This window comes from Triticum aestivum, chromosome 2A (genome assembly GCF_018294505.1).
Source record: "Triticum aestivum cultivar Chinese Spring chromosome 2A, IWGSC CS RefSeq v2.1, whole genome shotgun sequence".
In the NCBI taxonomy this organism is placed as follows: domain Eukaryota; kingdom Viridiplantae; phylum Streptophyta; class Magnoliopsida; order Poales; family Poaceae; genus Triticum; species Triticum aestivum.
The window spans coordinates 395,266,683-395,338,771 of NC_057797.1; positions in this window are offsets into that span (position 1 = coordinate 395,266,683).

Below are 72,089 nucleotides of genomic sequence, written 5' to 3' on the forward strand. Positions count from 1 at the left end.
AACTTGAACAATCGATATGCTAAGCTAACGGATGGGTCTTGTCCATCACATCATTCTCCTAATGATGTGATCCTGTTATCAAATGACAAATCATGTCTATGGTTAGCAAACCTTAACCATCTTTGATCAACGAGCTAGTTTAGTTGAGGCTCACTAGGGACATGGTATTTGTGTTGGGGAACGTTGCATGGAAAACAAAAAATTTCTATGCACACGCAAGATCTATCCATGGAGATGCATTGCTATGAGAGGGAGAGAGCATCTACATACCCTTGTAGATATCTAAGCGAAAGCGTATATAACGCGGTTGATGTAGTCGTACTCTTTGCGACCCGATCACGATCCAATCGATCTAGTGCCGAACGGACAACACCTCCAAGTTTAGCACACGTGAGGCTCAATGACGTCTCCTCCTTCTTGATCCAGCAAGAGGGAGAGGAGAAGTAGATGTGATCACAACTAACACGACGGCATGGTGGTGATGGTGGTGGTGGAGCACCGACAATGCTTCGCTAAGTGTCGCCGGACGAGGCAGTGGAATTACGGAGTAACGAGAGAGAGAGAGTGGCGCCAAGGCCTTGGTCTATCCTCTTGGGGCACCACTCCCCTCTATATATAGGTGGAGGGGCGTGGGGAACAGCCCCTCCAAACCCTAGGGCCCAGCCAAGGGGGGAGGAGGTGGAATCCTAGTCCTCCTCCTTCCCTTCCATAAAAAGTGGACTTTCCACCTTTCCCAACTGCATGGGCCTTGAGGAACTTGTGTGCGCCTGGCCCAATAATGCCAGGGCGCCTCCCTCAGCCCATGCTGATCCTTGGGACGTGGTGGAACCCTTGGTGGACTTACGGACTCCTCTGGAAGTTTCCGGAACCTTCTGGAAGCTTCCTGATCAATACCGAAAAAACTGAAACTTTTTTGGAACCCTGAAAACAACTTTCCATATATAAATCTTTACCTCCCGACCATTTTGAGACTCCTCGTGACGTTCTGGATCTGATCTAGGACTCCGAACAACATTCAGTTACCACTCATCAAATATCCCAATACTACTCTAGCACCAACGGACGTTAAGCGTGCGACCCTGCGGGTTCGGGAATCATGTAGTCATGGCCGAGACATCTCTCCAGTCAATAGCCAATAGCGGGACTTGGATGCCCATATTGCTTCCTACATATTCCACAAAGATCTTTATTGGACGAACCTTTATGATAACATACATAGTCCCCTTTGTCCATAGGTATGTTACTTGCCCGAGATTCGATCGTCGGTATCTCCATACCTAGTTCAATTTCATTACCGACAAGTCTCTTTACTCGTTTCGTAATACATCATCTTGTAACTAACTCCTAAGTCACTTTTCTTGCAAGCTTCTTGTGATGCTATATTACCGAGAGCGCCCGGAGATACCTCTTTGTCATACGGAGTGAAAAATCCCAATCTTGATTCACGGCAACTCAACAGACACCTTCGGAGATACCTATAGAGCATATTTATGATCACCTTGTTACGTTGTGACGTTTGATAGCACACAAGGTATTCCTCCGGTATTGGGGAGTTACATGATCTCATGGTCAAAGGAATATGTATTTGACATTAAGAAAGTAGTAGCAATAAACTGAACGATCATATGCTAAGCAAACAGATGGGTCTTGTCCATGACATCATTCTCCTAATGATGTGATCTTGTTATCAAGTCACAACACATGTATATGGTTAGGAAACCTTAATCATCTTTTGATCAACGAGCTAGTCTAGGAGAGGCTCACTAGGGACACAGAATTTGTTTATGTATCCACACATGTATTCAAGTTTCTGGCCAATACAATTCTAGCATGAATAATAAACATGTATCATGATTAAGGAAATATAATAATAACCACTTTATTATTGCCTCTAAGGAATATTTCCAATAGTCTCACACTTGCACTAGAGTCAATAATCTAGTTCACATCGTCATGTGATTAACACCCAATGAGTTCTAAGGTGTGATCATGTTCTGCTTGTGAGAGAAGTTTAGTCAACGGGTCTGCCACATTCAGGTCCATATGTATTTTGCAAATTTCTATGTCTACAATGCTCTACATGTAGCTACTCTAACTAATTGCTCCCACGTTCAATACGTATCCAGATTGAGACTCAGAGTCATTCGGATCGGTGTCAAAGCTTGCATCGATGTAACCCTTTACGACGAACTCTTAATCACCTCCATAACCGAGAAACATTACCTTAGTCCTCTTTGGTAACTAAGGATAATTTTGATCACTGTCCAGTGATCCACTTGTGCATCAGTATTGTACCCCCTTACCAAACTCATGTCAAGGCACACATATGGTACACGACATGGCATACATAATAGAACCTATGGCTGAGGCATAGGGAATGACTTTCATTCTCTCTCTATCTTTTGCCATGGTCGGTCTTTGAGTCTTACTCAACTTCATACCATGCAATATAGGCAAGAACCCTTTCTTTGACTGATCCATTTTGAACATCTTCAAAACTTGTCAAGTTATGTGCTTTGTGAAAGTCCTATTAAGCATCTTGATCTATGTCTATAGATTTTGATGCCCAATATGTAAGTAGCTTCACCGAGGTATTTCATTTAAAAAATTTCTTATTCAAGTATCCTTTTATATTATCTAGAAAATCTATATCATTTCCAATCAGCGATATGTCATCCACATATAATATGAGAAATGCTACAGAGCTCCCACTCACTTTCTTGTAAATACATGATTCACCATAAGTCTTATAAAACCATATGCTTTGATCACCTCATCAAAGCATATATTCCAACTCCGAGATGCTTGCACCAGTCCATAGATGGATCACTGGAGCTTGCACACTTCGTTATCACCTCCAGGATCGACAAAAGCTTCTGGTTGCATCATATACATCTCTTATTTAAGAATTCCATTAAGGAATGCAGTTTTGACGTCCATTTGCCAGATTTCATAATCATAAAATGCCGTAATTGCTAACATGATTCAGACCGACTTAAGCATCGCTACGGGTGAGAAAGTCTCATCGTAATCAACCCCTTGAACTTGTCGAAAACCTCTTGCGACAAGTTGAGCTTTGTAGAAAGTGATATTACCATCAGCGTCCGTCTTCCTCTTGAAGATCCATTTATTCTCAATACCGATCATCGGGCAAGTCCACCAAAGTCCATACTTTGTTCTCATACATGGATTCTATGTCAGGTTGCATGGCCTCAAGCCATTTATCGGAATCTGGGCTCATCATAGCTTCTTCATAGTTCTGTAGGTTTGCCATTGTCTAACAACATGACTTCCAGGACAGGATTACCGTACCACTCTAGTGCGGAACGTGTTCTCGTTGACCTATGAAGTTCAGTAGTAACCTGATCCGAAGTTTCATGATCATCATCATTAGCTTCCTCTCTACTTGGTGTAGGCATCACATGAATGGTTTTCATTGATGTGCTACTTTCCAATTTGAGAGAAGGTACAATTACCTCATCAAGTTCTACTTTCCTCCCACTCACTTCTTTCGAGAGAAACTGCTTCTCTAGAAATGAACCATTCTTAGCAACAAAGATCTCGCCTTCAGATCTGTGGTAGAAGGTGTACCCAATAGTTTCTTTAGGGTATCCTATGAAGACGTACTTCTCCGACTTGGGTTCGAGCTTATCAGGCTGAAGCCTTTTGACATCAGTGTCACATCCCCAAACTTTAAGAAACAAGAGCATAGGTTTCTTGCCAAACCAAAGTTCATACGGTGTCGTCTCAACGGATTTAGATGGTGCCCTATTTAACATGAATGCAGCTGTCTCTAATGCATAACCCCAAAATGATAAAGGCAAATCGGTAAGAGACATCATAGAACACACCATATCTAATAAAGTATGGTTATGACATTTGGACACACCATTACACTGTGGTGTTCCAGGTGGCGTGAGTTGTGAAACAATTCCACATTGTTTTAAATGAAGGCCAAACCCGTAACTCAAATATTCGCCTCCACGATCAGACTGTGGAAACTTTATTTTCTTATTATGATGATTCTCCACTTTACTATGAAATTCTTTGAACTTTTCAAATGTTTCATACTTGTGTTTCATCAAGTAGATATACCCATACCTACTTAAATCATCTGTGAAGGTTAGAAAATAATGATACCCGCCGCATGCCTCAACACTCATCGGACCGTATACATCGGTATGTATTATTTCCAGTAAGTCATTAGTTGTCTCCATTGTTTTGGAGAACGGAGTTTTAGTCATCTTACCCATGAGGCATGGTTCACAAGTATCAAATGGTTCATAATCAAGTGATTCCAAACATCCATCCGCATGGAGTTTCTTCACGCACTTTTACACCAATATGACCTAAACGGTAGTGCCACAAGTATGTTGCACTATCATTATCAACTTTGCATCTTTTGGCATCAATATTATGAATATGTGTATCACTACGATCAAGATTCAACAAGAATAGACCATTCACTAAGGGTGCATGACCATAAAAGATGTTACTCATATAAATAGAACAACCATTATTCTCTAACTTAAAAGAATAACCGTATCGCAATAAACAAGATCTAGATATAATGTTCATCCTCAACGCTGGCACCAAATAACAATTATTGAGGTCTAAAACTAATCCCGAAGGTAGATGTAGAGGTAGCATGCCGACGGCGATCACATCGACATTGGAACCATTCTCGACGCCCATCGTCACCTCGCCCTTAGCCAATCTTCGTTTATTACACAACTCCTATTTTGAGTTACAAATATGAGCAACCGAACCGGTATCAAATACCCAGGCGCTACTACGAGCATTAGTAAGGAACACATCAATAACATGTATATCAAATATACCTTTGTTCACTTTGCCATCCTTCTTATCTGCCAAGTATTTGGGGCAGTTCCGCTTCCAGTGACCATTTCCTTTGCAATAGAAGCACTCAGTTTCATGCTTGGGTCTAGCTTTGGGCTTCTTCACGGGAGCGGCAACTTGCTTGCCATTCTTCTTGAAGTTCCCTTTCTTTCGCTTGCCCTTTTTCTTGAAACTAGTGGTCTTGTTAACCATCAACACATGATGCTCCTTCTTGATTTTATCTTCACCGATTTCAGCATCGCGAAGAGCTCGGGAATTTTTTTCGTCATCCCTTGCATATTATAGTTCATTATGAAGCCTTTGTAGCTTGGTGGCAGTGACTGAAGAACTCTGTCAATAACACTCTCAACTAGAAGATCAATTCCTAGCTGAGTCAAGTGGTTATGTGATACGTCTCCAACGTATCTATAATTTTTGATTGTTCCATGCTGTTATATTAGCATTCTTGGATGTTTTATAATCATTTTATATCATTTTTTGGTACTAACCTATTGACATAGTGCCAAGTGCTAGTTGATGTTTTTTGCATGTTTTTCATCGCAGCTAATCAATATCAAACGGAGTCCAAACGCAGCAAAACTTTTTGTGGATTTTTTTGGACCAGAAGACATCCAAGGGACTAGAGAAGTGCTTGGGGGGTGCTCTGAGGGGAGCATAATCTACCAGGGCGCGCTAGGAGGCCCAGGCGCGCCCTGGTGGGCTGTGCCCACCTCGGGTGCCCCTCGGACCGCCTCTTCGCTCTAAAATACCCAAATATTCCAGAAACCCTAGGGGAGTCGACGAAAATCAATTCCAGCCGCCGCAAAGTCCAGAACCACCAGATCCAATCTAGACACCATCACAAAGGGGTTCACCACTTCCATTTGTGCCTCTCCAATGATGCGTGAGTAGTTCTTTGTAGACCTTCGGGTCCGTAGTTAGTAGCTAGATGGCTTCCTCTCTCTCGTTTGATTCTCAATACAATGGTCTCTTGGAGATCCATATGAGGTATCTCTTTTTGCAGTGTGTTTGTTAGGATCGGATGATTTGAGTTTATGACCAGATCTATCTTTTTATCCAAGAAAGTTATTTGAGTTTCTTTGATCTCTTATATGCATGATTGCTTATATCCTCGTATTTCTTCTCGGATATTTGGGTTTTGTTTGGCCAACTTGATCTATTTATCGTGCAATGGGAAGAGGTGCTTTGTAGTGGGTTCGATCTTACGGTGCTTGATCCCAGTGACAGAAGGGAACCGACATGTATGTATCGTTGCTATTAAGGATAAAACAATGGGGTCTATGTCTACATAAACAGATCTTATCTACATCATGTGATCGTTCTTATTGCATTACTCCATTTCTCCATGAACTTAATACACTAGATGCATGCTGGATAGCGGTCGATGTGTGGAGTAATAGTAGTAGATGCAGGCAGGAGTTGGTCTACTAATCTTGGACGTGATGCCTATATTATGATCATTGCCTGGATATTGTCATGATTATTTGAAGTTCTATCAATTTCCCAACAGTAATTTGTTTACCCATCATTTGCTATTTTTCTCGAGAGAAGTCACTAGTGAAACCTACGACCCCGGGTTCTCTTTCTCATATTATTTGCCTTTGTGATCTATTTTATTTGCCTTTTATTTTTAGATCTATTAAACCAAAAATACAAAAATACCTTGCTGCATTTTATTTTATTTGGCATTCAATCTATCAATATTTACAACTCTCTCACGTCCGTTTGCCAATTTGTGGCACCGTTAGCCGAAAGGGATTGACAACCCCTTTAACATGTCGGCTTGCGAGTATTTGTTATTTGTGTGCAGTTGTTGTTTACGTAGTGTTGCTTGGTTCTCCTATTGGTTCGATAACCTTGGTTTCATCACTGAGGGAAATACCTACCATCGATGTGCTGCATTATCCACATTGCCAGAAGCTGGTTTATGGTGTGTTCATGGCTAGCTGTAAGTTGAAACAGTATTTCCTTGGTCATCCCATCACTGTGGTTAGTTCTGCTTCTTTAGGGGATATTATTCAAAACAGAGAAGCCATAGGTCGGGTAGCCAAGTGGGCCATTGAGCTGGACCCCATGGTTTGAAGTATATGCCTCAGACAGCTATCAAGTCTCAAGTACTTGTGGATTTCATCAATGACTGGACAGAGTTGCAGATACCTGAGGAGAAGCCGGATAGCACATATTGGACTATTCACTTTGATGGATCTAGGCAATTGGAAGGCTCGTGGGCTGGAGTTATTCCGACTTCCCAACGAGGTGATAAATTTTGTGATGTCTTAAGATTGATGTTCCCTTGTACTAATAATGCAACTGAGTATGAAGCCTTGCTCCATGGTCTTTGGATGGCTAAAGAGATGAATCTAAGCCGGGTGAGGTGTTTTGGCGACTCAGATTTGGTAGCTTAGCAAGTTTCAGGAACTTGGGATTCCAAAGATCCACTCATGGTGGCTTATCGCCGAGAGGTTGATGTTATTGCTGGTCATTTCAAAGGTTATCAAATGGAACATGTTGATCGCAAGAAAAATGAGGCGGCTGATGCTTTAAGCCGGCTAGGGTCCCAGCGTAAGCCAGTACCTCCTAATGTTTTCCTTGATATTCTGCATAATCCTTCAGTTAAATTTCCTAAGGAGGAAGAACTTGCTATTCCTGACCCGGAGGCACAGTTGGTGGTGGCTCTTCATGCTATTCCTGATTGGATAGTTCCATATTTGGCTTATATGACCCGGGGTGAGCTACCTGAAGATGAGACTTTGGCCGGGCAGATAACCCGGTGGTCTAAGTCAATGACTATTGTCAATGGAGAGTTGCACCGATGCGGTGTCACAGGGGCGTTTCAACATTGTGTTTCTCCTGAAGAGGGCCGTGAGATTCTACGAGAGATTCATGAAGTATATTGTGGCCATCATGCCGGCTCTAAGTCTCTCGTGGCTAAGGCTTTTCGTCATGGGTTTTATTGGGTGATGGCTCATGCGGATGCAGAGGATTTGGTCAGCAAATGTGATGGTTGTCAGAAATTTTCAAGACGAGCTCATGTGCCGGCTCAAGAATTGAGAATGATTCCAATTACTTGGCCATTTGCAGCCTGGGGGATGGATATGGTTGGACCATTTAAAATATCCAAGGACAAAAGACTCACCTCTTGGTGGCGGTTGACAAGTTTACAAAGTGGGTTGAGGTAGAGCCATTCGGCAAGTGTGACGCAGCAACGACGGTTCAATTCATCAAAAAGGTGATTTTCTGTTTTGGATACCCTCACAACATCATCACTAATAATGGCACTAACCTGTCTAAAGGTGCTATGAAAGAATTTTGTCAGCGTGAACATATTCGTCTTGATGTTTCATCTGAGGCCCACCCCCAGTCCAATTGTCAAGCTGAAAGAGCTAATCAAGAAATCTTGAGAGGTATAAAGCCCCGGCTTGTGTTCCCTTTGCAGAGGACGCCGAGTTGTTGGGTAGAGGAGTTTCTCTCAGTGCTATGGAGTATCAATAGTACCCCCAACAGATCCACGGGTTACACGCCTTTCTTCATGGTTTATGGGGTAGAGGCGGTTCTCCCTAGTGACACCCATCACGACTCGCCCCGTGTGGCGGCTTATGTTGAAGCTAAAGCACGTCAGGATGCTCTTTGACCTTTTGGATGAGGAGCATGACCTTGCGGAGGCTCGTTCGGTGATTTACCAGCAAGATATGCGTCGTTGTCATAGCCGCCGGGTTAAAACCTGGACCTTTCAAGAAGGTGATTTGGTGCTCCGGCTCATCCAGGATCAAACAGACATACACAAGTTATCCCCACCTTGGGAAGGGCCTTTTGTGGTTAGCAAGAATCTGAACAACGGGTCATACTAACTTATCGATGTTCGAGACCACAAGGACTCACACAAGTCGGAGGAGGAGACCCGCCGGCCGTGGAATATTGCTCATCTGCGGCCTTATTACACCTGAGCCACAAGCTCTTGTGATGTACATACTTCTACCAATGTATATATTATGATTAGTATAATAAAGTCGGCATCCCTGCTAATTCAGGGCCTTTATCGTTTCATTTCTGAGAATCTAAGTCTTTATTGTCAATTCATAAGATCACATCGGGGCTTCCTGCTCACTGAGCATAGCTATGATTACCCTTTGATCCGTCTTGTATGCCTTGTTGCAAATAACTTGGGGGATTTTTTTGCTCACATTGAATGGTTGCCAAAGAGAACTTGCTATGATGAGCAGTTCGAACATAGGTAACCCGCCTTGATGGCTTGTTAATAGATCACTTGGGGGCTTCTTGTTTAATGAACATAGCTACATGTTTACCCTTTTGATCGGCTTGGACGCCAGGTGTATTCACAAAAACTCCGGGTTATCCTGCCTTTATAAGTCTGCCACTCTGACTAGGTAATCCTAGAATGACTCACCGTACTCTTGACAGTCAATCTTACAAAGACCCTGAACTTGCCAAAGTTAAAACGGTGATTGTTCATGTGAGGCCCGGCTTACATGTTTGAATTAAGGGTTAACTCAGTGGTTGTGCGGCCCTTGAATAGCACTTGATATTGAGGCTTGGCAGCCTATGAAGGCCTTGGTTTTTCTGATTTGTATTTGCTTTGAACATTTTTGAGGTTCATCTTTTGTACCACATTGATATACGGTTTAAAATTGATTCGGGCCATATCACCTTGATCCTTATCATTCATATTTGAATCTCTCCGGAGTTTTGATAACTTGGCCTGGCTTTGGACGATAAGTCACCAGTATGCTTTGATCATGCGTTGGGAGTTCTGTGCTCTAAGTCTTTGGGATATAACCATTGCTGCATATTGATAACCCACAAGTATAGGGGATCGCAACAGTTTTCGATAAGTAAGAGTGTCGAACCCAACGAGGAGCTAAAGGCAAAACAAATATTCCCCCAAGTTCTATCGACCACAGATACAACTCTACGTACGCTTGATGTTCGCTTTACCTAGAACAAGTATGTGTAACGCCCCAAGACGGATGTGCCAGGTGTCCTCCAGTTATTCGCTGTTGTTGCCTTGTCATTGCTTGCATGTCATGCATTGCATATCATGTCATCATGTGCATTTCATTTGCATACATGTTCGTCTCATGCATCCGAGCATTTTTCCCATTATCCGTTTTGCAATCCGGCGCTCCTATGTCACCCGGTGTCCCTTTCTACCTCTTTTCGTGTGCGGGTGCTAAACGTTTTCGGATTGGACCTAGACTTGTCATGCGGCCTTGGTTTACTACCGGTAGACCACCTGTCAAGTTTCGTGCCATTTGGACTTCGTCTGATACTCCAACGGCTAACCGAGGGACCGAAAAGGCCTCGTGTGTGTTGCAGCCCAACACCCCTCCAAAGTGGCCCAAAACCCACCTAAACCTCGTCCATCATCTCGGTCGTTCGATCACGATCGCGTGGCCGAAAACCGCACTTCATTTGGACTCTCCTAGCTCCCTCTACCTATATATATGTGGCTCTCCCCGATTTTTCGCGCAGTCCAAACCCTAGCTTCTTCCCACTCCGCCGCCGGACATGTCCGCGCCCGCCGGCCGTGTCCAGCCTCCACATCACTCCAGCCAATCAGCGCCCGCCACCTCAGAATCGCCGGCGCCCCGAGCCACTCACGGCGCGCCACCTATCCGCGCCGCCTCCCACCACTGCGCCGGCCACCCGGGGCCCAAATCCGGCCCGCCCCGGGGCCGAACCGGGCCGCACCGGGCTCTCTCTCCGCCGTCGCTCGCCCCGTCTACCCGAAGTCGCTCCGCCGCCACGAACTCCGCCTGTGCCCCTAGCCGTCCGCCGGTGGCCACCCGCGTCCCCGCCGCCTGTGCCACCCGGCGCCGCCATGCCTTCGCCGCGCCGCCTCCCGTGCTATGGCCACCGCACCGCGCCGCCTTCCTCCGGTAGCTCCTGTGCCGCCTCGCCATTTGTGTCCTCCGGATCTCACCGGAGTTCGGACCTCGCCGAGATCCTCCGCCGCGCCGCCGAATCAAGCTCCTCCGGCCACGAGCAGCTCCCTCCTCCGGCCTCCTCCTCATCTCCGGCCTCCTTCTCCGTCTCCGCCGCAACTCCGGCCAACTCCGGTGAGATCTTGTCAGGATGGACGAGATCCACCCATCCCGCCAACCAAACGGCCAGATCCGTCCCGCACCCCGCCGTCCCGGTCCACTCGATCCCGCGTTGACTTTTCGCGGAGGTAATATTTCACAAAGTCCCCGAAGTTTCCAGATTCATGTGCCCATGTTCATCATGCCATAACTCCGCATCCGTTGCTCCGATTCGTGCATGTAGCATATCAAAATGTTCGTCTCGATGAGTACATCATTTCATCTCATTGCATCATTTTCATTTGAGATCATCTTGATGCCCGAAATGCTGTTGGAAGAGGGCTATGTGAGGAAAGTTGCAGATCTGTTTCAGCAAATGGCCTTTTGTTATTTTTGTCATGATTAATGTGTGCATGATATGATCCTGAGCTCTACATGTGTTTTGTAGCATGCCATGCCATCTTTACAGGGGTGTATGCCATGTTTTTTTGTGATATTTGTGGTGACTAGCACAAGCATGCCAAGTAGCGTAATCTTTGATGCTGATTTCTGGGACTTAGAACTTCACTGAGTCCTTGCCCTGTTATTATTTTTATGCCATATGTTCATGTTGTTTCCTAGTGATCCGTGCCTCTTTTGAGCATGATCAGTAAGTATGTTTTGTTAATATTGTGGTGCTCTATCCATCCATGTCCTTGTTTGCATTTATGGAGCACCCTAGCTTGAGTCAATCGAGCTCTACTTTTGCTATAAAATGTCCCTGACAGATTTTTAACATGTTTAGCAATTTTGCCGAGCTTATTGTTGTTGATCCGTGCATGCTATGATGGTGTTCTTGCCATTTCTAGCTTCTATGACATGTCTTCTTGATGGGTGTATGCTTAGTTTGTCATGCAATGCCTCGTAGAGAGTGCATCGAGCTCGTAAACATGCCTACTTGTTAATCTGTTTTGCATGCTCCAGTTTTTCACTAAGTCTGAATCTGTTTATGTTTTCACCATGTTCACATGCTTGCAATTGTATTTTCTGATCCCTTTTGGCTCATGGTTACTAAGGGACTTTTGTTATATGCTTAGAGTAGCTTCATGCCATGCCTTGCTTTGCCATGATATGTTCCTGTAGCATGTAGTTTTCATGCCCTAAAGTTTGCTTCCTGATGATAAATTCCTGACATGTTATTTCACTAAGTCTGAAACCTGTTATGATTTGCACTTTGGCCATGCTTGTTTGAACCTGTTAATGAGTGAATTAGCCGTAGATCAGTGTTCATATTTTGTCATGCTTCAGGAGTGGATCCCTTCCATGTATTTTGTTGCCATGTTTGAGTGTTGTAGCATATTTATCTTGATGCATTTAGATGGCTACTTGCTGATTATCGCAGACCGGTGCCATATTTGTTTTGCTTCCCATTTCCAAACCGTGCGTCCGATTCCAATGACCTTTATATCGACTTCGACCGAAATCAACTCACCTTTCCAGTGGCACTCTTGGATTTCCAAGTTGAGGCCAGGTTCTATCATTCCTTTCCAAATCATGCATATGCATCGCATACCGCATCCCGCATGTCATGCCATGTTCATGTGTTGGTTGTTTACTATGTTGTGTGCTTCTTTCCGGTGTTGCTTCTTCGGGTCGGTTCCGTTAACATCGCGTTTGTGAGGACCCATTCGACTATGTCTGGTTGTCTTCTTCATGGGCTCGTTCTTCTTCCTTGCGGGATTTCAGGCAAGATGACCATACCCTCGAAATCACTTCTATCTTTGCTTGCTTAGTTGCTCGCTCTTTTGCTATGCCTATGTTGCGATACCTACCACTCGCTTATCATGCCTCCCATATTGTTAAGCCAAGCCTCTAACCCACCTTGTCCTATCAGACCGTTGTTTGGCTATGTTACCGCTTTGCTCAGCCCCTCATAGCGTTGTTAGTTGCAGGTGAAGATTGGAGTTTGTTCCTTGTTGGAACATGGATATTATTGTTGGGATATCACAATATCTCTTATTTAATTAATGCATCTATATACTTGGTAAAGGGTGGAAGGCTCGGCCTTATGCCTGGTGTTTTGTTCCACTCTTGCCGCCCTAGTTTCCGGCATATTGGTGTTATGTTCCCGGATTTTGCATTCCTTACACGGTTTGGTTATAATGGGAACCCCTTGGCAGTTCGCTTTGAATAAAACTCCTCCAGCTAGGTCCAACCTTGGTTTTACCATTTGCCACCTAGCCTTTTCTTTTCCCTTGGGAGTCGCGCTCCCGAGGGTCATCATTATTTTAACCCCCCTGGGCCAATGCTCCTCTGAGTATTGGTCCAATCTGTCAGCCGCCAGTGGCCACCAGGGGCAACTCTGGGTTGGCCTACCGGAAGTTTGGACAATCTGAGTGTGCCCTGAGAACGAGATATGTGCAGCTCCTATCGGGATTTGTCAGCACATTCGGGCGGCTTTGCTGGACTTGTTTTACCATTGTCGAGGATGTCTTGTAACCGGGATGCCGAGCCTGATCGGATTGTCTTGGGAGAAGGAATATCCTTTGTTGATCGTGAGAGCTTGTGATGGGCTAAGTTGGGACACCCCTACAGGGATTTGATCTTTCGAAAGCCGTGCCCGCGGTTATGGGTAGATGGGAATTTGTTAATGTCTGGATGTAGAAAACCTGAAGTTGATCTTAATTAAAATACACCAACCGCGTGTGTAACCATGATGGTCTCTTCTCGACGGAGTCCGGGAAGTGAACACGGTGTTGGAGTAATGCTTGACGTAGGTTGTTCTAGGATCACTTCTCGATCATAGTTGTTCGCCCATGTTGTTGCCTTCTCTTCTCGCTCTCATTTGCGTATGTTAGCCACCATATATGCTAGTTGCTTGCTGCAGCTCCACCTCATACTTTTACCCTACCTATAAGCTTAAATAGTCTTGATCGCGAGGGTGTGAGATTGCTGAGTCCCCGTGACTCACAGATCCTTCCAAAACCAGCTTGCAGGTGCAGTTGAACCGTGCAGATGATGCAACCAAGCTCAAGGAGGAGCTCGATGAAGATTGTGTTCATTATGTTGTTCCGTGTCCAGTTGATCAGTAGTGGAGCCCAGTTGGGGTCGATCGGGGATCTGTGTATCTTTTGGGGTAGTCTTCTTTTATTTTTGTTCCATAGTCGGACCTTGATTGTATCTGGTTGATGTAATGCTTTATTCATGTAATTGTGAGAAGTGGCGATTGTAAGCCAACTATGTATCTCTTTCCCTTATGTATTACATGGGTTGTGTGAAGATTACCTCACTTGCGACATTGCTTTCAGTGCGGTTATGCCTCTAAGTCATGCTTCGACACGTGGGAGATATAGCCGCATCGAGGGCGTTACAAGTTGGTATCAGAGCCTTCCCCGACCTTAGGAGCCCCCTGCTTGATCGAATCACTGGCGTTGTTGAGTATAGAAAAAAATGTTTTGAGTCATTTAGGATTATATATATAGGAAAGTAGGACTTCTTTTTTACTCCTCAGTCCCTTCGTCGATCTGGTGAGGCATCCTAACGTAGAGTTTTGACTCTTCTCTTCTCAAATTTCACTTAATTCTTTTTAGGATCACGCGGGTATCTTGGAATCGTTCCGATGGTTTTGTGACAAGAACATTGTTCTTGGTGCCTCCTGACATTTAGGGGTTGTGGCAGTGTCCCGAGGAGTTGAGCTCCGAGATGTTGTCATCACAATTTTATCATTGCAGTTCTGGAATACCTGATTTTTATTCGCCGACATCAAAAATCTCTTTTATGCAGTTGTTGGTGAGATAACCTCGACGCCACCCAGTACTGGGGCGAGAGTTCGGGAGTATCACCATAACTTGTATAACGGATGCTTTTCGAAGGTTGAGGTAAACGATTTCCGAAGGTTTGTTGGTTATGTGTTGAAGGATGGATACAGCTGGATGTAGGATTTGTTAGTTTGGGTGAGATATTATGCTTCCCCTGTATCCCAACACCTGATTGCATAACCGGAAATTTTTGGGAGTTTATAAGTGGGAATTCAAGTAGCTCTTAGGATATCTTTCCGATAGATGTATGATACGAAACTGGGGTTCGACGTCTAGTGGTCCGCCTATTCACGGTTGGTTTTACAGTGGTCTCATTGTGTCTTAAAGAGTCCTTGGCAATGCCGACTCGGGGACGCTTCGTATGTCATGTGCACTGCCTTGTACATGATGGTGCTATACGATCGAGCCCGTGTGGTCCCCACCACGAAAACTTCGGACGAAATCTCTATCATATGTTTGTTCCAGCTTATTCTGCAAGCCAATTCTTTGTTTTGTTTTGAGTGTGGTATTCGAGTTGCTTCGAAGTCAAATGTTGATTCCATACCTTTCCTAAGCGGTGTTCTCATGTGAATACTAATCCTTCATGATAATCGAGATTGTCATGTCAATCCTTTTCAACCGACGTGCTCCTCCTCAAGTGGATCCAATCATTTCAACATCCACAAGTTCAACTCAAGTCTTCTCAACGGTGTTTGTTTCATCCGTCCCAAGTTGTCTTTGTTGTCCCTCCCTCCCACCTTTTTTCTTCAAGGACTCAGATTTCTTAATCAAGTATCCTTATATTGATGTGAAGCCTCTTCATTCTTTTCAATCAACGTTCTTACCCGGTGGTTCTCCTGAAGATGCTCTACTCGTTTATCATTCTTCATTCTTTTCTTCTCCGGTGGTTTCAATTTAAGCTTTCGGTGTTTGATGATATTCTTGTCCTTGTTTCAAATGTTTTCTCATGCCGGTGCACCTTATATTCAGTCATTTCTCGCTATTCAATTATTCCGGAGTGCTAAAGATGTCTCAGAAGGCTCGTCTTTTCCTTCAAGATCTGTTCAAACCTATTCCGAGGTTGTTATCTCATTCAAGCCATTTTATTTAACCGGTGCAATCTCGGTTTTCAAGCAATCGTTTCAACGGTGTATCTTTTGAGTGGGCCCTAACCCACAGGTCTTTTCCCAGGATCTTACCTGACTCTTCTTATTTTCCCGGAGCTATCCTCAAATTTCATTTCGAAGTTTGACGTAAGTATGAATTATCATCAGTCTAATGCCTTACTCCAAGATCTGTCAAATTCTTATCACCGTTGGCTCAACCTTTAAATTCGTTATTCCGGAGTATCTCAACAATTCATGGTGGTGTTTCTCGTCGTCATTCTCGGATTTTGAAGACCGAAGAAGATTTTTCCTCTAAATCTTGCTCCTTTCTCTTCAAGAGTCATGGCTCTAGCTTCGTGCCATCCTCTCATAATTGGTTTTGATTATGAGAATTCTTTTCACCCACCCAGAGAATTTCATGAGTTGTTTCCATTTATTTCCTCCGAAGGCCATCTTTTCAAATATTATTCATTCTCAGCTTTCAGCTATCATTCTCCAAATCTTACCGGTGCATCATTCAAATATTCTCTAATCATTCCATGATCTATTCGTTTCACTTGTATCTAAATTCTCTCAAACATCTTCATTCTTTTGCTAATTCTTCCTGGTGCTTCGATATCTTTCCTTTGACCGTTCCCAATTCTTACGGTGGTTTGCTCAAGAATTATCTTCCTTGGTTATCATATCAATTTATTTGTTATTTCTATCCTGCCGGTGGTTCCTTCAATATTTTCCCAAGTTGGCGCGATATCTAACTTAATCCTTTCCTCGAGAATAAGTAGTATGCCAAATCCGTTGTTTGTCATCAATTTAAATTGGTGAAGGATATGCATAATGTAATTCTTATTTTTGTTTCATCGAGTGAAATCAATTCCCTATTCCGGAGGCTCATTAAATTCTTGTTTCCATTTGTTCATCTTTCTTTTTCGGAGTTCCAAGTTTTCTCTTTATCTCGTCGCAAAGCTTCATCTAATCATTGCAAGGCTTCAACCTTACTCTTCTCATCTTTCTTTTCGTTTGAACATTCCTTTGTTTACTGGAGTTCTTCATGGAGGTTCTACATGATGGTTCATCAAGGATTTATTTCCTTCTCGAAGCGTTCATCATGATTCTTTTCAGAGGAGCTCAAGAACTCTTCATCTTGCATTCCGGAGTGCAATTCTTTCTATCGTATCATTGGAGGTGGTATTATGTCATTCTTGATAATTTGAGTTCATGTTTCATGATTCACATGTTGTCAAGAATGAGGTACTTAAACCCATCACTTTCTTCATTGGAGTTATCTTGTGTCATGTTTCACCTAAAACCTTCCCCAAGGATTGTTGCTATTTATGGTGTTTATAAATGACCCAAGTTCATCTTTTATCCTAGCGGTGAAATAGTTCTTGTCTCCTTGTTGATATCAATCCAATCTTTCGTTTCCGTCAGTGGCAAAATTTCAACTCATAGTTTTGTGATGTTTTCCATAAGACCACAACAAGTTTACTCCTTTCGTTGTTGGTTTTCCAACAACTCCGTTCTAACCTTCTCCTAAAGATGCTTTTGCAAGCTCATTTAAGGTAGAAGATGTTGTTTTCTTCTCCGTTCTTTTGTTCCGACGATCCAACTTCTATTCTTTCTCCCGGAGGTCTAGCGATGTTGCTCTTTTCACCCCTCATCTCGATTTTTCAAGACCATATTCTTTCCTTTGCTAATCCTTTTCCAACCGGAGTGTCGTGTTTTCATTCAAGTATCTTCTCATCTTATCAAGTTCTTATTCAATTCTTTTTCTTTTCAATCGGAGTGCTGCCCGAAGTTCTTCTTCCTTGTTCCTCTTTTCTAACGGAGTGTTTTCAGCTTCGTCATCTCCGTTGTATTGTTTTCTCGAAATGGCTTAACCTTTTCAAGGTTCTTTGGTCTCACTTGTTTGTCAAAGAAGCAACTTAGTTTTACCTCTTATTTTCTCTTCCGTTTTTCCTCCGGTGCCATTCTAGATCTCGGGACGAGATCCTCTCGTAGTGGTGGAGTGTTGTAACGCCCCGAGACCGATGTGCCAGGTGTCCTCCAGTTATTCGCTGTTGTTGCCTTGTCATTGCTTGCGTGTCATGCATTGCATATCATGTCATCATGTGCATTTCATTAGCATACATGTTCATCTCATGCATCCGAGCATTTTCCCCATTGTCCGTTTTGCAATCCGGCGTTCCTATGTCACCCGGTGTCCCTTTCTACCTCTTTTCGTGTGCAGGTGTTAGACGTTTTTGGATTGGACCGAGACTTGTCATTCGGCCTTGGTTTACTACCGGTAGACCGCCTGTCAAGTTTCGTGCCATTTGGACTTCGTTTGATACTCCAACGGTTAACCGAGGGACCGAAAAGGCCTCGTGTGTGTTGCAGCCCAACACCCCTCCAAAGTGGCCCAAAACCCACCTAAACCTCCTCCATCATCTCGGTCGTTCGATCATGATCGCGTGGCTGAAAACCGCACTTCATTTGGACTCTCCTAGCTCCCTCTACCTATATATATGTGGCTCTCCCCGATTTTTCGCGCAGTCCAAACCCTAGCTTCTTCCCACTCTGCCGCCGGACGCGTCCAGCCTCCACATCACTCCAGCCAATCAGCGCCCACCACCTCAGCATCGCCGCTGCCCCGAGCCACTCACGGCGCGCCACCTGTCCGCGCCGCCTCCCACCACCGCGCCGGCCACCCAGGGCCCAGATCCGGCCCGCCCCGGGGCCGAACCGGGCCGCACCGGGCTCTCACTCTGCCGTCGCTCACCCCAGCTGCCTGAAGCCGCTCCGCCGCCACGAACTCCGCCGGTGCCAACCGCCGACGCCACCCTCCCCTGCTTTGCTTGCCCCGCCGCGGTTCGCGCCGCCGCCGAAGCCCGGCGCACCGCCAGCCGCGTCCCCGCCGCCTGTGCCACCCGGTGTCGCCATGCCTTCGCCGCGCCGCCTCCCGCGCCATGGCCGCCGCACCGCGCCGCCTTCCTCCGGTAGCTCCTGCGCCACCTTGCCATTCGTGTCCTCCAGATCTCACCGGAGTTTGGACCTCGCCGAGATCCTCCGCCGCGCCGCCGGATCAAGCTCTTCCGGCCACGAGCAGCTCCCTCCTCCGGCGTCCTCCTCATCTCCGGCCTCCTTCTCCGTCTCCGGCGCAACTCTGGCCAACTCCGGCGAGATTACGTTGGGATGGACGAGATCCACCCATCCCGCCAACCAAACGGCCGGATCCGTCCCGCACCGTGCCGTCCCACTCCGCTCGATCCCGCGTTGACTTTTCGCGGAGGTAATATTTCACAATGTCCCCGAAGTTTCCAGATTCATGTGCCCATGTTCATCATGCCATAACTCTGCATCCGTTGCTCCGATTCGTGCGTGTAGCATATCAAAATGTTCATCTCGACGAGTACATCATTTCATCTCATTGCATCATTTTCATTTGAGCTCATCTTGATGCCCGAAATGCTGTTGGAAGAGGGCTATGTGAGGAAAGTTGCAGATCTGTTTCAGCAAATGGCCTTTTGTTATTTTTGTCATGATTAATATGTGGATGATATGATCCTGAGCTCTACATGTGTTTTGTAGCATGCCATGCCATCTTTACAGGGGTGTATGCCATGTTTTTTGTGATATTTGTGGTGACTATCACAAGCATGCCAAGTAGCGTAATCTTTGATGCTGATTTCTGGGACTTAGAACTTCACTAAGTCCTTGCCCTGTTATTATTTTTATGCCATATGTTCATGTTGTTTCCTAGTGATCCGTGCCTCTTTTGAGCATGATCAGTAAGTATGTTTTGTTAATATTGTGGTGCTCTATCCATCCATGTCCTTGTTTGCATTTATGGAGCACCCTAGCTTGAGTCAATCGAGCTCTACTTGTGCTATAAAATGTTCCTGGCAGATTTTTAACATGTTTAGCAATTTTGCCGAGCTTATTGTTGTTGATTCGTGCATGCTATGATGTTGTTCTTGCCATTTCTAGCTTCTATGCCATGTCTTCTTGATGGGTGTATGCTTAGTTTGTCATGCAATGCCTCGTAGTGAGTGCATCGAGTTCATAAACATGCCTACTTGTTAATCTGTTTTGCATGCTCCAGTTTTTCACTAAGTTTGAATCTGTTTATGTTTTCGCCATGTTCACATGCTTGCAATTGTATTTTCTGATCCCTTTTGGCTCATGGTCACTAAGGGACTTTTGTTATATGCTTAGAGTAGCTTCATGCCATGCCTTGCTTTGCCATGATATGTTCCTGTAGCATGTAGTTTTCATGCTCTAAAGTTTGCTTCCTGATGATAAATTCCTGACATGTTATTTCACTAAGTCTGAAACCTGTTATGATTTGCACTTTTGGCATGTTTGTTTGAACCTGTTAATGAGTGAATTAGCCGTAGACCAGTGTTCATATTTTGTCAAGCTTCAGGAGTGGATCCGTGCCATGTATTTTGTTGCCATGTTTGAGTGCTGTAGCATATTTATCTTGATGCATTTAGATGGCTACTTGCTGATTATCGCAGACCGGTGCCATATTTGTTTTGCTTGCCATTTCCAAACCTTGCATCCGATTCCGGTGATCTTTATATCGATTTCGACCGAAATCAACTCACCTTTTCAGTGGCACTCTTGGATTTCCAAGTTGAGGCCAGGTTCTATCATTCCTTTCCAAATCATGCATATGCATCGCATACCGCATCCCGCATGTCATGCCATGTTCATTTGTTGGTTGTTTACTATGTTGTGTGCTTCTTTACGGTGTTGATTCTTTGGGTTGGTTCCGTTAACGTCACGTTTGTGAGGACTCGTTCGACTACATCTGCTTGTCTTCTTCATGGACTCGTTCTTCTTCCTTGCGGGATTTCAGGCAAGATGACCATACCCTCGAAATCACTTCTATCTTTGCTTTCTTAGTTGCTCGCTCTTTTGCTATGCCTATGTTGCGATACCTACCACTCGCTTATCATGCCTCCCATATTGTTAATCCAAGCCTCTAACCCACCTTGTCCTATCAAACTATTGTTTGTCTATGTTACCGCTTTGCTCAGCCCCTCATAGCGTTGTTAGTTGCAGGTGAAGATTGGAGTTTGTCCTTGTTGGAACATGGATATTATTGTTGGGATATCACAATATCTCTTATTTAATTAATGGATCTATATACTTGGTAAAGGGTGGAAGGCTCGGCATTATGCCTTGTGTTTTGTTCCACTCTTGCCGCCCTAGTTTCCGTCATATCGGTGTTATGTTCCCGGATTTTGCGTTCCTTACACAGTTGGGTTATAATGGGAACCCCTTGACAGTTCGCTTTGAATAAAACTCCTCCAGCAAGGTCCAACCTTGGTTTTACCATTTGCCACCTAGCCCTTTCTTTTCCCTCGGGAGTCGCACTCCCGAGGGTCATCATTATTTTAACCCCCCCGGGCCAGTGCTCCTCTGAGTGTTGGTCCAACCTGTCAGCCGCCGGTGGCCACCAGGGGCAACTCTGGGTTGGCCTACCCGAAGTTTGGACAATCTGAGTGTGCCTTGAGAACAAGATATGTGCAGCTCCTATCGGGATTTTTCGGCACATTCAGGCGGCTTTGCTGGACTTGTTTTACCATTGTCGAGGATGTCTTGTAACCGGGATGCCGAGCCTGATCGGATTGTCTTGGGAGAAGGAATATCCTTCATTGACCGTGAGAGCTTGTGATGGGCTAAGTTGGGACACCCCTGCAGGGATTTGATCTTTCGAAAGCCGTGCCCGCGGTTATGGGCAGATGGGAATTTGTTAATGTCCGGTTGTAGAAAACCTGAAGTTGATCTTAATTAAAATACACCAACCACGTGTGTAACCGTGATGGTCTCTTCTCGACGGAGTCCGGGAAGTGAACACGATGTTGGAGTAATGCTTGACGTAGGTTGTTCTAGGATCACTTCTTGATCATAGTTCTTCGACCGTGGTTTTGCCTTCTCTTCTCGCTCTCCTTTGCGTATGTTAGCCACCATATATGATAGTCGCTTGCTGCAGCTCCACCTCATACTTTTACCCTACCTATATGCTTAAATAGTCTTGATCGCGAGGGTGTGAGATTGCTGAATCCCCGTGACTCACAGATCCTTCCAAAACCAGCTTGCAGGTGCCGTTGAACCGTGCAGATGACACAACCAAGCTCAAGGAGGAGCTCGATGAAGATTGTGTTCGTTATGTTGTTCCGTGTCCAATTGATCAGTAGTGGAGCCCAGTTGGGGTCGATCGGGTATCTGTGTAGCTTTTGGGGTAGTCTTCTTTTATTTTGGTTCCGTAGTCGGACCTTGATTGTATCTGGTTGATGTAATGCTTTATTTATGTAATTGTGAGAAGTGGTGATTGTAAGCCAACTATGTATCTCTTTCCCTTATGTATTACATGGGTTGTGTGAAGATTACCTCACTTGCGACATTGCTTTCAATGCGGTTATTCCTCTAAGTCCTGCTTCGACACGTGGGAGATATAGCCGCATCGAGGGCGTTACAGTATGAAACTAGAAGTACTTTGTAGGTGTTGTTGGATAGGTTTGCAAGATAATAAAGATTACGTAAAAAAATAGGGGCTGTTTAAGTAAAGACACAATAAACTAAATATAGCGAGTGTGGAAAAGTGGTGGTAGGAGTTGCGAAATTGCCCCTAAGCAATTGACAACTTTACTAGACCGATAGCAAGTATTATTTGGGAGAGGCCACTGCTAGCATGTCATCCCTGACTTGGAATTCTATGCACTTATGATTGGAACTATTAGCAAGCATCCGCAACTACTAACGTTCATTAAGGTAAAACCCAACCATAGCATTAAGATATATTGGTCCCCCTTCAATCCTGTATCCATCAATTTCTATGCTAGGTTGAAGCTTCTGTCACTCTTGCCCTCCAATACATAGTCCTATCAACATACAACTAACCCTATGGTGTGATCCACGTGCGTGCTCATATGATGGGAACCAAAGGACAGCAACATAACCACAAGCAAATTAAATCAATCATAGCAATTCATCAACCACCGATAGGACAACGAAAATCTACTCACACATCATAGGATGGCAACACATCATTGGATAATAATATGAAGCATAAAGCACCATGTTCAAGTAGAGCGTACAGCGGGTTGCGGGAGAGTGGACCGCTGTAGATAGAGGGGGGAAGGTGATGGAGATGTTGGTGAATATGGCGGAGGTGTTGGAGTAGATTGCGGTGATGATGATGATGGCCACAGCAGCGTTCTGACGCCACCGGAAGAGAAGGGGAGAGGGGGGCCCTTCATCTTCTTCTTCCTTGACCTCCTCCCTAGATGGGAGAAGGGTTCCCCTCTGGTCCTTGGCCTCCATGGCATGGGAGGGGTGAGAGCCCATCTGAGACTGGATCTGTCTCTCTGTCTCTCTCTGTTTCTGCGTTCTGTTGTGCTGCCCTTTCACCGTTTCATATATATATGGTGATTCATAACTTCGATTGGACCGAAACCTTCGCCGTGATTTTTTTACCAAAAATTAGCTTTCTTGCGGCCGAAGAAGGGCATTAACCGCCTTATGGGTGGCCCACGTGGGTTAGGGGCGTGCCCAGGGGGGCAGGCGCGCCCCCTGCCTCGTGGCCACCTCGGGCACCGTCTCGCGTGGATTTTTCTTCCGGAATTCTCCAAATATTCCAAAAATATTCTCTGTCCGTTTTTATCCCGTTTGGACTCCGTTTGATATGGATATTCTATGAAACATAAAACATGCAACAAAGACGAACTGACACTGGGCACTGGATCAATAAGTTACTCCCAAAAATAACATAAAAAGTTGCCAAAAGTATATGAAAGTTGTAGAATATTGGCATGGAACAATCAAAAATTATAGATACGAGGGAGATGTATCACATATGGCATTATATGCCAGCAGTATAAATATATTGCACGGGGTGCTTAGCTCTAAGTCTTCGGGTTGTTTACCCTTACTGCGTATGGTATGATAAGCCGGCAGCATGAACAAATCTCGTAGGTATGTTATTTACTAGTTGTACATAAACGAGGTTTTGATAAACCCGCCCTGGTTATGGACTATACAGTCACCAATGGAATTTATATGGGGCATTGTGACCCGCCCCGGGGAAAACCGCCAGGGCACATGTTATCTGCTTGTGTGTAGGGAATATGATAAACATGGTCTGCATGATTGATGACATTATAAGCATAAGTGGCAGATCTTCAACATCAGACTGACGGTTCAAAATTGTTATGCAAATAAACATGCACGATCGCATGGGAGATCATTGTTTTCAACTAGCCTATTACAAGGCGTCATATGGCCCAAAAGAATAAGTGTTTTGAGACACATGACATCCAAATGCTGAGGCAGGTAAACCGGCTCATGGGTCTACACTCCTGATCTTGGCGGGTGGAGGCTTCCGGGTCATCCCGGGTTGGCTCATCTTCTTCCTCCGTTGTCTGGAAGTTAGGCGATGACCAATCGATCCCAGTCAAAGCTTTGAAAACAGCTTCATCATCTATAAGGGTTGACGGGTCAATGTCAGGAGTGAAGGTGTGCTTACGTGTTGGCGGGATAAGGTCCATGGCCTCATGAATCAGTGCCTTCACTTTGGCATTTTTGGCATCATAAAACGGATGATATTTGGCTATATCAGTTTCCTCAGCCAATTTGCTTGCCCAAGGACGCATCTCTCTTGCTATTTTGGCGAAGTCATCGGCACTAAAGGGAGACCCATCCTCTTTTAAGCTGGGGTAGCCAGTTGCTATCTCTTCCGGATCAAGTTCAGCTTGCCACGCCTTTGCCCGACTCAAAGCAGTAACGGCACTGGCTCTGGTGGCTGATCGCTTCAATTCTTCTACCCTTTGTGGTAGTACAGACAACCTCTCCAGCACTTCGTTGATGAGGGAAGGTGCTTGCTTCTTATGCAAGGCAGCAGAAATAGCCCGTTGAGCACCAGTGTACAACTGCTCCACAAGGGTATATACAACTTTCAGCTTTATGCACATATCATTGCCTAGCTTGGAGCTTCTGGAATCTGCATTAGCAAGTGTATTTATAAGCCAGTTCCATGGTTGATCAATATTGATGATAAAAGAGTGAAGTACAGTATTACTTACCAAAGATGGCTGCTGTCATGCTGTTGATTTGATATTTTAAGCCGGACAACTCGTCGGTTACCGGCTTAAGGGCAGCTTCAGCGTCTTGTGCTCTTTTCTATAGAGCTGCTATCTCGGTCTCCTAGCCAGTTCTCTTAGTGCTGAAGTCCTTTTTCAGTTGTTCAACATTTTCCATTGCGGTCTTCAGCTCTGATTTGGCCTTTGAAGTCTCTGATTGCTGGGTTTGATTATTTTGCCGCAAATCATTGACTTGTGATTCCCTCATATTTAGTTCAACCTGCAACATGAGAAAGATGGGAATCATTATGACCATCTTATTTGAAGTCCCAAGAACAATACAAGTATTTTACTTGGCAGTTGGGGGCTAATGCACATTGCTCTTTTTTGAAGACAAATCTTTTCATTACCCGACTTAGCCATCATGATTAAGCCGGCTCATGGGGGCTATATATTTGGATTTTGTTCATAATGATGGTGATAAGTCCCGGCTTAGCCATGCTGGTTAATCCAGCCCTTGGGGGCTACAGGTGCAAAATTAAGCACTATTATTTGAAGTCCCGGCTTAAATTTTCAGTTTAAGCCGGCCCTTGGGAGCTACATATGTGAAATTGAGAGCTACATTTTGAAGTTATGGATTCATCTATGCAGCTTAAGCCAGCCCTTGGGGGCTACTGGTGTCGATTCTGCAGTTCTAAACATGCTATGACATAAACATCAAGGTCAATCATGATATTTAAAGTCTACAACATATTCAAGTTTATCATATCCAGTAGACTTGGCGGCTTATATATATATATATATATATACACACACACACACACACACACACACCACACACACACACACACACATAAACACTATTCTGATCACAACATGAACTTCCCAAGTAACGCGCCTGACCTTCCCCGAGTACTAGGTTGAACTTCAGCTAAAAGGTATCCAAATGGGGCTTGCGATACACCGTTGGATAGCTATCGACATCAGTATCATGACCCAAATTAATTTATTGGCAAAATGTAAGCGGTTTAAGAGCAGTTTTGAAAACCGTTTTTTTCTTCATACAAAAAACGTGAATCGTATTTTCGATCGCATTTTTAAACCGTTTATCGGAATGAGACAAATAATATGGCTTTGGAAAGTTGCTGCAAAACCGCTCCCTCCACATGTTGAAAGTTTTCTCTAATTCCCTACGGTTAAAGAGTAATTCAGAAAATCATTAAATTTCGTAAACCGAACACCCGAGTTCGTATTTTTGACGCCATTTCTAAACGGCTAATCCAATTAAGGCAAATAATATAGCCTTGGAAAGCTTATGAAAATGCGCTACTTTCTTATGTTAAAAGTGTTTTCTAATTTTGAATGGTTTAAAAGTAATTTAGAAAACGGTACAAGTTCCACCGAGTTCGTATTTTCGAGCTAATTTTTTAACCGTACATCCAAATGCAGCAAATGATATGGCGTTGGAATGCTTGAAGAAATGCGAAACTTTTCTGTATACATTGTTTCTCCTAATTCATTACGGTTTTATGTCAGTTTTGAAAATGGTTAAAAACGTATTTTTGCCGTAATTTCTAGAAACTTTATTGGAATGGGGCAAATAATATACCGCTGAAAAGCTACGGAAAATGCGAAACTTTTTCATGTTGATGGTTTTCTCTGAATCCTGGCCATTTTCAAGTAATTTTGAAAATGGCGAGATCATTCGTTCTGCCTTTATCGCGAAACAGATTCTTCGAAAATGCACCGCGTGAAGAACCTGAACTTCTCGGCATGTCTACTTGAACTTCACTCTATTTTTCACGTGTTTTTTTCTCGTAGCTTTCCATCCACTGCTCGTAGCTCTCCATCCACTCACATGAATTGAGCAAGTGATATACCAGTGGAAAGCTGCTGTAAACACGCAACTTCCCCATGTTGATCATTTTTTCATACCCACGACGATTTTGAAAGTTTTTCATCTGAAATTCATTCAGTGTAGTAGGTGAACTTTCTGCTGTTTTCACATTGAACTTCTATGACGTATTTTCCTTTGTAATTTTCTCAGGGAAAACTTTGTTTTTGCCACTCTAGCTTTTGCCCAGTTTGCTTATGCCACTCTAAAATTGAACATTTCACTTTTGCCACTCTTAGCTTTTGACAATATATCAATTTTGCCATTCAGTGGCAAAAGCAAAATTTTTAGAGTGGCAATTGTGATACATTACAAAACCTAAGAGTGGCAAAAGTGAAATGAAAAATTATCGTTTTTGCCACTGAATGGCATTTGTGAGGTATTGTCAAAAGCTAAGAGTGGCAAAAGTGAGATGTCATATTCTAGAGTGGCATAAGCAAAGTGGGCAAAAACTAGAGTGGCAAAAACAAAGTTTTCCCAATTTTCTCATCCATTCGTCAGTGTTACACGAATGATATTCTTTTTGTACAAACCTCTCTCACAATAATTTTTTTAATTTTTTCCGACCGAGGACTTGAACTTACACAAATGATATTCCTGCTGTTTTGAAGTAAATTAGAAAATGACGAGATCATGATTTCTTCCTTCATCGCGAACGGAAACACACTGCATGAAGTAGTTGAACTTCTCGAGCATGTCTGTTTGAACCTCACTCTGTTTTTGACGTGCTATTTTTTGCAGTGCGTGAAGTAGTTGAACTTCTCGGGCATGTCTGTTTGAACCTCAATCTGTTTTTGAACGTGCTGTTTTTTGCACTATGTGAAGTAGTTGAACTTCTGGGGCATGTCTGTTTGAACTTCACTCTGTTAGAATTTTTTTTGTATTTTTCTTATATGAAATACACACCATGTAGTACGTGAACTTCTAGTTGTTATCACTCTGAACTTCTCTCTGGTTTGAGAGAATTATTTAATGTATTTCGGACATCTAAATATATGGTGAACCTCTCTCACAACAATTTTTTGAACTTTTCCAGGTAGATCACTTGAACTTCTAGCAACCTTTTTTCGTTTATGAGTTGTTTTTAAAAGTGCAAAAAATGGTGTTGTGTTTTTTATTTTTTGAACAGGTAAATCCTAGGTTTTAATAAACTCCGAACTTCTCTGTTATTTCAATTTGAACTTCACCTTCTTATTTTTTTGAGTAAAGAATTGTATTCGGTTTTTATACGGAAAAATTAGAATATAGAAATACAAAGTGAACCTCTCTCGCAAGAATTTTTGAACTTCTTTCTACAAACCTTTTAACATTTTATTTTTCTATACTTTTATTCTCACATGAAATGCATTCCTTGGGGTACTTGAACTTCTCGTTGTTTTCACTATGAACTTCTGTCGCATTTTTTTGTATATGTCAAACTACACGCAATTGAAGGTTGGACGTCATTTTTTGCCATTTTAGAACATGTAATTGGAGGTCGGATGTCCATAAATATAAATTCTAAACCGTGCACGGTGGTGCAGGCGAACTTCTTCCTCTAGATTCATCTATTTGTGAAAAATCCAAATTTTTTATATACATCGAACTTCACCATTTTTTAAATTTGAACTTCTTAATTTTATTTGTTAGTACTGGGGAAAATGCTTTTTTCATATAAAAAATGATACCGCGTCGTTATTTTAATTTGAGATTCTAGTTTTTATAGAATGGGGAAAATCAGTTTTTACACAATCTTTTTGAAATGCTCCTATTTTTAATTTGATCTTCTCTATTTTTTTACAAACGAGGAAAATCTGTTATAAAGATTTTTGAACTACTTTTTTAACTTCTTGCTCAAATTTTTTGAACATCCAAATTTGTCTTTTAGATATTAAAACTTCATTTTTTATGTTGACCTGCTTCGGTTTTTAAATTTGAACTTCTTATAGAATTTTATCATGACATTTTATGCATTTTTTTGCTTTTCGGTGAAATGGCCTAGGCGGTCCCTTTCTTCATTTGATGATTTCTCTTCTATACGTGGTACACGTGAACTTCGGAATTTCTGAAACATGAACTTCGCGCACTATGATTTTTTTTCACAAAACTCCATAGTTTTTATTCTTTGAATTCCATGATTTTTTGTTCATTTTTTTTGGTTTGAACTTTCGAAATCACACCTTTTTTATACACATTTTCCCTTGAATCAAACATGTGTAAAAACAATAGGAAAATTTGGGTCAATTCTCAGAAGCAATAGGATAAACATTTAGAGGGCACCCATAATAGTTTTTTTGTTTTATTCAGTATACTACGCACAAGCACATGCACATCACATCCACACAAAAATTTGGCTCACCTAAAATGAAAAAGGCCGCACGAAGTTCTAGCAAATGTCTTTTCAGACTTTGCCTTTTTATTATTTTTCGTTATATGGAACACATGTCATGTAGTAGTTGAACCCCTGGTTGTTTTCACTTTGAACTTCTCTCTGCTTTTTCTACCCATAACTCCTAAAACACTCAATGAAAATCTCAGTTTTTTATAAATATCAAACTGCTCAATTTTTGTAATTTAGGCATATTGGTTTATTTTATTATAGTAATGGAAAAATCCTAGTTTTCTAATAAATATTGTACTGGTCCGTAATTTAAATATGAACTTCTAGAGCTTTTTTATTAGAAACGGTGAAAATCATTTTTTATGATTTTTGTACTGCTCTATTTTTAAAATTGGCCTTCTTGGGTTAACCTTTAGTAACGGAGAAAAATCCCTATGTAGTAATGAGTATTGAAACCGCTCCGTTATTTGTATTTGAACTTCTAGGTTTTTTAACGAGAAAATCCGCCTTCTAGGTTTGATTTTCCTTTTAGTAATGAAAATTATCTCAGTAATTTGTAGTAAACAACAAATCACTCTGTTTTTTTATTTGGACGTGTAGGGTTTTTTTAGAAACGGGAAACATGCGTTTATTAAATTTGACTTAATCATAGGTTTATTATTTATGAGTGAAATTCATGAACATGTACTGGAGTAGGGTATCGTAACTAATAAAACATTTTTTCCTTCTAATTTACTGTTTTTTCTGTTGGTTTTGTGAAATGTCAATTTTTTGGTAGTAATAAATGAACTCTCAGTGCAATAAGAAATGAACTTCCACAATACAGAATGTTTTCTCATGTAAACCAAATCAAAAACACAATCAAGGAGAAAACTACTGTCAAATTATACACCCAAATCTCATTTTTTTTATGCGGCAACATCTCATCTTAACATAGGGCCAAACAATTATAGAGTGAACTTTTATATTGTTTTTGTTTGCCGAACTAATGTAGCATATAAACTGAGGAACTATCAAATACTTTTTACTCACTGAGGAATAGGCACAAAACATCCCATGGATCACAAATGATACCAATCTACAGTAACGGAACATGGTAATTCTTCCTCGATTTCCTGGTTAATTATAGAATCTTCAGAAGAGGAGCAGCTAATCTTGTCGTGCACCAAAAACCTATAGAAACACTAGCAAGCGGTAGCACCTAGCAAGAACACACCACGCACACACACAACACTTTGAACCGTGCAAGATTAGAAAACTGAACTTCTATCATTTTAAATATAGTGAGCGTGTGAAAAACAGTACATTCATCCTTTCTAAATGTTTTGCAGGCTTGTGTGCGGCCATTGCTGACTAGAAACATGAGGGAAAGAAAAGGGCTTGGGGATGGTGATGTGTGTCTGCTAACATCGAGGAAGAGTGACACACTGTCTAGCCACAGAAGGCATAAATTAAAATAGCTTAACAAGCACAACGCTGTTGTTGTCGTAGCAACACTGCAGTGCGAAATATCGTTGTTGCCAGCACCCTACCAGCTGAAGTTTTCTCAAACATCAAGATGTAGTAGAAGAAGAAGGCCAACACTATCTAAAGACAACATTTTTTTTGAACTTCTTGTGCCAAAACGATCTGAACTTTTCATCCCTTGTTCTTACTGAACTTCAACTCCACAATACACAGAACTTGGTTGGATTTAGCGAGTTGGTCGACAGGCGATGGATCGATGGGTCGGGGAAGCCCTTGCAGAAGGCAACTGCACTGCCATGTGTCGGAATCGTCCTGGGGAACGACGCTCTGCGTCGGGGTATTGGGGACGGCTACATCACCGGCATGCAGGAGCTCATCATTCGCCATCGGTTGCATGTCACTTCAGAGGTGAGGGAGGGAATCGCCATGCGTCACCGGCAGCATCGAGGGAGACGGCGAGGGGTGGCCAGGGCGGTGACCGTCGCCGTGCAACGTCTCCAGCAGGAGGCACATGTTGTCTGCGCCCAGTCGGCCAGGGGGGGGGGAGCACCGGTCGCCGGGGTGTGGATCGACTGGGTGCGCTGCCGTGCGTGGTGATGCGGGTGGGGGGCGTCGGCGCGAGGAGTGGCAGCGGTGGCGGCGCGATTTTCGGGAGTGTGGCAGAGGTTGCCGGGCGGTGGCTGTGGCGGGGGTCCCCGGGGAGGGTGCGCGGCGACGAGGGTCTTTGGGTAGGGGGCGCGACGGCGGAGCTCTCCGAGGAGGCCGCCGGGCGGCATGGTTGTTCTGGGAGGGCGCGGAAGCGGCGTGGGGATTGGGGGAGGGTGCTCGGTAGCGAGGGATCCGGGGATGTGGGCGGTTGCGCGGGATCAGGGGATGTAGGCGGTTGCAGTGTGGAGTGCATGAGATCGCGCACGGGACGGGGGTTGGGGGATGTATTTTTTCTTTTCTGTTTTCTCTTTGGGAACACCTCATCATGTCTATATAGGGCCCGTCGTGATCCAAATAGTTATTCTAATCCTGGGATTAGAATAGTGTTGTCCTATGAGAAAAGTTCTTACCTCAAAACGATCTTTCATAAGGTTAACCAAGCCGGCTTCAAAGTCACGGCTGGTGTGGAGGCAGTTCAAGTAACCTACATGAAGCTCCTGGGCGTTGAACTGAGCATAGATCTCTAGATCTATTTTCCACTTGCCTTTGTCAACATCGGAGAATTCCTCTTCGGCGTTGTGATTGGACAACACGGTGAGGTTACCTGGAGCTGTGAAAACCGTCCCAGTAACTATAACATCTTCGGTTTCTTGAACCAGCTGAGCGGGGCTGGGTGGTTTAGCATTCTGTGGATCAATGTTGACGGGGTCCATGGTGACAGGGTGCTCTTCAGGTGGTGGGTCATCCATGGCTGCTTCTGAATCTTGAGGCAAAGATTTAGATGTTGCGTGCTTCTCCGAGTCAGCCACTTTGGGATCTTCGGACGATTTATTAACCTTCAGCTTCTTGCTGGGTTTTGCCATGGCACTGAAAGTAAAACATATGATGCGATTAGTATACCAATTGAGTAAGATGTTAAAGCAAGCAGGCTTAAGTGTTCTTACCCAGGAACGGTTTTGAACAGAGGAACTTGAGTCCCAGTGGTATCGCCTGATGACGAGTGAGAGGTTCCCTGATAGTTTGAGTCAGAAAGGTTAAGAGGTTGTCGAAAAAGGCCTGACTTGGGAAGAGCTAAGTCGGAACTCTGTGAAACCTCTACACATCGCTTGCGTGGAACCAGCGTGTTGGGTAAGCCAGAAGAGAGAACCCCACTGGGGGAGTCTTGGATTAAGAGGTCCTCGGGCGTCCGACCTGTTGAACATGGGCCGGACTGATGGGTCGTGAAGATACAAGACAGAAGACTCTCTCTCCCGTGTCTGGATGGGACTCTCCTTGGCGTGGATGGAAAAACTGGCGTTCAGATATGAAGATTCCTTTCTCTGTAACCGACTTTGTACAACCCTAGCCCCCTCTGGTATCTATATAAACCGGAGGGTTTAGTCCGTAGGAAAAAATCACAATCATATAGGCTAGACTTCTAGGGTTTAGCCCACAACGATCTCGTGGTAGATCAACTCTTGTAATCCTCATATTCATCAATATCAATCAAGCAGGACGTAGGGTATTACCTCCATCAAGAGGGCCCAAACCTGGGTAAAACATCGTGTCCCTTGCCTCCTGTTGCCATCGACCTTAGACGCATAGTTCGGGACCCCCTACTCGAGATCTGCCGGTTTGACACCGACATTGGTGCTTTCATTGAGAGTTCCGTTGCGTCATCACCAGAAGGTTCGATGACCCCATCAATCATCTACAACAATGCTACCCTGGGGGAGGTTTTCCTCCCTGGCTAGATCTTTGTGTTTGGAAGATTCGCACTGCGGGCCAACTCGCTTGGCCATCTAGAGCAGATCAACAACTATGCCCTAGGTCACCAGATTAGCTTTGGAAATCTGGACTATGTCACTGATATCCGAGGAGACTTGATCTTCCAAGGATTCGCACCCCCAACCTCCGCTCTGGCCTTAGATCTGGAACATATCGCCAGGTCCGAAGACGGGCTCCCTGAGCTCGTCGGACTATCTGCGGCCACTAGGCCCATTGTGGGATAGCCGGGGGAAGTAGTGTCGCTGGCAACCTTCATGGAGCCGGACCCTTCTCCAGACATGGGATCCAAATCCTCGGAGTCAGCTTCGTGTGAGTTAAGCCAAGGAGTCTCCCTCTCACCGTACTCCACGGGATCTTTTCTCTCGGGCCAAACCTCGCCTTTTAAGTGAGGCTCTGGACTCAATGCGATCCCTTGTCATTACAGAGGAGCAGCGTCCGAAATATGCCCAGCCAGGACTAGGGACCGAGAGCAGGGAATTTTACATCTCACCCACCACCCACTTTATAGCCACTGTCGAGGACTCAACAGACATGCTCGATTACGACTCCAAAAACATCGACGGTATGGACGATGATGCCGGAGAAGAGGAGGCCCAAGACCCGCCGTTTATCGAACGCTGGACAGCCACCTCTTCATATGATGTGTACATGGTGGATACACCCAAAGAAGCTAACGGCGATGACAAAGAAGACCCAGTCGAGGATAGACCTCCTGAGATACAGCCAAAGCGCCGAGGATAGCAGCGCCGCTCCAAGTCACGCCGCGGAAAAGACAGCAATACAGGCACAAGAGAAAACAATACTCTAGATGATGTCGAGGACAATGAAGACCCCGTTGAGCCAACCTCCGAACAGGACGAATGGGAAGATGGGTGAGACAGCCCTGATGAACAGGCTGTAAACGAAGACTCGAAGGACAGTAACTATCTTCCGCTCTCTGAGGATGAGGTGAGCCTCAACAACGAGGATTTTATTGTGCCAAAGGAACCTCTCGAGCAGGAGCGCTTTAAGCGTTGGCTAATAGCCACTGCAAGGAGCCTGAAAAAGAAGCAGCATCAGCTTCAAGCTGATCAAGATCTGCTCAATGATCGATGGAGTAATGTCCAGGCAGCCGAGGAATATGGCCTCGAGTGCCCAACCAAAAGTTACCCGAAGCGCAAATTGCTACCTCAATTCGATGACGAGGCACTGGAGCCCATACCATCAGCGTGCAATGCGGCTGATCGACCACCACGTGGCCAGGACAAAGTGGCAACTCAAGCCGAACACCAGCCCGTCCTACCTCACCGTAAAGGCAGAGATAAAACAGCTCAGGGATATACATATGACCCACGGCAGGACCTGGAGAGTAGAGCGGGACAGACCAGATCGATCTATGGATCGCGAGGGCATGCCCCGACACGCGATGATGGCCATCTAGCCGAACGTGACAAGCATAATCATGCATGGGCCGAAAACCACAGATGAACTCCATCCGAGCTACATCATGACGTGGCCCGATATAGAGGCGCCGCACACCCCCTTTGCTTCACTGATGAAGTAATGGAACATGAATTTCCAGAAGGGTTTAAACCCATGAACATCGAATCATATGATGGGACAACAGACCCCGCATTATGGATTAAAGATTTCCTTCTCCATATTTATATGGCCCGCGGCGATGATCTTTACGCCATCAAATACCTCCCACTAAAACTAAAAGGACAGTGTGGCACTGGCTAAACAGCCTCCCGGAGAACTCCATTGGCAGCTAGGAAGACTTGGAAGACGCCTTCCGCGATAACTTCTAAGGTACATATGTTCGGCCTCTGGATGACGACGACCTAAGTCACATTTTCCAGCAGCCCGGGGAGTTAGCCAGGAAGCTCTGGACTAGGTTCCTAATTAAAAAGAACCAAATTGTCGATTGTCCGAATGTCGAAGCCCTTGCGGCCTTTAAACACAACATCCGAGATGAGTGGCTCGCCCGCCACCTCGGTCAAGAAAAACCAAAATCCATGACTGCCCTTACCGCTCTGAAGACCTTCTTTTGCATGGGAGAAGACAGCTGGCTCGCTCGTAGAAGCAACAACACCAGTGATCCGGGCACTTCTGAAGTTCGAGACGGCAACGGCAAGCCACGACGCAAAGAACACAAGCGTTGAAATAATAATGAAGGAACATAAGACACGGCAGTCAACGCCGGATTCAGAAGCTCCAAGCCCGGTCAACAGAAAAAGCCATTCAAGGCAAACAGAGATGGGCCATCAAATTTAGACAAGATACTGGATCGGCCCTGCCAAATTCATGGCAACCCCGATAAACCAGCGAATCATGCCAACAGAAGCTGTTGAGTCTTTAAACAAGCCGGCAAGCTTAATGCCAGACACAAGGGGAAGGGGCCGCCCAGTGACAGCAACAACGAAGAGACTCGCCAACCGAACACCATTGGTCAGAAGCAATTTCCCCCCGAAGTAAAAACAGTAAACATGGTATACATGACTGTAAGTGCATCTAGTGCCACCCCTAGTTGGTTTTGGAGTATTGGCGACAAACTTGGTTGAGGGACTAATGTGTTTGTGAGAATTGCAGGATAACACAGGTAGTAGTCCCTCATTGATTCGGTTTTCTTACCGGAGATGACCCCTAAAAATGTATGAAGACATTGAAGACAAAGGTGGTATGTGAAGATATTCACATTGAAGACTATGACATGAGAAGACGTCGCATGAAGACTATGGAGCACGAAGACTTAGCTGTTTCGTCGTTTCCTTTTCTTCTTTGTTGAGTCATAGGAACCACCGTACTATTAAGTGGGGTCCCAGTGAACAAAGTCAGAATGACTGAAGTGATGCTTAACCAAAATCCTATGTCTTCGAGCGAAGACAATGAGAGCAAATCTTATCCAGAGCTGGATGAGTCAGCTTTACTTGTAGCCCAAATAAAGTTGTCGCGTGCGTTTGAAATCTGACCGTTGGAACACGTGTCAGTTCCTTAGTGACCCAGGGTCATTTTGGACAAATCAGGTTGGGTTGCCTAGTGGCTATAAATAGCCCACCCCCTACACCATAAATTGGTTGGCTACTCAGAGTTAGTGCACGACTTTTGTCGATTGAGAGCAACCCACCTCGAAGCCTGTGAGAGAGAAATCCTTGCGAGGACAAAGCCCTAAACACCCAGAGCCAAAGAGTGTTAGGCATCACTGAAGTCTTCCTGTCTGTGTGATCTGAAGACTTGTTACACTTGAGGACTGTGAATCCTCCAGCCGGTTAGGCGTCGCGTTCTGAGCATCCAAGAGTCATTGTGGATCGCCGGTGAACGAAGTCTGTGAAGGTTTGAAAGTATCCCTTGAAGACTTACCAGAGTGATTGGGCGAGGACTGGGTGTCCTTAGCTCAAGGGGAATAAGGTGCAGACACGGTCTTCTGAGTTAAATCTTAGCCTCCCTAACCAGACGTACAGTTGTCACAGCAACTGGAACTGGTCCAACAAATCATTGTCTTCAACGAGCAACTGGTTCTATCCTTCCCATCTCTTTATTTACAGTTGGTCCTTGTGAAGTCATTGCCTGTTTGCATTATCTATTTGTCTTCACTGTGTGACTGCTTGTTCTGATTGGCTTCATACTGTCTTCCATCCTGATCCATACTGCCTAGCTGCTATTAGTCTTTGTGCTTTCACTTCATTGAATACTTGACTATGGCCTGCCTAGTGTAGTCTACCTTCTGCTGCATGTTAATAGGTTCATTTTTATCAATTGTCTTCGAAACTTCCATGTTTTGAAGACTTTCATAAAAATCACCTATTCACCCCCCTCTAGTCGATCACTAGCACTTTCAATTGGTATCAGAGCAAGGTACTCCCTTGTTCTGTGTGATTCGGTTTAACCACCTGGAGTTTTAGCTATATCGACTGCAGGGATAATCAAAGTCTCCGCTGCGTGCCCCGTCTTCGATGGAACTGAATATCCCTACTGGAAGAATAAGATGCGCATGCATCTTGAAGCCATTGATATCGACCGCTGGTATGTCGTCAAGAATGGTGTCCCCAAGGCTGGTGAAGGTGTCACCGCTGCTGATGTCAAGAAGTTCGTTCAACCGGATTCCACTGCCAAGAACATCATCTCTGGTCATCTGACCAAAGGGCAGTATGACCGTGTGAGTGCTTTGGAAACATCTAAGCTAGTCTGGGACTGGCTCTCCAAGCTCAACGAAGGTGTCTCAACCCAGAGAGATCAAAGGATCAGTGTTCTTCGCAACCTCTTCAACTGCTTCAAGAGAAACGACAATGAGAATGTTCAGCTCACGTTTGATTGCCTCACTGACATCACCAATGAGCTCCAAGATCTCAGCGCTACTGAGATCACCAAGCATGAAATCGTCAAGACACTCCTGAGATCAGTTGACAGCTTGTTTGACACTCTAGCCCTGATGATTCAAGAACGCCCTGACTTTAAGAGACTCGATCCGTCTGACATACTTGAAAGGCTCAACACACATGAGTTTCAGCTTTCTGAGAAAAGAGATATCTACGGTCCCAACTATGGCCGAACTCGTGCCTTGAAGGCAAAAGCTGTTTCCTCATCTGAAGAAGAATCTGACTGCAGTTCTGATGATCCTGAAGAATTGGAAGAGAGCTTGCTATGCTTGTGAAGAAGTTCCAAAAATTCACCAAGAAGAAAGGCTTCAGAAAGTCTTCACGATCCAGCTCAAGGAATGATGAAGCTTCTGCTCATGACTACAAGAAGAGAACATGCCACAAGTGCAAGAAACCTGGTCACTACATCTCTGAGTGTCCGCAGTGGGACAATGAGAACAACAAGAAGAAGAAGAGCAAGGAATATGATTCTGACGACAAGAAGAAGAAGAAATACTCAAAGTCTTCGTCCAAGTCTTCCTCAAAGTCTTCATCACACAAGAAGAGCTCATCTGGCAAGGCTTGTGCGTTTGTTGGCAAGGAAATGGATTCAGAGGAGGAGTCTGCTTCTGAGGAGGCAGAGGTGGAGTCTGAGGAGGAGTCTGATTCTGGCGTTGCAAGTCTGGCTACAGCCTACGTTGCCAAGTCCATCTTCAACACTGAAGACAATGACTTCGTCACCGACGCCGATGCTAATGACAAGGACAACTCCGCTCCCACCTATTGCTTCATGGCACGCGGTGCCAAGGTAAACTCACGCAATACTCACTATCAAACATCCAGTGAAGATGACTGATTGTAATTCCAAACCCAGCTACAAAACACTTGCTAAAATTGCAACTGAACAACAGAAAGCTATGGAACATATTCAAAAACTGTTAGACAAAAGCGATGACCTGTTGGATGCTGAAATGACTCGATCTCAGTCCTTATTTGAAGACATAAAAAATCTTCATATTAAGTATGAGGAACTTGAAAGTCGTCATGAAACGCTCTCAACAACTCATGAAAAGCTTTCCTATGATTATCTTCAAAGGAAGCAAGAACTTGAGAAATTGAGAGCGGCTCATGAAGATCTTCAAAAGGAAAATGAGTCACTTCGCACCGAACAGATCAATCCCGCTCAGGAAGGATTTGAACCACCATGTCTTAAATGCCTTGAGTGTGATAATGCTACTTCTGTTGCTGGATGTTCTACTGTTGCTACTGTTGCAATATCTTTAACTGTTGATGTGGTAACTAACCCCTCTGTTGAGGATGCCACTGCTATTGCTGATGAAAATGCTAGGTTGAAGACATTTCTTGAAACAGGGATGTACAAAAGTCTCAAAGGGCATCAAACACTATGTGATGTCCTCAAAAGGCAGATTCTGAACCGAAACCCTAGGAAAGAGGGTGTTGGGTTCGAAAGGAAAATGAATGCTGATGGCTCTTACTGGAAACCTGAGCAGTACCCCAAAACCACATGGGTTGCTGCAAAGGAACCTTTAGTGGATCCATCCACCCTATCTGGATTCACTTGTGCTAATCCCATCACCATTGATGAATCCTTTGATGCAAACTATAAACTGTTTAAGAATCAGAATGGTGAAGTGTTTGCCAGGTATATTGGTACTAACTGCAGGAATGGGCCACCTATGAAGAAAGTCTGGGTGCCGAAAAGGTGTCTGGAGAATCTTCCTGTGAATGTCGTCATGACACCACAAGGGAAGAAGACAAACCCCAGACCACAGGCTTCATATGGTCCAAAGGCTTCATACAGACAGAGGACTCACCTGAGTCGCACTAACACAAATGTTTTGCAGGGAAACCATACTCAGGCCTATGAATATGAGCGTGTTTCATCAAACCGCCATGTTCATAAGACCCAGAACTACTCTGCTTATTCTTATGAGTACTATTCTCCACCTGCAAGACTATTTGCTAGGGCTCCAAAGCCAAAGTTCTCAGATGCTGCACTTAGACTCATTGCTTCGAAGCCACCCTTGAAGATGTGGGTGGCTAAGAAAGCTTAACTCTCTTTTGCAGGGAAAGGTCTCCAGCCGAAAATCAAATGCGTCTGAAGCTATTGCTGGGGACCTTAAACATCTTGTAGGGCGCAAGATCAAATGCCCAAATGGTCTTATTATGTATTTTGTTCCCGAGTCGCTTGCTACTTGCCCTATCAGTCCTAACTTCGATCTAAGCTTTAATAATCCTCTTGCTCGTCAAATGTTTATGCTTCACAATGCTCTTCGTGAAGCCTATCCCCCTAACTGCACTATAGGGTATGACACCAGCTGCTTCAGAATGGATTATTGATAGTGGATGTACTAATCACATGACTGGCAAACGAAGTCTTCTCATGGACTCAACCCTACGTCCATCTGACAAAAGTCACATCACATTTGCTGATACTAGTAAAAGCAAGGTATTGGGTCTAGGTAGAGTTGCAATCTCAAAGGATCAACACATGGATAAAGTTATGCTTGTTGAATCCCTTGGTTTCAACTTAATGTCTGTCTCAATGCTTTGCGATTTGAACATGATTGTGATATTTGGAAAATATCGTTGCCTTGTTCTAATGGAATCTGACAAGTCTCTAGTCTTTGAAGGGTATCGGAAAGATGATTTGTACATGGTAGATTTCTCAGCAGGACCACAACTTGCCGTATGTCTTCTTGCAAAAGCTTCAGAATGCTGGCTCTGGCATTGGAGGCTAGGGCATGCTGGCATGAGCAACTTGCATACTCTTGCAAAGAAGAAGCACGTCATAGGCATCGAGGGTGTCAAGTTCAAGAAGGATCACTTATGCGGTGCCTGCGAAGCTGGAAAGATGATGAGGGCCAAGCATCCCTCGAAGACAATCATGACAACGACTCAACCCTTCGAACTGCTACACATGGACCTCTTCGGCCCTACTCACTACTCTACCCTTACTACTACTGCTTGTCTCTATGGCTTCGTCATTGTTGATGATTATTCAAGATATACATGGGTGCATATAATCCTCTACAAGACTGAAGTGCAGGATGTCTTCAGACGCTTCACCAATCGAGCCAGGAACAACTATGGCGTCAAGATCAAGCACATCAGAAGTGACAATGGCACTGAATTCAAGAACACCGGCCTCGACACTTATCTCGATACATTGGGCATCACTCATGAGTTCTCAGCTCCGTACACGCCGCAGCAGAATGGCATCGTGGAACGCAAGAACAGAACACTCATTGAGATGGCTCGGACGATGCTCGATGAATACAAGACACCAAGAAAGTTCTGGCCTGAAGCTATTGATACTGCATGCCATGTCATCAACCGTGTTTATCTTCACAAGCTTCTGAAGAAAACATCCTATGAACTCCTCACTGGTAAGAAGCCAAATGTCAGTTACTTCAGAGTATTTGGTGCTAGGTGCTGGATCAAGGATCCACATCACACTTCAAAATTTGCACCGAAAGCACATGAAGGTTTTATGCTTGGTTACGGAAAGGATTCGCACTCCTACAGAGTCTTCAACCTCTTTCACTATAAAGTGGTTGAAACTGTGGATGTGCGGTTCGATGAGACTAACGGCTCGCAAAGAGAGCACCTGCCAAATGTGCTAGATGAAATTCCACCCAGTGAATCCATCAAGCTTATGGGAACTGGAGAAATCATACCGTCTGAAGTACAGCCTGAAGAGGAACTTATCATCTCTGCACCTAATCAACCTGAAGACAATGCTCAGCCTGAAGACAATCCTTCAAACGATGACAATGATCAGCAAGAGCAAAATCTTCGTCCAGTTCATCCTCGTGTTGCAAATGAAGTACAGATTGAGAAGATAATTGATAGCATCAATGCACCTGGTCCACTCACTCGTTCAAGGGCAACACAACTAGCAAATTTCTGTGGGCACTTTGCATTCGTCTCAATATCTGAACCCAAGAAAGTTGATGAAGCCTTCATGGAACCTGAATGGATTCAAGCTATGCAAGAAGAGCTTCAACAGTTCGAGCTGAATAATGTATGGGAACTGGTCAAGCGTCCTGATCCTCGTAAACACAATATCATAGGCACTAAATGGATATATCGCAACAAGCAAGATGAGCATGGTCAAGTTGTCAGAAACAAGGCTCGTCTCGTTGCTCAAGGATACACTCAAGTTGAAGGAATTGACTTCGATGAAACATTTGCTCCTGTGGCTAGGCTTGAAGCTATACGCATACTGCTAGCCTATGCAAATCATCATAACATCCTTCTGTATCAAATGGATGTGAAGAGCGCCTTTCTCAATGGCAAGATTGAAGAAGAAGTGTATGTTGCACAACCGCCTGGTTTTGAAGATCCAAAACATCCTGACATGGTTTACAAGCTCAACAAGGCACTGTATGGCCTCAAACAAGCCCCTCGAGCTTGGTATGACACACTCAAAGACTTCCTGAAGAGCAAAGGCTTCAAACCTGGTTCCATGGATCCCACACTCTTCATGATGACATATGATGGTGAACTGTTTGTGTGCCAAATATATGTGGATGACATTATCTTCGGCTGCACTAATCAGAAATACAGTGATGAGTTTGGATACATGATGCAAGAGCAATATCAGATGTCCATGATGGGTGAGCTGAAGTTCTTCCTTGGTCTTCAAATACGGCAGCAACACAACGACATCTTCATATATCAAGAGAAATACCTCAAAGATTTCTTGAAGAAGTTTGGAATGCAAGACTGCAAAGGTTATACGACGCCAAAGCCTACCAAGAGTCATCTGGATTCTAACACCAATGATAAAGAGTTCGATCAAAAGGTATACCGCTCCATCATTGGTTCTTTGCTTTATTTATGTGCATCTAGGCCAGATATCATGCTTAGTGTTTGCATGTGTGCCCGATTCCAAGTGGCACCAAAGGAATCGCATCACTTAGCTGTGAAGCGAATTCTTCGATATTTGGCTTACACCCCAACACTAGGATTATGGTATCCAAAGGGCTCAGAGTTTGATCTAGTTGGATTCTTGAATGCTGATTATGCTGGTGACAAGGTGGATCGCAAGTCTACATCAGGCACATGTCACTTTCTGGGACGATCACTTGTGTGTTGGTCTTCAAAGAAGTAGAACTATGTATCTCTCTCCACTTCTGAATCTGAATACATTGCTGCTGGATCTTGCTGCGCTCAGCTTCTATGGATGAAGCAAACACTCAAAGACTATGGCATTCATATGAAGCAAGTGCCACTCTACTGCGACAATGAAAGCGCCATCAAGATCACCAACAACCCAGTTCAGCACTCGAAGACAAAGCACATTCAGATCCGTCATCACTTTCTCAGAGATCATGTCATGAAGGAAGATATTGATATCATTGACGTCAACACTGACAAGCAACTGGCAGATATCTTCACAAAGCCCTTGGATGAGAAAAGGTTTTGCAAGTTGCGGTGTGAGCTAAATATCTTGGAATCCTCAAATGTCATGTGATCATGCACACATCCTAACACTTACGCATGTTGATGTCTTAGATGTGCAACAAACGAAGCAACGTATATCTTCAACTAATGAAGACTTACACTCTAAGTGTGAATACATTAACGCGGAATTTGACTTCAGAGCGCCACGATAATTGTGCACCGTGTCTGGGTCTAATACTTCCTATATGGTGGGTAACGCCACCACCAAACTTTTGTTTGGAGTATTTTCTGTTGGCGTTACATTTTCAAAGTCTTCGCATTTGGTTTGTCTTCAATATTAACATGGTTTCATGTTTATCTTCACTATATTGATTTGGTCTTATTCGGATATATTCATGTGATTGCATTCTGTCCTCTACAACATTCACTTATAACTATGTCTTCTCGTTGAATCTTTTGAACTAAGTGAATGTGATCGGACCCTAACCTTTCTATGCTCACGTCTCAAATCTATCTATCCAAATCATATGCATTCTATTGAAACTGTCGAATGTCTTCGTTGCGTCCTTGTTAGCAGAAGATACAGAGACAAACATCAAATATGTTTTAAATGCTCAAACCTTTTTGCCCGAAACCCGCAGAAGCGGGAACGACCACCCGACAATCCAGGCGTACGTGGGAACGTGGAACAACCTCCAATAAGTTTCATGATCTCCATGTGTCCATCAGATGTTAACCGCCAGGGGCACCTGCGTAATAACGATGCGCCGTCCCTGTCCTTATAAATACTCACCACACCCCAGTCATTATCTCTTCTTCCATTTCTCTTCCTCGCACAAACCCTAGCGCCACCGCTAGCCCTCGACGACGCCGGCGATGAAGCGCTTAGCTGCCGGGACCTCACCGACGCCGTCATCACGCTGGCCGCAGACATCGTCTTCTCCGCCGTCGCCATAGGCGTCCTCCGTCGCCAAGTTAGGGCACGGAAGATTGAACTTCTTGGCCTCATCTCTTACTCCGTCTAGCAGTTCCTCGAGTGGTAAATAAAAACTCTTTTTATAGTCTTTTTGATCCAATAGATTCATCCTTTTCAACCACAAGTGGTTTTTGTTGCTACAAAGTTGGATCTACCATGTTCTACATCTCATAGCATGACTAGTATGTTCACTTATGCTTCACAAAGTAGTTAGATTCCTCACTTGTACTTATTCGTGGATTCGTACAAATCTGGAACCAACTCTCTACATATGAGTGAATGTCTTTGCACTATGAGGTCAATGTCTTCTAAACTGATTTATCTCCAAAATCTTCTAAGAATGCATATGACCTCTTCCCCTTCCCTCGCATCTCTAATTCTATCACAGGTACATGTCCGTGGGAGAATCCCTTGGTTCTCATAGTCTGCATTCATTTGCAGAGTTCTTACAGCATCACATAAATTCTCCTGATGCCGGTTCCCGTCTGACCAGCAGACGAAAGACTTTGACAGGGTTGAAGCCTTTCAGTCTAAACTTCATGGCAACAGAGAAATCAGCAAGGAAGGGTGGCAGACAGCGCCGTGGGGGTACAACAATGGATCTGCCCGAAGATCTCTATGAACTATGCAAAACTAACCCCGAAGAAAGCTATGGTCAGCGCAAGACACGAATCCAATGGATTCGAAGATACTGGGCCGAGCAATGGTTCAAGTACAAATTCGTCACCAAGGAGTATGCTGAAAAGAATGCTATCACGCATCCTTGGGGAGATATTCTCTATAAAAATCTTCAACCCAAGACTAGAACTGAAGCCATCGCTCAAGGATTCTACCCTTGCATGGTCCGAGGGCCACATCCTACTAATGCCGACCCATCATCTTTGCTATGGTGTCGAGATGACAATCTGTTCAAGCGCAACTATCAGTTTGCAAAGAACTCGGCGAGATAAAACAAGAAGTCTTAGGGATTAGACTTCAACCCAGGCCCCTCTACGCCATGTGCCGATGGCACACGTGAAGTTGAACCCAATCTGGTTGGGCCCTTCTACAACTTAGAAGGTCTCATCACACACATTCAGGTTCAAAGGGCAGCCGTGGATCACTCTACAGACGACGCTGACTCTGATGAAGCGCCTGCACCACCAAAGCCAAAGAAGCAGAAGAAACCTAAGGCTTCGAAGCCTTCCACTCCACCAAAAGTTTCACACGCGAAGCCTCTGGCCACTGCTCCTCCTGCACCAAGTGTGCAGTCTGAAGATCTCTCCCGCGTCTCCAAGACTAAGAAGAAAAAGAAGAAGCCCGTCCACTCCTTTAGTCCTGTTCTGACCCCTGCTGCTGTTTTGAGAAATGAGAATGATGCCATTGATCTGTCTAGCGACGATGATCTTGGCGATGATGCTCTTGAGCAATTGATAAAGAGCAAGCAAGAGGCGGAAATCTTCAATGATCTTCCCCTCTTTGATGTGGAAATCCTGTAGAAATTTATTGATGAGTGGTTTGACAGCCCAAACCTTAGTTTTGATGACCTTCAGCTCCCAATTGGCCTCAGCGTCTCTTTCCATGGAGCCATTGCTCCTGAGCTGGCTCTTGCACAGAAGATTGTTGAGCTGAAGCACAAGATTGATTATGAAAAGGCTCAGTTCAAGAAGCACATGGCCAAGGTCAATGTTGAAGACATTCAAAACTTCAAGGTCATGATGCATGAGCTCAAGGAGGTGTTCCACAAGAAAAAAGAAGAAGAAAAAGGTTCTTGTGACCGCATGAAGAATCTCGCTGCCAAATGTGTTCAAGGCTACAATGAAGCTGAAAAGCGCAAGGCTTTGGGGCGACCAGGCATCGACCCCAGAATGGCTGCCAAGAAGAAGAAGAAGCCAGTTGCGGTCGAACCAGAAGCATCAAGGCAGGAAGAACCTCGCATTGTCTTCCCAGCTAGTATGACATGCTCAAAGCCTAAGGTCCCCACAGTGGCTTCGGAGCTCAAGAAAACTAGGGCAGCTGAAGCCGAAGCCAGAAAGTGCAAGACCAAAGCCTCCACTGATGATGCTCCACCAACCAAGAAAAGAAAAACAAAGAAGAGAGACCGCGCTGCTCCCACAGAGCCCCTTGTTGTCGAGCCAATCTCAGTGGCTCGTCCTGCGTCTGAACATCGTGAGCGCCAGTTGATCGTTCATGAGCCTGCTTCCACAGAGGCTCCAGTAGTTGAAGACATTCCAGCTGTTGACCCCACCACAGCTGAAGACATTGGTCATCAAGACAATGCTGAAGATGATGAAGTCCTTCCTCAGATCGAGCACAATTTGGTATCATCGCTTGTTCTCTCGAACAACGAACTCATCAGCATTGGTCGTCCATTGACGCCAATTGCTCAGGATGACTCATGGGCTGATCACCCTCAAGAATCCCCTCGTGATGAAGAAACACCAGTTACTTCCCCAACCCAGGCCACCACTCCGGGGATTGACAATGAAGACCTTGAGGCCCAACCAACTCCATCTCCGCAGGCGTCGCCAGCGTTTCGCAGGCTTCGCAAAGGACCAAGGCCGCATGTCACTTTATCAAGTGTTCCAGAAGGAGAAGAGCGACAATCCGTTTCACGCGAAGTCTTTCCTGAAGCCTCTCCTACTGCGAACATACCTGAATCTGAAGCCAAAACGGCCGAAGATATTCCGGCTGCATCAGCCGATGACCAAGAAGAAGATCCAAGAGATGAAGAAAGAGTTGCTACACCCCCGTCCAACCCTGAAGTTGTTCTCGAGGAGAACGTGTCTGACCCTCCCACTATTAGGGAAAAGCCTAGCAGCAGCGCGGGTTTTGGATGTATCTGTAGCGCGGGTGCCCGCGCTACTGATACGGTGCCACAGCTAACTTGTAGCAGTAGCGGGTGTTGACACACGGTACTGCTATACATGGTTAGCTGTAGCATGCGTTGCAGACAGCGCTACTGCTAATTATCTGTAGCGGGTCCTAGACGCTGGTGGCGTGAGGCGGCGGCCTCTTTCGGTGCCACTGAGGAGGAGGGGCGCATGGGCAAGAGGTCCATGTGAGATTGTATGGAAAGTGAGAGGAGAGAGTGGCGGAAGAGAGGAGGGATTTGGGGGAGGAGATGGGGATTCGGCCGAGGATATGGCGACTTCACCTACCTCATACTTAGTAGTAGCGAGGGGTATAAAACTGCGCTACTACTATCAACTTAGTAGTAGCGTGGGTTTATACCCCTCGCTACCACTATGGCATGTCTCGGGGGGCACAGTAAAAACCGCTTAGTAGTAGCGAGGGTTAAAAACCCGCGCTACTACTATCAACTTAGTAGCACCGAGGGGTTAAAACCTGCGCTACTAGTAAGTAGCAGTAGCGAGGGGTATAAACCCTCGCTACTAGTAAGCGTCTGCCTATAAGCTTTTCCCTAGTAGTGTCCAGCTCCTGAAGTGGAGGTTACCAATACTGAGGCGGCCACCAACATCAACACTGAAGCCAATGACGTTGTCATGGCTGAAGCCAATGTGGCGCCTGAAGCTAATGTGGTGCCAGATGTTACTGCACCTGAAGCTAATGTTGCACCTGATGCAAATCTGCAGCTTGAAGCTAATGCCTCTGCTCCTGTACCACCTCCCAGGCCACACACCATCGAGCAAGCAAATGATCATGGACAACTTGTTACCGTCCGCTGGCCAATTCTGATTCCTCCGCCTGCTCCCGGACCTCAATTTGACTATCATGTGGAGCACATGCCTTAGGTCCAGAAGCCAAAGCCAAGGCTACCACGGTTTCCAGGTACTGCAATGTCACCATGATCATTTAATCTAAATGGATTCAATGCACACAACACATTCTTTGACAGTGACAAGAACCCCTACACAAGGCCAAGAATCTCCCCAGATCGATTCTGGAGTTATCAGCAGCGCATCTACTATTCTTGCATCTTGTACAATCAGGGGCGCATCTTCCCACATATGCGTCTTGACTGCGAAGCCATTGCTGGATTGCCTTGCCTTGAAGAAGCTCTTGACTGCTTCCGTGATGCGGGTCTGCTCAACTTTGTGACTGACAAGGAACATTGGAATGAGGAACTTCTGCTTCAATTTTATGCTACACTCCACATTCGTGGATACAACAGGGATCCGAAGACTTGGATCCTTGAGTGGATGACGGGCGATGTACATCATGAAGCTAAAGCCCAAGACATCATTGAGCTCATAGCCCTGCCCACTCCTGGCGAATATTATGAACTAGGTTGTTAGCAATACCAGAATGCTCTGGAGAGTATTTTCCAGAAGCCAGAGCCTAACATGAGCCAAATGCTGAGCATGATGAAGCCTCTGCCACGCGACGCTGAATACCCAACAGAATTCTTTGTTGAGGACCTAGAGTATCTGCCCCGCACCATCTATCATATCATCAGGAAAACTCTATGGCCTATCAAAGGACATTCATCTGCAGCGAAGCTTGAAGGAGCAATGAAGACTTTGGTTTTCTATATCTTCAATGGCATCAGCTTCAATGCTCAAGACTTCTTTATCACGCAGTTGGCTGCATTTGGCTCCGACATCTTTGGTCTGAAGTTCTATGCTCCATGCGTAATGTGCCTCATCAAGCCTCACTCTGCTTTCAACTATCAGCCGTCTGCGCGCAATCATCTCATATTCTTGCCAGAGGTTGATCTGTCTGTTGAAGCTATTTACCCAGAGCCTGCAAAGGAGCCAATTTATCTTCACAATGTCGATCGTCAAAGCTTCACCCAGCCCATGGAAGGAGTTCAGGCTGTTTCTCGTGTTTACCCCCTAGCTGGCAATACACATGCCCCTCGTGCCCAAACTGAAGCCACCGCAAGTACCATTGCCCAAAGGCCTCGGAAGCGATCTCGTGTTCTCAATTACTGAGAGCTTCTCGTCGCTCTACATCAGAAACAGGATAAGCATCATGACTGGATTAAGCGTCAAATGCAAAGCCTCTTGGTGGACGTCAATCGCATTCGCAATCTTGCCACCAAGAATGCTTTTGTTACATATGAAACCCGTCGGAGGTCTTGGAAGAGCTTGACATTACTCAGTGTTGAAGCTGATCTGCAAGACGATGGCTTCACAGAGAGATTCAAGTTTGACTCAACTCCTCCAAGGAATGCTCACTTGCGTCGGACTCCATCACTCGAAGATTCTGACTATTCCTCCTCAGCTGCAACTGTAAGTTTATCTAGTGCCGCCCCTAGTTGGTTCTGGAGTATTGACGACAAACCTAGTTGAGGGACTAATGTGTTTGTGAGAATTGCAGGATAACATAGGTAGAAGTCCCTCATTGATTCGGTTTTCCTACCAGAGATGACCCCTAAAAATGTATGAAGACATTGATGTCAAAGGTGGTATATGAAGATATTCACATTGATGACTATGACAAGAGAAGACACCGCATGAAGCCTATGAAGCTCGAAGACTTAGATCTTTCGTAGTTCCTTTTCTTCTGTGTTGAGTCATAGGAACCACCGTACTATTAAGTGGGGTCCAAGAGAACCAGTCAGAATGACTGAAGTGATGCTTAAACCAAAACCTATGTCTTCGAGTGAAGACTATGAGAGCGAATCTTGTCCAGAGTCGGACAAGTCAGCTTTGCTTGTATCCCAAGTAAAGTTGCCGTGTGAGTTTGAAATCTGACCGTTGGAACACGTGTCAGTTCCTTAGTGACCCAGGGTCATTTCGGACAAATCAGGTCGGGTTGCCTAGTGGCTATAAATAGCCCACCCCCTACAACCATAAACGGTTGGCTGCTCAGATTTAGAGTACGGCTTTTGTCGTTTGAGAGCAACCCACCTCGAAGCCTTTGAGAGAGAGAATTCCTTGCGAGAATAAAGCCCTAACCACCCAGAGCCAAAGAGAATTAGGCATCACTTAAGTCGTCTTGTCTGTGTGATCTGAAGACTTATTACACTTGAGGACTGTGCATCCTCCAGCCGGTTAGGCGTCGTGTTGTGAGCATCCAAGAGACATTGTGGATCGCCGGTGAACGAAGTCTGTGAAGGTTTGGGAGTCTACCTTGAAGACTTACCAGAGTGATTGGGCGAGGTCTGTGTGACCTTAGCTCAAGGGGAATACGGTGAGGACTGGGTGTCCTGAGCTGCGTGTTCAGGACTGGGTGTCGGAGACTGTGTGTCCTCAAGTTTAAATACCTAGCCGCCCTAACCAGACGTACAGTCCTCACAGCAACTGGAACTGGTCCAACACATCATTGTCTTCAACGAGTCACTGGTTTCATCCTTCCCTTCTCTTTACGTACTGTTACTCCTTGTGAAGTCATTGTATGATTGCACTATCTTTTATCTTCACTGAGTGACTGCTTGTTCTGTTTGGCTTCATAATATCTTCCTACCTGATCCTTACTACATTGCAGCTATTAGTCATTGTGCTTTCACTCTATTGAAGACTTGACTATGGCTTGCCTAGTGTAGTCTACCTTCCGCTGTAGCATAATAGGTTTATTTCTACTATTTGTCTTCATAACTTCCATGTTTTGAAGACTTTCATAAAAATCACCTAATCACCCCCCTCTAGTCGATATAACGCACTTTCAATTGGTATCAGAGCAAGGTGCTCCCTTGTTCTGTGTGATTCGGTTTAACCACCTGGAGTTTTAGCTATATCGACTACAGGGATAATTAAAGTCTCCGCTGCGTACCCCGTCTTCGATGGAACTGAATATCCCTACTGGAAGAATAAGATGCGCATGCATCTTGAAGCCATTGACGTCGACCTATGGTATGTCGTCAAGAATGGAGTTCCCAAGGCTAGAGAAGGTGTCACTGCTGCTGATGTCAAGAAGTTCGTTCAACTGGACTCTACTGCCAAGAACATCATTTGTGGTCATCTGACCAAAGGACAGTATGGCCGTGTGAGTGCTTTGGAAACATCTAAGCTGGTCTGGGACTGGCTCTCCAAGGTCAACGAAGGCGTCTCAACCCAGAGAGATCAGAGAATCAGTGTCCTTCGCAACCTCTTCAACCGCTTCAAGCGAAATGACAATGAGAATGTCCATCTCACGTTTGGTCGACTCACTGACATCACAAATGAGCTTCAAGCCCTCGGCGCTATTGAGATCACCAAGCATGAAGTCATCAAGACACTACTGAGATCACTTGACAGTTTGTTTGACACCCTAGCCCTGATGATTCAAGAATGACCTGATTTCAAGACACTCGATCCGTCCGACATACTTGAGAGGCTCAACACACATGAGTTTCAGCTTTCTGAAGAAAGAGATATCTACGGTCCAAACTATGGGCAAACTCATGCCTTGAAGGCAAAAGCTGTCTCCTCATCTGAAGAAGAATCTGACAGCAGTTCTGATGATCCTAAAGACATTGGAAAGGAACTTGCTATGCTTGTGAAGAAGTTCCAAAAATTCACCAAGAAGAAAGGCTTCAGAAAGTCTTCACGATCAAGCTCAAGGAATGATGAAGCTTATGATCGTGACTACAAGAAGAAAACATGCCACAAGTGCAAGAAAACTGGACACTTCATCTCTGAGTGTACGCAGTGGGACAGCAAGGAATATGACTCTGACGACAAGAAGAAGAAATACTCAAAGTCTTCGTCCAAGTCTTCCTCAAAGTCTTCATCACACAAGAAGAGCTCATCTGGCAAGGCACGTGTGTTTGTTGGCAAGGAAATGGATTCAGAGGAGGAGTCCGCTTCTGAGGAGGCGAAGGTGGAGTCTGAGGAGGAGTCTGATTCTGGCGTTGCAAGTCTGGCTACAGCATACGTTGCCAAGTCCATCTTCAACACTGAAGACAATGACTTCACCACCGACACCGATGCAAATGACAAGGACTACTCTGCTCCTACCTACTGCTTCATGGCACGCGGTGCCAAGGTAAACACACGCACTACTCACTATCAAACATCTAGTGACGATGACTCTGATTGTGGTTCAAGACCCAGCTACAAAACACTTGCTAAAATTGCAACTGAACAACAGAAAGCCATGGAACATATTCAAAAACTGTTAGACAAAAGCGATGATCTGTTGGGCGCTGAAATGACTCGATCTGAGTCCTTAATTGAAGACATAAAAAATCTTCATGTTAAGTATGAGGAACTTGAAAGTCGTCATGAAACACTCTCAACAACTCATGAAAAGCTTTCCTATGATTATCTTCAAAGGAAGCAAGATCTTGAGAAATTGAGAGCGGCTCATGAAGATCTTCAAAAGGAAAATGAGTCACTTCGCGCTGAACAGATCAGTTCTGCTCAGGAAGGATTTGAACCACCATGTCTTAAATGCATTGAGCGTGATAATGCTACTTCTGTTGCTGAATGTTCTACTGCTGCTACTATTGCAATATCTTCAACTGTTGATGTGGTAACTAACCCCTCTGCTGAGGATACCACTGCTATTGCTGATGAGAATGCTAGATTAAAAACATTGCTTGAAACAGGGATGTACAAAAGCCTTAAAGGGCATCAGACACTATGTGATGTCCTCAAAAGGCAGATTCTGATCCGAAACCCGAGGAAAGAGGGTGTTGGGTTCGTAAGGAAAATGAATGCTGATGGGTCTTACTAGAAACCTGAACAGTACCCCAAAACCACATGGGTTGCTGCAAAGGAACCTTCAGCAGATCCATCCAATCTGTCTGGCTTCACTTGTGCTAACCCCATTGTCATTGATGAATCCTTTGATGCAAACTATAAACTGTTTAAGAATCAGAATGGTGAAGTGTTTGCCAGGTACATTGGTACTAACTGCAGGAATGGACCGCCTATGAAGAAGATCTAGGTGCCCAAAAGGTGTTTGGAAAATCTTCCTGTGAAGGTCGTCATGACACCACAGATGAAGAAGACTAACCCCAGACCACAGGCTTCATACGGCCCAAAGGCTTCATACAGACAAAGGACTCACCTGAGTCGCACTAACGCAAATGTTTTGCAGGGAAACCATACTCAGGCCTATGAATATGAGCACGGTTCATCAAACCACCATGTTCATAAGACCAAGAACTATTCTGCTTATTCTTATGAGTACTATTGTTCGCCTGCAAGACTTTTTGCTAGAGCTCCAAAGCCAAAGTTCTCAGACGCTGCACTTAGACTTATTGCTTCCAAGCCACCCTTGAAGATGTGGGTGGCTAAGAAGGCTTAACTCTCTTTTGCAGGGAAAGGTCTCCAGCAGAAAACCAAAATCATCTGACGCTATTGCTGGGGACCTTAAACATCTTGTGGGCGCAAGATCAAATGCCCGAATGGTCTTACTATGTACTTTGTTCCTGAATCGCTTGCTACTCTCCCTATCAGTCCTAATCTAGATCTAAGATTGCATAACCCACTGGTTCATCAAATGTTTTTGCTTCACAATTCTCTTTGTGAAGCCTATCCCCCTAACTGCACTGTAGGGTACGACACCAACGTCTTCAGAATGGATTATTGATAGTGGGTATACCAACCACATGACTGCCTGTGAAGCAGGGAAGATGACGAGGGCCAAACATCCCTCGAAGACAATCATGAAAACTACTCGACCCTTCGAACTCCTCCACATGGATCTTTTCGGTCCCACTCATTACTCAACTCTCACTACTACTGCTTGTCTCTATGGCTTTGTCATTGTTGATGATTATTCTAGATATACTTGGGTGCACATAATCCTCTACAAGACTGAAGTGCAGGATGTCTTCAGACGCTTCGCCAATCGAGCAATGAACAACTATGGCGCCAAGATAAAGCACATCAGAAGTGACAATGGCACTGAATTCAAGAACACTGGCCTTGATACATATCTTGATACCTTGGGCATCACACATGAATTCTCAGCCCCATACACGCCACAGCAGAATGGCATCGTCGAACGCAAGGACAGAACACTCATTGAGATGGCCTGAACGATGCTAGATGAATACAAGACTCCAAGAAAATTTTGGCCTGAAGCCATTGATACTGCATGTCATACAATCAATCGTGTTTATCTTCACAAGCTTATGAACAAGACATCATATGAGCTCCTTACTGGCAAGAAGCCAAATGTCAGTTACTTCAGAGTATTTGGCGCCAGGTGATGGATCAAGGATCCACATCACACTTCAAAATTTGCACCAAAAGCACATGAAGGTTTTATGCTTGGATATGGAAAGGATTCGCACTCCTACAGAGTCTTCAATCTCTTTCATTATAAAGTGGTTGAAACAGTGGATGTGCAATTTGATGAGACTAATGGTTCACAAAGAGAACACCTGCTGAATGTGCTAGATGAAGTTCCATCCAGCGAATCAATCAAGCTAATGGGAACTAGAGAAATCATACCCTCTGAAGCTCAACCTGAATAGGAACTTATCATCTCCACACCTGATCAACCTGAAGACAATGCTCAGCCTGAAGACAATCCCACTAACAATGACAATGATCAGCTAGAGCAAAACCTTCGCCCTGTACATCCTCGTGTTGCCAATGAAGTGCAGATTGAGAGAATAATTGACAGCATCAATGCACCCGGTCCGCTCACTCGATCAAGGGCAACTCAGCTGGCAAATTTCTGTGGGCACTTCGCATTCGTCTCAATAACAGAACCCAAGAAAGTTGAAGAAGCCTTCATGGAACCTGAATGGATTCAAGCTATGCAAGAAGAGCTTCAATAGTTTGAGCTGAATAATGTATGGAAACTGGTTAAGCGTCCTGATCCTCGGAAGCACAACATAATAGGCACCAAATGGATATACCGCAACAAGCAAGATGAGCATGGTCAAGTTGTCAGAAACAAAGCTCGTCTTGTTACTCAAGGATATACTCAAGTGGAAGGCATTGACTTCGATGAAACATTTGCTCCTGTGGCTAGACTTGAAGCCATACGCATACTGCTGGCCTATGCAAATCATCATAACATACTTCTATATCAAATGGATGTGAAGAGCGCCTTTCTCAATGGCAAGATTGAAGAAGAAGTGTATGTTGCACAACCACCTGGCTTTGAAGATCCAAAACATCCTGACATGGTATACAAGCTCAACAAGGCACTATATGGCCTCAAACAAGCCCCTCGGGCCTGGTATAACACACTCAAATACTTCCTGAAGAGCAAAGGCTTGATACCTGGTTCCCTAGACCCCACTCTCTTCACGAAGACATATGATGGTGAACTGTTTGTGTGCCAAATATATGTGGATGACATTATCTTCGGCTGCACCAATCAGAAGTACAGTGAAGAGTTTGGATATATGATGCAAGAGCAATATCAGATGTCCATGATGGGAGAGCTGAAGTTCTTCCTCGGTCTTCAAATACGACAGCAACGCAACGGCATCTTCATATCTCAAGAGAAGTATCTCAAAGATTGCCTGAAGAAGTTCGGTATGCAAGACTACAAAGGCTTCACGACGCCAATGCCAGCCAAGCATCATCTGGGTCCTGACGACAATGGTAAAGAGTTCGATCAAAAGGTATACCGCTCCATGATTGGTTCTTTGCTTTATCTATGTGCATCTAGGCCAGATATTATGCTTAGTGTTTGCATGTGTGCTCGATTTCAAGCGGCACCAAAGGAGTCGCATCACTTAGCTGTGAAGCGAATTCTTCGATATTTGGCTCACACCCCAACTCTAGGATTATGGTATCCAAAGGGCTCAGAGTTTGATCTGGTTGGATTCTCGGATGCTGATTATGTTGGTGACAAGGTGGATCGCAAGTCTACATCAAGCACATGTCACTTTCTAGGACGATCACTTGTATGTTGGTCTTCAAAGAAGCAGAACCGTGTATCTCTCTCCACTGCTGAATCTGAATACATTGCTGCTGGATCTTGCTGCGCTCAGCTTCTGTGGATGAAGCAAACACTCAAGGACTATGGCATTCATCTGAAGCAAGTGCCACTCTATTGCGACAACGAAAGCGCCATCAAGATTGCCAACAACCAGTTCAGCACTCAAAGACAAAGCACATTGAAATTCATCATCACTTTCTCAGAGATCATGTTGTGAAGGAAGATATTGATATCATACACGTCAACACTGAAGAGCAATTGGCAGATATCTTCACCAAGCCCTTGGATGAGAAGAGATTTTGCAAGTTACGATGTCAGCTAAATATCTTGGAATCCTCAAATGTCCTGTGATCAGGCACACATCCTAACACTTATGCATATTGATGACTTAGATGTGCAACACACGAAGTAAAGTATATCTTCAATCAATGAAGACATACATTCTAAGTGTGAATACATTAATGTGGAATTTGACTTCGGAGCACCACGATAATTGTGCGCCGTGTCTGGGTCTAATACTTCCTATACGGTGGGTAACGCCACCACCAAATGTTCTGTTTGAAGTGTTTCACTCATGGCGTTACATTTGCTATGTCTTCACATTTGGTTTGGCTTCAATCTCAACATGTCTTCATGATTATCTTCACTATGTTGATTACATATATATACTAGTGTTCTGTCCTCTACAGCATGCACTTATAGCTATGTCTTCTTGTTGAATCTTTTGAACTAAGTGAATGTGATCGGACCCTAACCTCTCTATGCTTTCTATCTCAAACTCTATCTCTCCAAATCATATGCATTCTATTGAAACTGTCAAATGTCTTCTCTGTGTCCTTGTCAGCAGAAGATACAGAGACAAACATTAAGTCCGTTTTCAATGCTCATTCCTTCACCTGAAACCCGGAGAAGTGGGAACGACCACCCGACAATCCAGGCGTGCGTGGGACGTGGAACAACCCCCGATATGCTGCATGACGGCCACGTACCCCTCAGATGCGAATCGCCAGGGGCACCTATGTAATAATGCAGTTCCGCCCCTGTACCTATAAATACACGCCTCACCACAGTCATTATCTCTTCTTCCACTCTTGCACGAACCCTAGCGCCACCGCTAGCCCTCGACGACGCCGGCGACGAAGCGCTTCGCTGCCGCAACCTCTCCGACGCCGTCTTCACGCCAACCGCGGACATCGTCCTCTCCGCCGTCGCTGTAGGTGTCCTCCGTCGCCAAGTTAGGGCACGGAAGATCGAACTGCTCGGCCTCCACTTCCACTCCGTCTAGCAGTTCTTCGTGTGGTAAATAAAACTTCCTTTTTACGGTCCCTTTGATCCTATAGCTTTGTCACTTTCTACCACAAGCAGTTTCCATTCACACAAGTTGGATCTCTTTCATACTGCATCTCATAACATGCCTAGTATATTCACTTATGCTTCACAAAGTAGTTAGATTCCTCACTTGTACTGATCCGTGGATTCGTACAAATCTGGAACCAACTCCTTATCTATGAGTGAATGTCTTCGCACGATGAGGTCAATGTCTTCTAAACTAATTTATCTTCAAAATCTTCTGAGAATGCATATGACCTCTTCCCCTTCCCTCGCACCTTAATTCTGTCACAGGTACATGTCCGTGGGAGAATCCCTTGGTTCTCATAGTCTGCATTCATTTGCAGAATTCTTATAGTATCACATAAATTCTCCCGAAGCCAGTTCCTGTTTGTCCAGCAAGCGAAAGCCTTTGAAGCCTTTGAACGTATTGAAGCCTTTCAGTGTAAAGTTCATGGCTTCAGAGAAATCAGCAAGAAAGGGTGGCAGAAAGCGCCATGGAGAAACATCAAGAGATCTACCCGATGACCTCTCAGAGCTGTACAAGACAGATCCTGAAGAGGATTACAATCGGCGCAAGACGCGAATCCAATGGATTCGACGCTATTGGGCAGAACAGTGGTTCAAGTACAGATTTGTGACCAAGGAATATGCTGAAAAGAATGCCATCAAGCGACCATGGGAAGACATCCTCTACAAAAATCTTCAACCCAGGACCAGAGATGAAGCCATTGATCGAGGATTCTATCCCTGCATGGTCTGTGGACCACAGCCTGCGGATGCTGACCCGTCGTCTCTGCTATGGTGTCGTGACGACAATCTGTTTAAGCGCAACTTCTAGTTTGCCCAGAACTCAGCGAAGCAGAACAAGAAGACTTTGGGTTTAGATTTCAACCCTGGTCCCTCTGCTCCCCGTGCCGATGGAACTCGCGAAGCTGAACCCAATCTTCTTGGGCCCTTCTACAATCTTGAAGGCCTCATCACACACATCATGGTTCAAGGGACAGCCGTGAATGAGCCTGCAGATGACGCTGAATCAAATGAAGCACCTGCAGCGCCGAAGCCAAAGAAGCTGAAGCAACCAAAAGCTTCAAAGCCGGCCTCTGCACCAAAAATCTCACGGGCGAAGCCACTGGCAACTGCACCTCCTGAAGACAGTGTGCAGTCTGAAGATTTGTCACGCATCTCCAAGCCCCAGAAGGTCAAGATGCCTCTGCCACACACCGGCCAAGAGCTAACAGCTGCTGCCATTCTGCGCAATGATGCCATTGATCTGTCAAGTGATGAAGATCTTGCAGATGACGCTCTTGAGCAACTCATCAAGAGCAAAGAAGAAGCAGAAATCTTCAATGATCTGCCTCTCTTTGATGTAACAATCATCCACAACTTCATTGATGAGTGGTTTGACACGCCCAACATCAGCTTTGACGATCTGCAACTTCCCATTGGCCTCAGTGTCGCCTTCCATGGCGCCATTGCTTCAGAGTTAGCTATCGCCCAGAGCATTGTTGAACTGAAGCAGAAGATTGACTTTGAAAAATCTCAGTTCAAGAAGCATATGGCCAAGCTCAGTGTGCAAGAAGTGAAGAACTTGAAGATTATGCTGCACGAGCTCAAGGAAGCCTTTCTCAAGAAACGTGCAGAAGCTCAGGGTTCTCGTGAGCGCATGAAGGTTCTGGCTGACAGATGTGTGCAAGCTTACAATGAGGCTGAGAAGCGCAAGGCCCTTGGGCGTCCTGGCATCGACCCCAGGATGGCTGCAAAGAAGAAGAAGAAGCCCGCTACGGCTGAACCCGACGCACCAAGGCAGGAAGCACATCCCATTGTCTTCCCAACTAGCATGACTGGCCCGAAGCCAAAGGCCAGGTCAACCGCTTCAGTACTGAAGAAGGCCAGGACTGCTGAGGCTGAAGCAAGGAAGAGGAAACATCCTGAAGCCTCTGCTACTGCCCCCTCCAAGAAGAAAAGAAAGACCAAGAAGGAACGGGCTGCTCCCATAGAGCCCTTGATTGTTGAACCTATTTCCATGGTTCATCCTGACGCTGAACCACAAGAACGTCAACTGACTGTCCATGAGCCTGCTTTCACAGAGGCTCATGAAGCTGAAGACTTTCCAGCAGCTGATCCCATCACTGCTGAAGACTTTGGTCACCATGACCGTGTTGAAGATGATGCAGTCCTTCCTCAGCTAGAGCACCAACAGGTATCATCACCAGTGCTAACGCACAACAAACTCATCAGCATTGGTCGTCCACTGACGCCAATTGCACAGGATGCTTCATGGGCTGATCGCCCATAAGAGGAAGAAGACTCTGAGGCCCAGCCAACACCAACTCCACAGGCGTCGCCCGCGTTGCGTAGGCTTCGCAAAGGTCCAAGGCCTCAAGTCTCTGCGTCTGAAGCTAAAACTGCTGAAGATATTCCGGCTGCATCAGCCGATGAAGAACAACTTCCACAAGATGCTACTCCCCTGTCCCACCAAGAAGCGGTTCTCGAGGAGAACATGATTGTGACCGACCCTCCAGCTCGTCAAGTGGAGGTTGAAAATCTTGAGGCTGCCACCACCAACACCACTGGAGCCACTGACGCTGTCATGGCTGAAGCAAATGTGGAGCCCTCACCAACAAAAGCACCAGAAGTCAGCGAAGCCACTGATCCCGCTGCTTCTGTTCCTGCGTCTGCTGCCGGTCCCCAGTTCGACTATCATGTTGAGCACAGGCCTCAGGTACAGAAGCCAATCCCAAGATTGCCCAGGTTCCCAGGTCCTGCATCAGCACCTGGATCCTTCAATATCAATGGCTTCAGAGCAGACAACACATTCTTCAATAGCTCCAGGAACCCCTACTCAAGGGAAAGAATATCATCTGATCGGTTCTGGAGCTATCCGCAGCGAAGCTATTACTCCTGCATTCTATACAATCAAGGTCGCATCTTCCCACACAAGCGTCTTGACATTGAAGCAATAGCTGGTCTGCCCTGTCTGGAAGAAGCTCTGGATTGCTTCAAAGAGGTTGGATTGCTGTCGTTCGTCACTGACCAAGAGCATTGGAATGAAGAGTTGCTGCTCCAATTCTATGCCACACTTCACATCCGCGGGTATAACAGAGATCCGAAGACTTGGGTCCTGGAGTGGATGATAGGAAACGTTCATCACGAAGCCAAAGCCTTTGACATCATTGAGCTCACTGGTCTACCCACTCCTGGCGATCTCTACGAATCTGGCTGTCAACTTCAGAGTGAAGCTGTAGAGAGCATCTTTCAGAAGCCTGAACCTAATATGAGTCAGATGCTCAGTATGATGAAGCCATTGCCCCAAGATGCTGCATATCCCAAGGAGTTCTTCGTTAAAGACCCTGAGTATCTGCCAAGGACTATTTATCATATCATAAGGCGAACTCTCTGGCCCATCAAAGGGCACTCTCCACGTGCCAAGCTGGAAGGTGCAATGAAGACTTTGGTCTTCTATATTCTTCATGGAAAATGCTTCAATGCACACGACTTCTTCATTCGCCAACTTGCTGCATCAGGCTCTGATCTTTTTGGCTTGAAGTTCTACGCCCCTTGGGTGATGCGGCTGATCAAACTTCACTCCGCAATCTCATATCAGCCATCTGCCCGCAATCATCGGATCTTTTTGCCTGATGTGGATATGTCTATTGAAGCCATCTATCCTGAGCCTGCCAAGGAACCTCTCAGTCTTCAGAATGCAGAGCATTAAAGTTTTTCTCAGAATGTTGAAGGCGTTGAAGCAGTAACTCGTGTGTGTCCTTTGGCTGGCACTACACGTGCACCGCATCCTGCTCTCACTGAAGCCACTGATAGCACCATTGCCCAACGACCCAAGAAGCGCACTCGTGTTCTCAATGATTGAGAGCTTCTGGTGGCTCTTCATCAGAAACAGGATAGGCATCATGACTGGCTGAAGCATCAAATGCAAAGCCTCTTGGTGGATGTTAATCGCATTCGCAATCTTGCCACCAAGAATGCCTTTGTTGCTCATGAAACCTCTCGACGCACATGGAAAGGGCTGACGCTGATGTGTTCTGAAGATGATCTTCAAGAGGATGGCTTCTCTGAGCGCTTCAAGTTTGACTCCACACCTCCTCGAAGGGCAGTGCTGCGACGAACTCCATCTCTTGAAGACTCTGAGTTCTCTTCCTCTGCTGCAACTGTAAATGCCAGAGTCATCGAGGATGAAGACGATGCTACTTCACCGCCACCTCCTTCAGCACGCGTCGACACTGCTCCAAGTTCTTCTGCACCGCCGAACACCACTGACGACCCTGCGGCTTCACCTATTCTTCATGGGAACGAGTAGATGCTCTATGTCTTCGAACCTTTTTGGTCCTTACTGACAAAATGGGGAGAAGCATATGAGTTTGATAGTCTTCAAGCGGGTCCATATGGGCGGGTGCTTTATATTTTGCTTCATGTTTACAACTCTCGTTTTGATACATTTGGTTCTTTGAGTTGTAACACCTAAACTCGATGGTCGTCTGCTACTTATTTGCCACCTTGTGATGCGATGATAAATTCCGCATGTGCGACGATAAATTCCGCACTTAGATCATTTTGCAGACGTCCATTTTCCATTATGCATGTCATTATCTTCACATACCTTCACATGCATAGTGGATTGTCATCATAAGTTGAAGTGGATCTCCACAAGCACAACCTGCCATGTGCATTTGCATTCCAAAAGCAAATTACTTATATGCACATCTTCAAGGGGGAGCCCTTTCAACTTATGAAGACAATTCCTTATCCTTTACAATTTCACATATTATATTCCCTGTTGAAAACTTCAACTAGTTTGTCATCAATCACCAAAAGGGGGAGATTGTAAGTGCATCTAGTGCCGCCCCTAGTTGGTTTTGGAGTATTGACGACAAACCTAGTTGAGGGACTAATGTGTTTGTGAGAATTGCAGGATAACACAAGTAGAAGTCCCTCATTGATTCGGTTTTCCTACCAGAGATGACCCCTAAAATGTATGAAGACATTGATGTCAAAGGTGGTATATGAAGATATTCACATTCAAGACTATGACAAGAGAAGACACCGCATGAAGCCTATGAAGCTCGAAGACTTAGATCTTTCGTAGTTCCTTTTCTTCTGTGTTGAGTCATAGGAACCACCGTACTGTTAAGTGGGGTCCAAGAGAACCAATCAGAATGACTGAAGTGATGTTTAAACCAAAACCTATGTCTTCGAGTGAAGACTATGAGAGCGAATCTTGTCCAGAGTCGGACAAGTCAGCTTTGCTTGTAGCCCAAGTAAAGTTGCCGTGTGAGTTTGAAATCTGACCTTTGGAACACGTGTCAGTTCCTTAGTGACCCAGGGTCATTTCGGACAAATAGCCCACCCCCTACAACCATAAACGGTTGGCTGCTCAGATTCAGAGTACGGCTTTTGTCGTTTGAGAGCAACCCACCTCGAAGCCTTTGAGAGAGAGAATTCCTTGCGAGGATAAAGCCCTAACCACCCAGAGCCAAAGAGAATTAGGCATCACTTAAGTCGTCTTGTCTATGTGATCTGAAGACTTATTACACTTGAGGACTGTGCATCCTCCAGCCGGTTAGGCGTTGCGTTCTGAGCATCCAAGAGACATTGTGGATCGCCGGTGAACGAAGTCTGTGAAGGTTTGGGAGTCTACCTTGAAGACTTACCAGAGTGATTGGGCGAGGTCTGTGTGACCTTAGCTCAAGGGGAATATGGTGAGGACTGGGTGTCCTGAGCTGCGTGTTCAGGACTGGGTGTCCGGGACTGTGTGTCCTCAGGTTTAAATACCTAGACGCCCTAACCAGACGTACAGTTGTCACAGCAACTGGAACTGGTCCAACACATCATTGTCTTCAACGAGTCACTGGTTTCATCCTTCCCTTCTCTTTACGTACTGTTACTCCTTGTGAAGTCATTGTATGATTGCACTATCTTTTATCTTCACTGAGTGACTGCTTGTTCTGTTTGGCTTCATAATATCTTCCTACCTGATCCTTACTACATTGCAGCTATTAGTCATTGTGCTTTCACTCTATTGAATACTTGACTATGGCTTGCCTAGTGTAGTCTACCTTCCGCTGCAGGGTAATAGGTTTATTTCTACTATTTGTCTTCATAACTTCCACGTTTTGAAGACTTTCATAAAAATCGCCTAATCACCCCCCTCTTGTCGATATAACGCACTTTCAGCAACGATGAATGCCAGAGTCATAGATGATCAAGATGACACTACTTCACCACCTCCAACTTCAGAGCGTGTCGACACTGCACCAAGTTCTTCTGCACCACCGAACCTCGGTGACGATCCTGCTGCTTCACCTACTCCTCATGGGAACGAGTAGAAGCTCTATGTCTTCAAACCTTTTTGGTCATTACTGACAAAAGGGGGGGAAGCATATGAGTTGATAGTCTTCAAGCGGGTCCATATGGTTGGTTGCTTTACTTTTGCTACATTTGCCAAGTGCTTACAACTCTCATTTTTGATACATTTGGTTCGTTTTGAGTTGCAACACTTAAACTTGATGGTCGTCTGCTACCTTTTCAACACTATGTGATGCAATGATAAATTCCGCAGGTGCAACGATAAATTTTGCACGGAGTCATTTTGCAGACGTCCATTTTTCATTATGCATGTCATTATCTTCGTTATATCCTTTCATGCATGATGAATTGTCTTCATAAGTAGAAGAGGAGCTCCGCAAGTACAACCTGCCTTGTGCATTTGCATTCAAAAGCAAAATATTTATATGCACATCTTCAGGGGGAGCCTTTCGGCTACTTACGAAGACAATACCTACAACCTTTAAAATTTCACATACTTTTATCCCCGTTGAAAACTTCAACCATTTTGTCATCAATCACCAAAAAGGGGGAGATTGTAAGTGCATCTAGTGCCACCCCTAGTTGGTTTTGGAGTATTGACGACAAACCTGGTTGAGGGACTAATGTGTTTGTGAGAATTGTAGGATAACATAGGTAGTAGTCCCTCATTGATTCGGTTTTCCTACCGGAGATGACCCCTAAAAATGTATGAAGACATTGAAGACAAAGGTGGTATGTGAAGATATTCACATTGAAGACTGACATGAGAAGACATCACATGAAGACTATGGAGCGCGAAGACTAGGTTGTTTCGTCGTTTCCTTTTCTTCTTTGTTGAGTCATAGGAACCACCGTACTGTTAAGTGGGGTCCCAGTGAACAAAGTCAAAATGACTGAAGTGATGCTTAACCAAAATCCTATGTCTTCAAGCGAAGACAATGAGAGCAAATCTTATCCAGAGCTGGATGAGTCAGCTTTACTTGTAGCCCAAGTAAAGTTGCCGTGTGTGTTTGAAATCTGACCGTTGGAACACGTGTCAGTTCCTTAGTGATCCAGGGTCATTTTGGACAAATCAGGTCGGGTTGCCTAGTGGCTATAAATAGCCCACCCCCTACACCATAAATTGGTTGGCTGCTCAGAGTTAGTGCACGACTTTTGTCATTTGAGAGCAACCCATCTCGTAGCCTTTGAGAGAGAAATCCTTGCGAGGACAAAGCCCTAAACACCCAGAGCCAAACAGTGTTAGGCATCACTGAAGTCTTCCTGTCTGTGTGATATGAAGACTTGTTACACTTGAGGACTGTGAATCCTCCAGCTGGTTAGGCGTCGCGTTCTGAGCATCCAAGAGTCATTGTGGATCGCCAGTGAACAAAGTCTGTGAAGGTTTGGAAGTCTCCCTTGAAGACTTACCAGAGCAATTGGGCGAGGACTGGGTGTCCTTAGCTCAAGGGGAATAAGCTGAAGACACGGTCTTCTGAGTTAAATCTCAGCCTCCCTAACCAGGCGTACATTTGTCACAGCAACTGGAATTGGTCCAACAAATCATTGTCTTCAACGAGCAACTGGTTCCATCCTTTCCTTCTCTTTATTTACAATTGGTCCTTGTGAAGTCATTGCATGTTTGCATTATCTATTTGTCTTCACTGTGTGACTGCTTGTTCTGATTGGCTTCATACTGTCTTCCATCCTGATCCGTACTACCTAGCTGCTATTAGTCTTTGTGCTTTCACTCCATTGAATACTTGACTATGGCCTGCCTAGTGTAGTCTACCTTCCGCTGCATGTTAATAGGTTCATTTCTATCGATTGTCTTCGAAACTACCATGTTTTGAAGACTTTCATAAAAATCGCCTATTCACCCCCCTCTAGTCGATCACTAGCACTTTCAATGACGCACATCCCTATACCACCAGGGCCTTTGGCAGGGAAAGATCACCTTTAGTAACTTGTACTAGTTGTCTCCCTTCAATTTTGGCCATTGTGGCATCCCTTCCTGCCAACATTTGGGAAGAGGACCAGGGCCTCTATAAATAGGGGTAGCCACCACAGTAGGAGGCAACAGATCCGAGGCCCTTCAGATCATCCTCATCCACACAAACTGATCCGAGGCCATTCAGATCATCCTCATCCACAAAAACTCACCAAGAACAAGAGCACCTTTCCTCGGGAGGATGTTCTTCCCTTCTAACTGTTCATCCTCAGCCCAAGAGGCAATGCACCACACCACACTGGAGTGGGGTATTACACCACATCGGTGGCCCGAACCAGCATAAATCTTGTGTCCCTTTGTTTTGCGAGTTCGACGCGCTGAGCCTTGAGATCACGGTGAGGGAGAGTGCAAGGGGGAGGAGAGATCTTCGTGCGCACCCTAGTGTTCGACCCTCAAGGGTTTTGCCGGAACCCGAAATCCGACATTAGGCGCGCCAGGTAGGGGTGTGCCGAAGCCTTTCTTCCATCAGCAGACTCGCCAGTACTCTACAGTGCCGATGACCAGCGACCTGAGGGCCAACACAGACCATTGGGTGGCCTGGCCAGCCCGAGCAGCATCGACCGCCCAAGAAGACCTCAACTCCGTGCCTCGGGCAGCACGCACGCGACCAAACGCTGCGGGGCGCGGGCGGCACAGCCCGACACCGTCCACCCTTGCCTCGCGGCGCACGCGGGTCGCTGCAAGGGCCTCAAGCTACGCTGCAGCGACGTCGCCGCACACCCGGCGGGAACAAGTAAACATGAGGGCCGCACTCACAGTAGCACATGAGCTGTTGCGGTGCTGACTGATGGAGAACGGCCGAGATGCATTGCTGGACCGCGTCGCCGAGCTATTGGATGCTACAGCTAGGGGAGCGCCGCCTTTCTGCTCCTTTCTTACGCCTCAGGCTGCGGCCGGATCGCATGGCAGGCCTCGCCAAGCCCACGCGCCCCTGGGTGCACCAGGAGGTTTTGTCGACATCGGCGCAACCAGTGGCGCCGGACGCCCAACCACACCTGTGCCGTCCCCGATGGGCATAAGCACGAGTGTCGCCACCCAAGGCCCCGGCAGGATGCTGCCCTACCATCCTCAGGGCGATGCGCCGGGCTGAGCGACGTGGAGCGCGGGGCGCTTCGGCGAGGTTTTCGGGGCGATGGCTTCGGAGGCCTACATGCCCCGCATGATGGACCAGGAGTACACGCCGGAAGATGACCATGGCTCATTCCTTGAGCCAAGCTGGGAAGAGGAGGCGCTAGAAGTTGAGGCCTTCCAAGAGCCATCCGGGAGTCTCGCCGACCATGCCAGTGACAACAGCTACAGGGTACCGCTAATCTTTCAGGTGCAGGCTTACGCTAACCATGGGTCGCAAGTGGATCAGGTCATAGCGGTGGACGACGGCCCTAGCACGGCAATCCCCCTTCCACCAGGGGGAGCACACTGGGGGCTGCAAGGAAGGAGCCGGGAGCAAGGCCCCTCCCCGCATCTCACAGAGCAAGGCGTCGCCCGGAGGTAGGCCCTCTGCCGGGGAGGCACTGGTGAGCCTTCCCCCCTGCAGAGAGCCCGTGGTCGCCGAGGGCGCCGCTAACGTCCCCTTTGCCCCTTGGCATCGTCCTGGTTTCTGGACGCCCCAACGGTCGTTGAGGGTGGCACAAGGAGGGGCCCTTGTCTGGCGATATGAAGCAAGTCTCACGCCCGTGAAGGTTTCCGCTCGTGACACTCTCACGTAATGATGAGTGGGGCTGTACACGCCCCGGAGTCTCCGGAGTGCCGCCCTCGGGCCTCGGGGGCTCCTGCCGATGTCCTAGTGGAAGCACCATGCTCCATGCTGGCCGTCGACACTGTCGCCCAATGACTATGCTCATGGCATGTGAAAGCACTTAGCTCCGCGCTGGTGAGAAGACTCGAAGACAAGAAGACTAGCTAGGTGTCGGACGTGGCTATTTGCTTTTGGCCTCTCTTTTCTGAAGCTCGAATTTGTAGCCTTTCGATCTTGGATTTAAAGCTGCATTCAAATTTCGTGGGGGGCATCCTTTTTCGCTCGTATTAACTCGGTGAGTTTCTGGATTCATGCTTTGTTTTGAGATTTTGCGTTCGTTGTACCCCCCTCCGAGCACCTCACGAGCGGGGGCTGGCAGCGGCGTAAGCGCACCGTGCGCGCGTCCCGCCCTCACTGGCGCTCGCTCCTCGCGAGGCCCTCTCGGGTTGGCTAGCGGACCCCTCTAAAAACTAAAACTTCGTGAGCTCGCAAGGGGACTCCCCCAGGAGAAGTTCGCAGCTCCCAAGTCAGCCTGAAGCCCGACCGGACCAAAGTAGGCCACGACAGTAAGTTACGGCGGCAAACCTGCAAGGGGCTCGCAAGCACACAAGAGCGTGTTTTTTAACCTGGCCTAAGGAGTAAAATGGTAGTCTATTTTACATAAAACCCCCCCCATCCCAAAATGCTCTTACAATGTGAAGGGCCAGACCCAAGCTTTCGTCTGCAGGTTCAAAACAAAGGAGCGCGGACTCAGTCAGACATGGAGCCCACCTCATCTCCCGAACCGCTCCCGGATAGAATGTTGGCGCCGTCACCAACGTTGTCTTCGCCATCATCAAACACGGCGCCCTCGTCTACCGCGACCACCACCACGTCGTCGTTAAAAGCAAAGGACCTAACCAGAGCGTCCACCTTGTCGTCCACCCAGCACACTAGGTTGCCCCGCATGGCCTCAGCCACTGGGACAATAGTGGCGTCAAAGTCAAAGTCAGGATTGGTGTTCAGGAGATGGCTGAAGATGCGGGAGTGCGTGCCCAAGAATGCCTCGGCTGTTTTCGTCCACAAGCTCATGAGCCCTCTCAGCACGGCTCTCCAGGCGCGTTACAACATCATTGAAGAAGCAAAGATGGCTGGCGTAATCCTCGGTGTGGGGATGAGGGGCATGCTCATCGCAGATGGTACCAAGCGTGTGGTTGGCCTTCGTCCTGAGTTCCCGAAGCATGGGAGCATGCTCGCACAGTAGCGTCTGCCGGCAAAGTGCCTCCTCCCTACTTTGTTGCGCGAAGGACTCGGCGCTAGCAACCCGCTGTTGAATAGAGAGCAGCTCAGCACGAGCGGAGGCCAGATCGGCCTGCACAGAGGTCTGATAACCCACAAGTATAGGGGATCGCAACAGCTTTCGAGGGTAGAGTATTTAACCCAAATTTATTGATTCAACACAAGGGGAGCCAAAGAATATTCTCAAGTATTAGCAACTGAGTTGTCAATTCAACCACACCTGGAAACTTAGTATCTGCAGCAAAGTTTTTAGTAGCAAAGTAATATGATAGTGATGGTAACGGTAACAAAAGAGTAATGAAAGCAAAGTAATATTTTTGGTATTATGTAGTGATTGTAACAATAGCAAAGGGAAAGTAAATAAGCGTAAACCAGTATATGGAAAGCTCGTAGGCATCGGATCAGTGATGGATAATTATGCCGGATGTGGTTCATCATGTAACAGTCATAACATAGGGTGACACAGAACTAGCTCCAATTCGTCAATGTAATGTAGGCATGTATTCCGAATATAGTCATACATGCTTATGGAAAAGAACTTGCATGACATCTTTTGTCCTACCCTCCCGTAGCAGCGGGGTCCTAATGGAAACTAAGGGATATTAAGGCCTCCTTTTAATAGAGAACCGAAACAAAGCATTAGCACATAGTGAATACATGAACTCCTCAAACTACGGTTATCACCGGTAAGTCCCGATTATTGTCACTTCGGGGTTAACGGATCATAACACATAATAGGTGACTATAGACTTGCAAGATAGGATCAAGAACTCTCATATATTGATGAAAACATAATAGGTTCAGATCTGAAATCATGGCACTCGGGCCCTAGTGACAAGCATTAAGCATAGCAAAGTCATAGAAACATGAATCTCAGAACATAGTGGATACTAGGGATCAAACCCTAACAAAACTAACTCGATTACATGATAAATCTCATCCAACCCATCACCGTCCAGCAAGCCTATGATGGAATTACTCACGCATGACGGTGAGCATCATGAAATTGGTGATGGAGGATGGTTGATGATGACGACGGCGACGAATCCCCCTCTCCGAAGCCCCGAACGGACTCCAGATCAGCCATCCCGAGAGGTTTTAGGGCTTGGCGGCAGCTTCGTATTGTAAAACGCAATGATTTCTTCTCTCCTATTTTTTTCTCCCCGAAAGCAGTTATATAGAGTTGGAGTTGGAGTCAGGAGGTCTCCAGGGGGCCCACGAGGTAGGGGGCGCTCCCTGGGGGGGGGCGCCCCCCGCCCTCGTGGCAAGGGTGTGGGCCCCCTGGTCTTCATCTTTCGCGAGGATTTTTTATTATTTATTGTAAGATATTCCGTGGAGTTTCAGGTCATTCTGAGAACTTTTGTTTTCCGCACATAAAACAACATCATGGCAATTCTGCTGAAAACAACGTCAGTCCGGGTTAGTTCCATTCAAATCATTCAAGTTAGAGTCGAAAACAAGGGCAAAAGTGTTTGGAAAAGTAGATACGACGGAGACGTATCAACTCCCCCAAGCTTAAACCCTTGCTTGTCCTCAAGCAATTCAGTTGACAAACTGAAAGAAATAAAGAAAAACTTTTACAAACTTTGTTTGCTCTTGTTGTTGTAAATATGTCAAGCTAGCATTCAAGTTTTCAGCAAAGATTATAACTAACCACATTTGCAATAATTCTCAGGTCTCATGATTACCCATATCAATAGCATAATCAACTAGCAAGCCATAATAATAAATCTCGAATGACAACACTTTCTCAAAACAATCATAATATGATATAACAAGATGGCATCTCGCTAGCCCTTTCTGAAACCGCAAAACATAAATGCAGAGCACCTTTAAAGATAAGGACTAACTAGACATTGTAATTCATGGTAAAAGAGATCCAATCATAGTCACACCCAATGTAAACTAACAATAATGAATGCAAATGACAGCGGTGCTCTCCAACTGGTGCTTTTTATAAGAGGGTGATGACTAAGCATAAAAGTAAATAGATAGGCCCTTCGCGGAGGGAAGCAGGGATTTGTAGAGGTGCCAAAGCTCGGTTTTGAAATAGAGGTGAATAATATTTTGAGCGGTATAGTTTCATTGTCAACATAACAACCAAGAGATGGCGATATCTTCCATGCTACACACATTATAGGCGGTTCCCAAATATCAATCCATGGCTTGCTCGAAACAACGAGTGCCTCCAACATACATCAGGTCCCAGGGGGAGTTTTGTTTTGCAATTATTTTTGATTTAGTTTGCATAAAGCATGGAACTGGGCATCCCGGTGACCAGCCATTTTCTCGTGAGTGAGGAGCGGAGTCCACTCCTCTTGAGAATAACCCGCCTAACATGGATGATACAGGTAGCCCTAGTTGATACATGAGCTATTCGAGCATACAAAACAAGATGATTATTTGAAAGTTTAGAGTTTGGCACATACAAATTTACTTGGAACGGCAGGTAGATACCGCATATAGGAAGGTATAGTGGACTCATGTGGAATAACTTTGGGGTTTAAGGGATTGGATGCACAAGCAGTATTCCCTCTTAGTACAGGCGAAGGCTAGCAAAAGACTGGGAAGCGACCAACTAGAGAGCGACAACAGCCATGTACATGCATTAAAATTAATAAACATTGGATGCAAGCATGAGTAGGATATAATCTACCATGAACATAAATATCGTGAAGGCTATGTTGATTTGTTTCAACTACATGCATGAATATGTGCCAAGTCAAGTCACTTAAATCATTCAGAGGAGGATATCACCCTATCATACCACATCATAACCATTTTAATAGCATGTTGGCATGCAAGGTAAACCATTATAACTCATAGCTAATCAAGCATGGCACAGGCAACTACGATCTCTAATTGTCGTTCAAACATGTTTATTCATAACAAGCTGAACCAAGAACGATGAACTCATCATATTTACAAAAACAAAAGAGGTCGAGTTCATACCAGCTTTTCTCATCTTAGTTAGTCCATCATATATCATCATAATTGCCTTTCACTTGCACGACTGAACGATGTGAATAATAATAAGAGTGCACGTGCATTGGACTAAGCTAGAATCTACGAGCATTCAATAAACAGGAGAAGACAAAGCAATATGGGCTCTTGGTTAAATCAACAATAAAGCATATAAGAGCCACTTCAACAATTTAATCATGGTATTCTCCTACTGACCCTCAAAGAAAAGAAAAGAAATAAAACTATTTACACGGGAAAGCTCCCAACAAGCAAAAGAAGAACATGAAATATTTTTGGGTTTTCTTTTAAATTACTACTACAAGCATGGAAAGTAAATTAATTAAAAGCTACAACTAATTTTTTTGGTTTTTTCTTAAGGTTTATTAAACACACAAGAAGAAAGCATAAAAGAAAATAAACTAGCATGAATGATATAATGAAAAGTATGAGCACCGACATCTAGCAATGAGTGTGTGTGAACATAAATGTAATCTCGGTGAGAAATATGTACTCCCCCAAGCTTAGGCTTTTGGCCTAAGTTGGTTTATGGCCACGGCTGGCCTGGCTGATATCCATAATAATAGTTGGGGTCGTACTGCGATGAGGAAGAAGAGGGCTCCGATTGCCACTGGCTGGCAATCATCTCCGGATCCCACTGATAGTTAGACTGTCGTGAAGGATCAAATTGTGGTCCCAGTTCTGGCTCCTCGGCTGGTGCGGGGTTCCGATAGGCGTGGATAGCCGTCAACAAAACAAGGTACGTGCCTACAGTCAAATCAAACAAAGAAGGAGCAGGCAAGGTAATAGTCTCAGGATGATGTTTATTAAAGAACAATTGATATTTAAGCTCTCCTGCCCTAGTCTTAACAATAAAATCATGTGCCACCATACTTTTATAATCTAGATAAACACGAGGTAGCACTTTTTCTTCCTTCTCAGCATGCCTAATAGGTATGTTAAAATGTGCAGCTAGGCATGTAGCATAGATGCCTCCAAAGATGGGACCCTTAGTACGGTTCATACTTAACCGTCTAGCAATAATGCCGCCCATA